The sequence below is a fragment of the Adiantum capillus-veneris genome, chromosome 11 (assembly GCF_014529385.1).
Source record: "Adiantum capillus-veneris isolate H3 chromosome 11, ASM1452938v2, whole genome shotgun sequence".
Taxonomy (NCBI): Eukaryota; Viridiplantae; Streptophyta; class Polypodiopsida; order Polypodiales; family Pteridaceae; genus Adiantum; species Adiantum capillus-veneris.
Genome location: NC_140941.1, coordinates 41,338,682 through 41,410,770, shown reverse-complemented (window position 1 = coordinate 41,410,770; position 72,089 = coordinate 41,338,682). Strand labels below are relative to the sequence as shown.

Below are 72,089 nucleotides of genomic sequence, written 5' to 3'. Positions count from 1 at the left end.
TTGATGACTAAGGTGCTTGAGGTGCTTGTCATGCTTGATGAGGAAGGTGCTTGAGAAGCTTCCCATGCATGGGGGGTAAGGTACTTGAGTAAAAAAGAGACCCTACAAGGAGGGGGAAAGCCCCAAAGTTAGGGGAATCTTTGACTTAACCTCCTACTCACCCAAAGGGCACCCCCTTTCTCAAGGGGCACATGGACACATGTCAGACTCTCCCCATGCTTAGCCACATGATGTGCTTGAATCCTATTGGTTGGGCTAAAGAGGGGTCCAATGAGCTTCTAGTTCAATTCAACAAATATCTAGATATTTGCAAATTCTCTCTCTCAAAGAGATAAGGAGGACACTTGTCCTAATGCTACCCATGTTGCTTGAAATGCATTATGCATGTGATTGGCTAGGCTTAGAGGGGTCCGATGAGCTTCAAGCTTGAGCTACAAGGAGGGGTCAACCAAAGCAAGCAAGGGGTGTGCTTGGCTCAGTGGGTGAAAGTGGAAGAACTCCATCTTCTTCTCGAAGCTTGTTGAGAAGGTGAGAGCCTACACCAACACTCTTGGCTATGGAATGCAAATCCAACCAAGAGCCATATTTCAATGCCTAAGTTTGCCATCTTCTCCATCTTCATTACTATTCTATTATGTATGCTAGCAAGAAGAGTGATGATAAGTGAGGAACTATTTATTTCTCCTATGCCAATCGCATCGGCCTCGCTCATCAAGAGACTCTTCAACATATTTTTGACAGAGAAGCTCCCAAAGCGCATCATAATAACCAAGCATATGATACCCTCAATAGGCTCGACCAAGCATAAATTGTTATATAACCACAAAACATCATCAATCATCTTAAATCTCTCCTTTTGACACACTTCACCAGGTCCTCTTGTTGGCTAAGGTTCTCATCCAATTGGAAATGGTTCACCATCCATACAATCCGTACACAAGGGTGTTTCCCATAGCATCGGGATCCTATGACCTCCAAGTAAGACAAAAATCTTCATCGAGTGACCACTCAAGTGCGGGCTCATACGTAGCAGCACATGTCCACACCTTTATCACTGGTAGAGTGAAAAAAACTTAGAATTCCTCATCGTAAGCACAATGGGCTAGCTCTTTGCATGCTAGATATCAGCTTCCTACCTCATACACTGCCAAAAGCGTCATCTTTTTGTAGCATTTTACCAACATTACGAGATTTCGACAACATCAAACCACCTCGCTTGGGGGATACATCCGGATGCATACAATTTTAATTGTATCAACGTCTTGTGGATGAATGTGAGGATTTTAGAATCCAACATGGAAAATGTAGAGCAAGGAAAGCTCGATGTTGAATGCAAGGTTGTGAGGACAAGTAATTGTTGTTTATGAAAAACTTGTTGCTTGTGCAACCTAAATGACTATGTAGCACTCTGCTTAGATTGATTTAATTTATTTTGTCCTTTTGGTGTAGTTGGGATTGGTGTGATCAAGAGAGATTAACACTTGTATTTTTTTCATGTGCATTACACCCATATAATTTCTTCTTCATAGAATGTAATCTTAGACACTTTTGTAAGACTTTCAGGTTGATGCTCTTTCCCCTACAATACAATATATGTTTCATTGATGATTACATATATGGGTTGAATAATTGATATATTTTTTTGTCTTTGGTGGTAGTTGGTACTTAATGTGTTTGATTCTGTTTACCATTTTCTCATGAGGTGATTCTTTTTATCGCTATAAAATTTAGAGGAAAAATTGAAATCACTCGCGACTTAAATTGTGTTTTAAATTGAATTTTAAAAAAGTTTTATATTAATATATAAAAATAAATTTTCCTGACATAGGTGCATGATTTGTGCCTACATTTTAGTGAGTTATCAACTTTCAAGCCACACTAAATTCGCAACAACAAGAGGCGTGTCAACAAAGTTATTGATATCTCCTTTGCATTAGTTTGAACCTACAAGTTTTAATCACCATAAGAGTCTTTGTACGCTCCTTGCCACACTGTCGAAGCAAGGGACTTGCTGATACACCGTGTGCGAGCCACAAATGGCTCCAAGCACACAACAAGCCTAAACTAGCAAGCTCAAGAGAGCAAAGGGTGTGTCACTCATGTTAAGTATGGAGCTTGATTTACCCTTGTAATTTTCTGTGATAAAAGGGCACATTTGTAAGGCCCCCATTATGAGGAGAAGCCATCGTGCGTGAAGGAAAATCACTCACCGGAAGCCAAAATTTTCACGGACAAGAATCGGGGGCAACTTTCCGGAATATTTCTTTTTGCCGGAAAAGTATGGCCGGACCGCGGCCGGAAAGTGGTCGAAAAACAACCGGTCGGTTGGTCGGTGGCCGGTAGTCAATGGCCGATGGCCGGTGGTCGGAAGTCAATGGCCGGTGGTCGGTGATCGGAAGTCAATGGCCGGTGGCCGGTGGTCGAATTCAAAAGCGGACTTGTCTTCTCAAGGGCGGCCACACATGGGCGAATTGGAGGGTCCGATTTGGACTTATTCGCATAAGGGTGGCTACACATGGCTGTCTCTCATAAGAGAGGGCACCCCTTTTGGCCTATAAAAGGAGGCCATTTCTACACACATTTCATAGTGTGAAGTTGATGCAACAAGGTGAGTGTGAGGTGGTGAGAGTCAAGCAAGGCGGCAGCTCCATTAAGGGTATAATCCCTTTGTAAACTACTTCTTGTTTTGAAGTACTAAAGCCATTGAGTGGCTGCTTTCCCGTGGACGTAGCCCACATTGGGTGAACCACGTATATCGTGTGTACTCTCTCTCTCTCTACTCTATAATCTCGTGTATGTAAATTTGTTTCTCTCCATTAAGTAATCTACTCAATTATCTATTTAGCTACGTCTTATTTCCTAACAACTGGTATCAGAGCAAGGTTTGCTCGTAGCTAAATTATCTCAAGGAAAGGATTCCTTGAATTGAGTGGGAGTTATGGCGGAGGAAGGGAAGCTCAAGATTGAGAAGTTCAACGGCAAAAACTACCAACATTGGAAGATGCAGATTGAAGACTATCTCTACCATAAGGACCTCTATTTGCCACTAGGCGGCCTTGCAAAGAAGCCCGCAACAATGGCAGATGAAGCATGGATTGTCCTTGATCGAAAGGCCCTGGGAACAATCCGGTTAAGCTTGGCGTCAACAGTGGCCTTCAATGTTTCGGAGATGAAGACCACGGAGGACTTGATGAAGTCACTTGACGACTTCTATGAGAAACCATCGGCATCCAATAAGGTATTTCTTATGAAGCGCTTGTTCAATCTAAAGATGGCAGAGAATGGTTCAATTGCAGAACACCTAAATGACTTTAACACAAACATAAGTCAACTTCGATCGGTGAAAATCAATTTCGATGACGAAGTGCGAGCTCTCCTTATATTATCATCTCTATCGGATAGTTGGGACAACCTTGTGATGGCTGTAAGTAATTCTATCTCTGGTATAAATACTCTTAAGTTTGATGATGTTGTGGGTGTTCTCCTAAGCGAGGAAATACGAAGGAGAAGCACAGGAGAATCATCAAGTGCTGCATTGTCAGGGGAAACAAGAGGAAGGCCTAAGGAGAGGTTCAAAAGCCAAAAGGGTTGTGATCGCTCAAGACGGAGCAAGTCACACACAAAGTCAGTTCTTGAATGTTGGAACTGCGGCAAGAAGGGCCACGTCAAGAAGGATTGTTGGTCCAAGAAGAAGAAGGAGACACAGTCTCAAGACAACAAGCCAACATCGGAGGCCAATGTGGTAGGTAAAGTAGAGCAAGATGCTCTAATTTTCTCATTAGACAATGTGTCTAATTCCTGGATAGTAGATTTCGGGGCTTCATTCCATGCAACACCACACAAGCAACATTTCCAAGACTACACCAAAGGTAATTTTGGGTATGTATACTTGGGAGATGATGAAGCTTGTGAGATTGTCGGCAAAGGTACAGTTTTTGTCAAAACTGCTAACGGAAATGAATGGAAGCTTAAAGATGTTAGGCATGTTCCTTCTCTTCGAAAAAATTTAATCTCTACATGACAATTGGACGATGAAGGTCACAACATTGCATTCGGAAATAAACGGTGGAAGATCTCAAAGGGATCTTTGGTGGTTACCAAAGGTCGGTACACTTTACTTCTGTACTGTTAGCATGCAACCTTCAGCTTGTGCAGCAGCTTCAGAAGTTGATAGTGCAGTGTGGCACTATCGACTTGGGCATATGAGTGCCAAAGGAATGCAAATCCTTCAAACAAAGAAGCTTCTACCAGGTTTGAAAGAAGTGGACTTAGAGTTCTGTGAAGATTGTGTTTATGGTAAACAAAAGAGGGTAAAATTTCAAAAATCAGGAAATGAAAGAAAAAATAAAAAACTTGAGTTGGTTCATTCTGATGTTTGGGGTCTTGCAAGTACACCATCACTTGGTGGCTCATTATACTATGTAACATTCATAGACGATGCGACTAGAAAAACATGGGATTATGTCATGAAGAATAAATCCGATGTATTTTCCATATTTCAAAGGTGGAAAGCCTTTGTGGAGAATGAAACAGGTACCAAGGTTAAATGCCTCAGATCCGACAATGGAGGCGAATATTGCAGCCAAGCTTTTGAAAGCTTTTGTGCTAGCAATGGCATTCGGAGGCAAAAGACAACCCCAAGGACACCTCAACAAAATGGGATTTCGGAAAGGATGAACAGGACAATCATGGAACGAGCACGAAGCACGCGGCTACATGCAGGCCTACCGCTTGAGCTTTGGGCGGAAGCTGTAAGTACGTCTGTGTACTTAATCAATCGGTCACCCTCAACGGCATTGGATGGGGGAGTTCCAGAAGAGGCATGGACAGGTAAACCGGTGAATTATGCATTTCTCAAAGTGTTTGGGTGTGAGGCTTTCATGCACATAGATAGAAGCCTAAGATCAAAGTTAGATGCAAAGTCCAAAAAGTGTTTCTTCATTGGCTATGGAGAAGGAGACTTTGGGTATCGCCTATGGAATCCTGAAGATGGTAAAATCTTAAGGAGTAGGGATGTAATTTTTAACGAACAAAATATGTACAAAGATTACTTGGAAAGAAAACAAACAAAAGAAATAGGTGATGAGTACATGGAGCTTGAGGACGGTGAAGACTCAAGGACTGCAAACGGTGACAATGTGCAACAACGTCAACCAAATGAGGAGCCTCAACCTATTCCCCGAAGATCTACAAGAGCAAGTAGACCTCCAGAAAGGTTTGTTCCTTCCTTCAACCATCTCTTGATCTCAGATTCTGGAGAGCTAGAATCATGTGAAGAAGCTATGCAACATGAATCCAAAGAAGAATGGACGAAGAGCATGCAAGTGGAGATGGACTCACTACATCGCAACCAAACATGGGAGTTGGTTGAGTTGCCTAAAGGTAAGCGGGCACTTCAAAACAAATGGGTGTACAAGCTAAAGGAAGAAGAAGGTGGGAAGAAAATGTTGGGGTATAGGCGTCTGTGCCTTGCCCGGCCGCACAGAGTCTGGGCGCCCACTGACTTGTATACCTTATACATAGCATAAGTGTATAGGGGGCTGCTCACTCTTTTGAGTCTCCCCACCCACATCGTGTCTGTCTCCTTCTCTCTCTCTCTCACTCTCCGTCTGTGGTGCTCCCCGATCCCCTTCAATTGGTATCAGAGCTATGGTGACCGCGGAGAGCACGACGGCTTTGAGAGCTTCGAGACGATAGCTCGCACGATAGCTCGCTCGCTCTCGACGGTGGAGTTCGATCGCGGAGTTTCACGGAGAGCGATTTTAGCTTGAGGAGCATTGTCTTTGGAGCTTAGGAGCTTGGTGTGGTCAAGCTTGGTCGAGGAGGCGGTTGCGGCTTCTTTGGTGAGAGGAGCTTTTGAGCTCAGTGGAGCTCGTTAGAGAAGTGCTCTGCGGAGGAGAGCTTGAAATTCGAGTGCTTGAATGCTGTTATGGCAGAGCTCTTGCGTTGGAGCTTGCATTGAGAGGACATTGCATCATGCAGAGTGGAGTAGGAGCAGGTTCAAGACTGTGTGCAACTCGTTTTTGCCATTTTCGGGCTCTAAAACGCAATTTTTTATGTAGCTCCGTCATACAGAGTCAGATCTACATGATCTAGGAGTCTAGGTCAGGGTTTTGGCACACTCCGGACGCGATGGTGATGTCTATTTGCTGAAATTCTGCTTTGAATTACAGCAGGTACAGCAGCAAGTTTATTTGTGCACTTTCGGGTCCCAAAAACACTGTTTTTGGTATATCTCACACACACGGAGTATTCTCTGCAGCAACCAGCAAATTCATAGGTGTACACAGGTTTTTGGATATGCATTTGTCTAGAGAGCCACTCATGCGAGAGTGAGCTATGTTGCCATGGTCTTGGCGGTTTATGTATGCCATATATGGATTTGTGTATTTGTTTGTGGCTGAGATTATTTGAGATTTGGCTCAATTTATAGAAGAAACTCTGTTGGATTTTATCCAGGTTCTCGCCATAGCTTCTACATATCCGTAGGTTGCTCTTTGACAGTTTAGTGGTTGAGTTTACTCCCACTTTGATAGGTGATTTTCAGTCATCATTTGGTTGGAGTTTGGAGTCACTTGTGTATGCCCTTGTGTGCCGTATTTCGTATTGCGCATAGCGACAGATCTTGCAAGGTTTTGCGAAATGTTGCTATAGTTATCTGGCAGACATTTGATCATCGATTGAAAGGTATTTTGGCAGCAATCATCACTCACATGTATGTCATTTGAGGTGCCGTTGAGTGGTACTCCGGCAAGAGCAGGTATGCTCATATGTATGACTTTGTGAGGTGATTCCGGTCGAGTTTATTCCCGGATTGGCCATTGTGGCATATATTATTGTCTCTTTGAGGTTTACTGTTGAGATTTTGCTCCAGTTACAAAGGAGACTCTGCCAAAATTTTGTCAGATATTTATGCGCGATTGAGTCATATTGACTTGTGATTTTGTGCAAGGTTTTGCACGGTTATTGGTGCAACTTTGCATCAGGTTTTGAGCCATATTTGTAGACTTTTGTTGATGCGATTCGAGCCAGTTTAGGGCTGACTTGTATTGACATTGTGGAAGCTCTATTTTGGAGTGTGTCTCACAGGTTTTACATTGTGTTTCTGGCCATATTGGTAGACAGTTTTCAGGTGTTGTTGGTGAGGTGGTTTTGCTTTCTAGTTTGCTACATTGTGCTCATGGCAGAGACAGGTGATCGATCAGATTGTGACCTCTCACAGATGCGCATGTTTGATGGGTCAGACTTTGCGGCATGGAGAGAGTGTATACTTGGTGCATTCACACAACGAGGGTTGCATCGACCATTGAGTGGTGATGTAGGTAGACCTTCAAACATGTCTGACGATCAGTGGCAGGAGCTAGAGGAGATGGCACTATCTACGCTCTCTTTGCACCTTGTGGAATCTGTATATGCTCTTGTTACGTATGAGACTACTTCGAGAGCACTTTGGCGCAGATTACATGATATGTATGATAGATCTGAGTCATCACGGACTTGTGTGAGACATGTACATTCACGAGCACGCCGACAGGTGACATGTTGGTATTGTGGTCATTCTGGACACGTTAGACGACGCTGTTTTCGTCGTATGCGACATCGTAGGAGACATGGCAGTCTCAGAGATGTATGTAGTGATGCCATGGACTCAGTTGCTTTGACAGTTGAGGCAGATGTAGTGTCGGAGTATACTAGTGACGGGGATGTCAATTTTACCTCGAGCTATGCACGAGATGCTATACATGTGGATAGTGCACTCCCTTCGCAGTGGTTGCTAGACGTAGATGCTATGTTTCATGTCACGCCGCATCGTGCATGGTTTTGTAGCTATTCTAGCAGGATGTTTGGCAGTGTACGTTTGACCGATGGATCGGTGCAGGAGATGTGAGACTGTCATTACCGAGTGGTGCATCTTACTTGTTACGACATGTGTGCTATGTACCAGATTTGACAGTGAGTTTGATCTTGATTGGTCAGCTTAGAGATTGTGGATGTCAGATTTCGCTACGAGAGCGAGATTTTGTGATGCATTTGGGTTCGCTAGTGATTGCGAGAGGTGCCAGGAGTGGTACAGGTTACCCATTGCATGTGGATCACGGGAAAGACGGTGTTGTCTCTGTGCTCATGCAGCCAGGTAGAGAGCGAGAGAGCAGGCGAGTCTCTTTTTCTTGTGGGTTGCAGGATGCTTTGCATGGAGTGCAGAGTAGTGAGCTCGTTGTGCACACAGTTGGGGGCACGACTTGAGCAGTCACACAGAGAGTTGACAGAGTCAGACATGCATGCTTTGCTAGTGACTGAGCAAAGCAGAGAGTCAGTTGTGCGAGATACTTCTATGTAGCATAGACACGTAGAGCGGTCTTGCTCTAGTGAGTCACGACAGGAAGACGTTGTGTAAGAGTCTATGCATACGGAGTTAGAGCATGAGAGCTCTAGTGAGTCATAGCAGATTGAGTGGTCATGTTTGCAATGGATGATTGCAGAGGAAACTGAGATGTCAGCAATTATGCAGTCATTCCTTTCTATGCTCGACAGTGAGCATGGGGATATAGTTGTGCAGGATATGTCTTCCAACAGACATCTAGAGCAGTTGGTTTGCTCTGAGGTTGCACGACAGGTTGATGCGTCTTTTGTGGACAGTGAGGAGATGCATGTGGTTGACACGCCTTGTCAGTGAGAGATGCCTATTGCCAGGGATATATATGTTGATGCATGCTCTGTAGAGCTAGCAGGGCCCGCTAGCATTGCATCGGCATTCGGTGGTCTCATGTATGAGATGCTGATCTTGAGACCGGATATCGCAGCTGCAGTGGGAGCATATGCAGTTGGGGTTGTCAGTCATTTATTGACTGATGATGGCATAGTGCACGAGGGAGATATGCAGGTATTGCGGGAGCAGTGGGCATCGGTTGAGAGCGGTTTTCTCTCACCTTTCGTAGTCTTTAAACTAGGTTCCCTTGCTTAAAGGCACAGTCGCCTTTAAGTGGGAGGTTGTTGGGGTATAGGCGTCTGTGCCTTGCCCGGCCGCCCAGAGTCTGGGCGCCCACTGACTTGTATACCTTATACATAGCATAAGTGTATAGGGGGTTGCTCACTCTTTTGAGTCTCCCCACCCACATCGTGTCTGTCTCCTTCTCTCTCTCTCTCTCACTCTCCGTCTGTGGTGCTCCCCGATCCCCTTCAGAAAAGGTACAAGTCTAGGCTTGTGGTAAAAGGTTTTTCTCAAAAGAAAGGTATTGACTTCAATGAAATATTTTCTCATGTTGTAAAAATGAACTCAATTAGGCTTGTCTTAAGCCTTGTGGCTGCTCATGATCTAAATCTCGAGCAAATGGATGTAAATACGGCATTCCCTTACGGTGACTTAGAGGAGGAAATCTACATGCTTCAACCAAAGGGGTATGAAGTAAAAGGTAAGGAGAAAATGGTTTGCAGATTAAAGAAGAGCTTGTATGGTTTAAAGCAAGCATCAAGACAATGGTCCTTGAAGTTTGATCAATGGATGTTGGATCATGGATTCACAAGATGCAACTCGGATCACTGCGTCTACACGGAGAATTTGGGAGATGGGAAATTCATCATCCTAATGTTGTATGTTGATGACATGTTGATTGCAAGTGCTAACATGCAGGACATCAAAGACCTAAAAGAGGAGCTGTCCAAATCTTTTTCAATGAAAGATTTAGGTGCTGCAAAGAGGATACTTGGTATGAAAATATCAAGGGACAGGACGAAGAAGACAATAAAGCTATCTCAAGAAGATTACATCAAGAAGGTACTAGAAAGGTTTGCAATGCAAAATGCAAAACCAGTTTCTACACCTTTGGCTGGTCATTTTAAACTAACGAAGGATATGTGTCCAAAGACACAAGAGGAGATAGCCTATATGTCTAAAGTTCCATATGCTACAGCGGTAGGTTCTCTAATGTATGCTATGGTCTGGACAAGGTCAGACATTGCACATGCAGTGGGAGTTGTGAGTAGGTTCATGGACAACCCAGGTAAAGAGCATTGGCAAGCTGTGAAGTGGATACTTAGGTATCTAAAAGGGACAACAACAAATGCTTTGTATTTTGGAGGAACTGATATTTTTCTAGAAGGGTATGCTGATGCAGATATGGCAGGTGACAAAGATACTCGAAGGAGCACTACTGGCTATGTGTTCACAGTTGGAGGCACAACAGTAAGCTGGGCTTCAAAGCTGCAGAAAGTGGTTTCACTTTCTACCATGGAAGCAGAGTATGTAGCAATGACGGAGGCAAGCAAAGAAATTCTGTGGCTTCACAGATTCTTAGAAGAGCTTGGATTCAAACAAGACAATTGTGTCTTGTACAGTGATAGCCAAAGCGCTATCCATCTTGCGAAGAACTCAGCCTTTCATTCAAGGACAAAGCACATTGAGGTGAGATATCACTTCATACGCACTCTTTTGGAAGAGGGACAACTAAAGCTAGGAAAGGTGCATACAAGTGAAAATCCTGCAGACATGTTTACAAAGGTGGTCAACAAGGAGAAGTTGAGCTTTTGCTCATCTTCAATCGGCATTCAAGGATAAGAAGCCAGAATGGAAAGCAGTCACAGGTTTGGTTGGAGATCAGTCTCCAAGTGGGAGATTGTTAAGTATGGAGCCTGATTTACCCTTGTAATTTTCTGTGGTAAAAGCGCACATTTGTAAGGCCCCCATTATGAGGAGAAGCCATCGTGCGTGAAGGAAAATCACTCACCGGAAACCAAAATTTTCACGAACAAGAATCAGGGGCAACTTTAAAGGCCTCGGGGGCCTACGCCCCCGAAACTTTTTTTTTTCGCCGGAATATTCATTTTTGCCGGAATATTATGGCCGGACGGTGGCCAGAAAGTGGTCGGAAAACAACCGGTCGGTTGGCCGGTGGCCGATGGCCGGTAGTCAATGGTCGATGGTCGGTGGTCAGTGATCGGAAGTCAATGGCTGGTGGCCGGTGGCCGAATTCAAAAGCGGACTTGTCTTCTCAAGGGCGGCCACACATGGGCAAATTGGAGGGTCCGATTTGGACTTATTCGCACAAGGGTGGCTACACATGGCTGTCTCTCATAAGAGAGGGCAGCCCTTTTGGCCTATAAAAGAAAGCCATTTCTACACACATTTCATAGTGTGAAGTTGATGCAACAAGGTGATTGTGAGGTGGTGAGAGTGAAGCAAGGCGGGAGCTCCATTAAGGGTATAATCCCTTTGTAAACTACTTCTTGTTTTGAAGTACTAAAGCCATTGAGTGGCTGCTTTCCCGTGGACGTAGCCCACATTGGGTGAACCACGTATATCGTGTGTACTCTCTCTCTCTCTCTACTCTATAATCTTGTGTATGTAAATCTGTCTCTCTCCATTAAGTAATCTACTCAATTATCTATTAGCTACGTCTTATTTCCTAACAACTCACCGCTCTACGCTCGCCTTCGTGGTGGATTCCTCGCCACGATGAAGAAGAAGCTGCAGTCGTGCTGCGCTCAACCGCTTCGCCGCCGTCGTGCCTTCGTAATGCTCGATCGCACACACACTCTCCCTCTCTCTCTCTCTCACATACACACACACACAAGGAGGTGAAGAAGAAGAAGATGGAGATGGAGATGGAGCAAGAGCACTCTTCTATTGCACAAATGAGAGAATGAGTGAATTTTAGGTTTAGTTGGCTTTTATATGAGCTCACCCCATTCACACTTGGGCGCCCATGCTTAGCCAACTAATCCCTTGAATGTCCCGGTTAGAGTGCGCCTCTCATCGGCGATCACTCTTACCCTTTTCCTATTGGTCCGACAAGCCCGGTACCTGACTCTACCAAATACATAATACACGTCCGTCGTAGGTGATCGGGTGTCCGTGAGCCGTGAGGGTTAAAATGCCCCCCTTCCTGATGTAGATTCCGTCCTCGGAAGCTATTGAGTTGAAGCTCGTTCGTCGAGGTGGAAGAGCATTTGAGATGAATGTCCTTAGCCTCCTTCAGTCACTGCAAAATCAAACAACATTGGCACAATAATTGCATTCTCATAAGTGATTAAAAAGCATATGCACTTTGGGGGGTCATATAACACTGATACACCTCCCCAGGCTCATCACACTAGTAAACTCCCTTTATAATACTTAAGCTAAAGGTCAATAGGGTCAAGCCCACTAGAAAGCCCTAGTACATTTCACACAATGCTGCCTAAATCGGATTAAGAACCTAAGTCACCATTGATTATTAGGAAGGCATTCCCCATGGTATTAAGAGAAGATTTCTAACACCTAACTTGGTCAAACTAGCTTAGTCGGACTGCTTGATTTTTAAACCTAGACAAGTGATTATGACAAAAAATTACATTGAATTAAATGTTTGATACTAAGCAAATGCGGTGAATATTAGGCTACCAATCACAATTAAAGCAGACAATCATAGATGCAAAAAAGATAAGGGGCAATGCTAATGGACAAGAAACACCTGTTTGTGTCGATGGTCGCGCTTGATTTGAAGAGTGAGTCGAGATAAAGATTCCATGAAGGTCCAAATCCTATCAATAACAACACGCTCCTGTACACACTAGGAAACAAAAGGAATACCTCCAGGAGGCACATTAGTGGGAAAAGAGAACTTTGTTAATCACTCAACTCTAAAACAGAAACACTCCTATCGTACTAATCTTACCTACCCTCCATCACTCAAGTGATGAGGATCAAAGGTGTTTCATGACATAGGTTTCTGTTTCAGTGTTCTGGATGTAAATGTGCAGGTCTGGGTCAATGTTTTGACTTTTATTGTGCATACTCGTTTGCTAATTGCTCTTGCTCTTTATTTTTTTGTTTTTTGTGAGTATAAAGCTTTATATGTACATTCCCTAAGATTGGTGATTGAGAGGTCAGGGAAAAAGGTTGAGAGGGAAACAAATGAATGATGATTGTCAGCCAACACTCCCCCCTTGCTTGGGTAGATCATACCGTTTGAAATGAGCTTGTCACCCTTTGAAACCAATTGTTCCAGTTGGTAATAGGTGGAGATTTTTGCCAGTAGTTTTCTATTACCTTAGGCGCCTTGTCGAGTTGCAAGGGTGGTAAGGTACTCTCCCAAGATCGAACTTGAAGTAGTTCATCAGGTGATTCTTGAACACTGGGAGGTGTGGATTCCTTTGTAGCTTTATGGAGGTCCACTATTGTAGGTGGAGGTTGTGGAGAAGCTTTTACCTCTACGGATGCATTACATGAGGAGCTAGAAGCTTCATGGGACTCCCCCCTTCCTGAGCTAGGTGGAACAAATCGTTCTTTCTTTGGTACCCAAACTAGCTCGGGAGCGGGTGGGTAGCATTCTATGATTTTTTTCTTTCCACGATCATTGATTCGTTTTGGAGCTACGGGATTGGGCTCAGATGGGTCTGGTAATAGGTAAGAGCACAATCTACGTTTTGGCACCCAGATTTGATCATTTCCTTGATAGTAGCCTTGGGCTTCCAATAGTCGTTTAGGGATCCATCGCAACATTTTCTTACTTTTCTTGGAGCAAGTGGTAAGTTTCTTACAAGGCTTCTGTTTTTTAGCACTAGCTATGGTCACTAAAGAAGCTTTAGGGACCCACTTGTATGTTTTCTTCGTTACATTAGGATGAGTCTTGTCAGAAGCTATATGCATTGCTTGTAGCATATTTAAGGGTGTTACCCAGGTCGTCCCCCTATTTCCCCAAGTGTCTATGGTTGCTGCTAGGTGGACCCAATCCACATTGTCCGACTCAGTCATCCCAGGTAGGATATCCATATAAGGAGAGTTCTCCCCAATATCCGTGTCTTCGTTACACGTGTAACAATACTGTAATGGAGCTGAGTGAATTGTTGTGTCTGATCGATTATCAATGATGAATTTATTTCCTAGAGGATGCGTTCGACCACTTAAAAGATCAACTCGAATGACAAAGTCTTGGAACTGTAAGTAGACGTGGTTTTTGGACCAGTCATGCACCATTTTTGCTTCCCTCATGAATGGACGCCCTAAGATCATCTCAAATGACATACGATGCTTGGAAAAATCCATAACAATGAAAGTTTGCCTTACCTTGTGTCCCAAGACCTTGATCCTGAGATCCTTTAGCATTCCAATAGGCGTAACAATAGATCCATTAGCCATTTTTACCACTACGCTTGTGGCTTCAAGGTGAGGTTGCCCCATAGACTCCCAACAACTCTTTGTCACCATGATGACTCCCGCACCACCGTCAAGGACCCCCTTTACAGTTAATCCTTTAGTAGTGATTGGTAGAGTAGCATTAGATTCATCACCTTCAAAGTATTGCCCCAACTTGTTAACGGGTATTTCAATTACAGATTCATGTCCCGCTAGGTCAGATGGTGGTGCTAAATGTTCCTCATCATTCATTACCGAGTCAGGTTTGTTCATATGTGCAAATTGTGGTAATCCGGCCTGTAATTCTCCATTGAGGAAGGCTCGAAGAGCTGAGACTAGCTCGGGGTCTTTATATAGTTTGGACATGATGGTGGTTCTAACTTCTGAAGACATGAAATCCATCAATTTGGCAACATTTAATGGCATCTTGTGGGACGTAGGACCCTGACAAGAGAATGGTGAAGATGGAATCTCCACTTCCTCAAGGGGGTCGGGCATTCCCTCACCAAACATTCTCTCTAGTAGGAAAGGTGTGTGTCCACTTTCAGATGTCCTACCCTCACTCTCTTCCCGAATGATACTTGGTATAGCTAACGGCCTGTAGTTCTTGTGAGGTTGAACTTGTGTGGGAAACACTGTGTCCGACATCTGGATATGTTTGGGTTCAAGTTCTAATGTTCGTTGAGTTTGTTCCACCAAACCCCTCAGTTGTTGGACTCGTTCAATTTCTACTGTTGGGTTTGGATAGGTTCCAATCTTTCTCTTGCAATCCTCATTTTTTGTCTCTTGTGGCTTATCTTGGGGGTTCGCAACCGGGTGGTTTGACTTTGAATACTCTTTTGGTGTTCGTCGTAAGTCCCTCTCGTGATCCTCCTCACTGGCTTTTTCCTTTGTAGTAACAGTTTTGGTCTCCATGGTCTCTATCGAATCTAAGTCATCCTCAGGGTCATTCATATACACGGGATCCTCTCCTGTCCCTTTGTAGTAACAGTTTTGGTCTCCATTGTCTCTATCGAATCTAAGTCATCCTCAGGGTCATTCATATACACGGGATCCTCTTAATGTTTTGGCCTCTTGCTGCTAGCGCAGTAGCTTGATATCCCGGTTTGATTTGTCCCCAATGGTCTTCCATATAGTACATGGGACACTCCTCAAGCATGTCGACTCCATAGGTGATACTAGAGTTTATGTCCTCTTCGCAATCTACATAAGTACTAGATGACTCGCAACCTATTTGGTTCATAGGTGTAACTCTTGGATGAGGGGGTTGCGGTCCTAGCACTGGAGGTGGCAACGGTGTGGTTTGGACCACATTTTGGATTCTAGGGACCATGTGCTGTAATGGCAACTGTTGCTCCATGGGTGGGGTAGGCATCAATGCAGGAACTCGAGGTGAGTCTGCCCAAGCTATAGGCGGTCTATTTTCCATGATGCGTTTAAGCATTAGGCAATCCTTCGCTTGATGGCAATACCTACCACACGCGTTACAAGTCCCGTTAAACTTTACTCTGAAAGTAGGGCATTCACTCGTAGTATGTGGGCCTAAGCAAATTGAGCACCATTGTTGCTCCCTTCTTGGATACATATGAGTGTTTTGTGGAGCACGATTATCCCTAAGGCTTTCTTGGATGGCTTTTGTGAGATCTGCCAAAGTCATCTCAGATATCGTTTGCTCTTTCACGATTGGCTTTATCTTCATTGGCTCATGCCCTGATGCTTGCGAGCTACTAGACTTCGGCTCGGTAGAAACTCTTTCTCCTGCAATCATTAAATTATCCTCCAATTGGATTGCATTCATGGTGACTGCTTCCCAAGTAGTGATACCTCTAATGACTAGGCCATTATAGATACTTTCATGTCGTAGTCCCCTAATGAATCTATCGAGCAATTGGTTATTGTTGAATCGCTCGTTTGGATTGCATCGAGAATTCAAATTCTTTAGGCGACTAATGAAGTCTCTCACGGATTCACCTTCTTCTCGTTGGGCTTTCTGGAGCTGAGAGGCTACACCCCAAAGTACTCCCTCTCATATGTATTCTTTTAAGAACAGTCTCCTAAGAGTAGAGTAGATCGTTTTCTCTTCTACTCTTAAGGTTCTATACCAATCTCCAGCCTTTCCGCTTAGGGTCAAACTCAAAGCCTTACACTTATCTAGCTCATTGTGCTCTTCCAAGGAATCGCACACATGTTCAAAGACTTCCATATGCTATCTAGCATCTCCGTCTCCACTGAATTTCTGTGTGAGCTTAGCTACTTGAACTGCCTTGCTCCTAGGCTCTCTATCAGGTGCACTACGCATGTTTTCCGCAATAGAGCGACCGATAGTTTGAGCAAATGTTGCAAAATCTCCTATTTGAGCAGGTATAATGGGTGTATGTGCTCCTGGAACCACATGTGAGATGGGAGTTGGCCTTGGCCTTGGCATACGCGCGGCTCTTGGTCCCCATATTTCGTATGGTGGTGTACCAGACGGTGGTCCAAAGTTTACAGGCGTGGCCCTAGGCATAGGGGGTGCCTGATATGGCATGTTATTATTAAATGGCATGGCTCCACTTGTATAAGAGCTTGGATAATGCCATTGTGAATTGTAAGCTCTTGGAATAATCGGAGGTGTAGGAGCTACATGAGGCTGAGGTACGACAGGTGCACATGATTGATACATACATGTAGGTATAGTTGGGGGCACTGTGCTACTAGGCATCGGCGCAGTGTTAACAAATGAACTCCATGGTGTACTTCTTGTCATGCTCACCATTGGGATATGCATGGTAGCCGTAGTGTCATTAAGAGAAAGATGAGCTAGATCTGGGAAGGTAAAGCTGCCACTTGTGGGTTCAGATTGTACTGAGGCTCCTGGCGAAACAACATATGGAGGATCAATGGGGCTCACTGAGGGAGTCTCCATTTGTGATAGGGTTGGTTGGTTGGCCTTTCCCGTATCCAAGAATCTCATTAGGCCTGTTGAAGGCATGTTGATCCCTGTGTTCTGTCTTTCTAACTCGACAATCCTATGGAGGACATCACAGACTTTCTGTTGTTGCTCATCTATGCTAGTAGCACCCGATGTGGATTGTAGAACATCTAACCAACCCACATGATAGGTGTGTCCTGTGTACCGATCAGTTAAAGCTTTTGCTTGTAGGTCATACTCCCAATTTTTGTTTAGGAATATCGCATCTAGGCCTGGCGTGCTGGAGGTTTCCCTCAAGTGGAAGCATTATTGCTCCCCATCGCTTGCCCCTCCGTGACTGCTACCTTGGGAGCACTCGGTTGCTCGGCTGGCATGATTGTTGTCATAGGAGCCTTTGCTTTCAGGGCTCGACTTTGTTCTAGCCTTTGTAGGTTCTCAATTTCCCTCTCCCTTGTTGCTTGCATATAGCGTTCGATCTCTTGCACTTCGGCAAGACTCCTACCATCGGGTTGTAGAACCTCAAAGGGAGATAGTCCTAAAGGATCAGGAGGTGCAATGGATGGAACATTTACATGCACACTCTCAAGAAGCATAGGGTCTATTTTAGGCATGAATGACGAATTTACTTCCCCACTCCCTTCATTTATTTCATTAACCGCATGTTCGGAGCGAGTAGCTCTACTAAGGGTCTCTTTTAAGCGGCTAAACACGTTGGACCCGGGCCGTGGGCCCATGGTATGCATGTCTTGACTTGAACTATCAGGGTTTGGTGTAGGATACCCCTCCATGACTTCGTAGTCAGAGGAAGAATCACTAGACGCGATATGAGGATCTTGGGTCGCGCTACCTTGAGTCCCGGCCGAAGGTCCAGAACCTAGGGTGGAGGAATAATGGGTGCCCGCGTAAATGGAGGCACTACCAATATGCTCATGCTCTAACACTCGTCCAGAGCGTAGGTTCATATGACTTCCACACTCTAAGTGCGTTGGTGAGTGCCCGTGAAGGCCGCGCACTTAGTTTTTTTTTTTAAGGTGTTTATAACCCAAGTTTTTCGTTATTCTTGATTATTCTTTGTAACCAAGCCACAAAATATGGCGTGTAATAGCTCAAGACGAGCGTTTTGGCTAAAGGAACGTGTCGTGCTTTACAGCTCTCTATTCGGCTACGTGAAGCCCTCGAAATCCTAAAAATAATCTTTATAGTCCTCGAAATCCTAAAAATAGTTTTTAAATATAAAAAGGTGTATAAAATATATTTTAACTGAGGAGTGAGGTCTGGGTTTGGGCTTGAGCTTGGGGAATGATCCCCAGCCCGATCCTTCTTTTAATTTTTTTATTTTTTTTAGTAAAAAAAAAAAAAGTCGCCGCGGCCGCGGCCGCGTCACGCGCGCGCGCTCACACACACTTAACCTACACCTAACTTATCTACTTACAGCTAATAGAGATACTACCACACACACTCTAACACTGTTTACACAGTACTACAATAGCTAACAGATCCACAAAACTAACCTTACAGAACTAACATTGAGCCTTACAAAACTAACATTCCATAGCTAATACCTTAATTCTAACAATACATTGCAAAAAAATTGTAACTCCTTCTTTACAGAAAACAAAAAAAACAGTACAGTGTAACAAAAATCTTCTCCACACAACCACACACCTTCCTTCTTCACAAATCCTTCTCCACACAACCACACCTTCCTTTTTCACAAATCCTTCAATTGAAATTGCATCACAAGAAAGCGTAAAGTGCTTAACCGAGCTTAGTGTAGGGCATTTCCCCGGGAGCGACAATAAAAATGTGCGCTCCTTGCCGCACTGTCGAAGCAAGGGACTTGCTGATACACCGTGTGCGAGCCACAAATGGCTCCAAGCACACAACAAGCCTAAACTAGCAAACTCAAGAGAGCAAAGGGTGTGTCACTCACCACTCTACGCTCGCCTTCGTGGTGGATTTCTCGCCGCGATGAAGAAGAAGCTGCAGTCGTGCCGCGCTCAACCGCTTCGCCATCGTCGTGCCTTCGTAATGCTCGATCGCACACACACACTCTCTCTCTCTCTCACATACACACACACACAAGGAGGTGAAGAAGAAGAAGATGGAGATGGAGATGGAGATGGAGCAAGAGCACTCTTCTATTGCACAAATGAGAGAATGAGTGAATTTTAGGTTTAGTTGGCTTTTATATGAACTCACCCCATTCACACTTGGGCGCCCATGCTTAGCCAACTAATCCCTTGAATGTCCCGGTTAGAGTGCGCCTCTCATCGGCGATCACTCTTACCCTTTTCCTATTGGTCCGACAAGCCCGATATCTGACTCTACCAAATACATAATACACGTCCGTCGTAGATGATGGGATGTCCGTGAGCCGTGAGGGTTAACAGTCTTGCACCACTTCTTCGAAAGTCAACAACATGCTGAGTAAATTATGAGAATTTTTTTAGCAAGTCTACTTTATTTGCTTGCACTATACATAGCCAAGAACTAAAGTCTTGTTTCCATACTCTTTCCATAGAGTCATCTCTCATTGTATGTATTTCTAACCTCGACTTTTAACAGCCTTGCTTGCTTTTAACAACGAGAAATCCTTGCGGCGTAACGTAGCAGCTGCAGAGACTGCAAGATGTTGCAAGGAGACGTCCCGCCCAGCCAAACCATCTACATCAACAATCTCAACGAGAAAATCAAGAAAGACGGTACCTTTCTCTGTTCACGTTTGGGTTTTCTCGCAGCTGGTTCGGTGCGTCTCATTCTAGGGTTACTATTCTGCTTTTGCAGAGTTGAAGAAATCCCTTTATGCTGTTTTTTCCCAGTTCGGGAAGATTGTGGACATTGTTGCGAGCAAAACTCTGAAGCTGAGGGGTCAAGCGTGGGTGGTCTTTGATGATGTGACGTCAGCAACCAATGCTCTCCGGCAGATGCAAGATTTTCCTTTTTATGACAAGTCTATGGTAGTTTCCTTTGTGTCACGTGTGTGTGTGTGTGTGTGTGTGTGTGAGGGAGAGAGAGAGGGAGGGAGGGAGGGAGGGAGGGGGAGGAGGAGGAGGAGGAGAAGAGAGCTTTAACGTCGTAGGAAGCTATCCCAAGAGACCTTAAATATCTAGCCGACGAGGAGTTGAACTCAAGACATGTTATTTAAGTAGGAAATGGCATAACCAATCTACCACACTTGGGTGATAGAAAGGGCTTTGTGTGCGTGGAGGTGCATGCTCCCTCCCCTCCTTTGAGAACTTGACACTCGTTCTTTTTGTTGCACATACACATGTTCTTTCTTTCATTGTTGCCATGAAACCTGTATCACAATTGAGGAAATGATTATTTTTGCTTGTGTGCTTTCCATCTATTCTATTTGAAGTTAAAGTTTCAATGGAATTTTGAGTTTTGTAGTACATAATACATCTATTTTGTAGTCTTTTATGGAACCTCTTGGATGGTGTTTCGGACATCCCAAAACGTCTGAAACCTATTTGAAAACTTCATGGACACTATGACTGCTTGTATCTATGCTTTAATGTGTGGTTTTTTTCCTTTGTGTGTGGAGCCTTTTGCGTGGTGGATTGTTTGGTGTCTTTTTATGCATGCATGTGTCGTGGTGTCGGTGCATTTTTTTCTGTTTTCTTCCCTTGTTTTTGGAGTTCTTTGATTGTTGTTAATAGTTGTGGTATGGTTGGTGGTTGAGGGGTCTCTTCTTCTGGGAGTCTTGTCATGTCTAGTTAAAAGTCCGTATGCAAGCTTTCTTGTCATCGACTTGTTGGACTTTGAAGATTTCTATGCAAGTTTTTGTGGTGTTTTTTCATCAACTTCTGTTGTGAAGATCTCCATGCAAGTGGCTAAAGACGTCTTCTTTGGAATGGATATAGCTCTTTGTGGTGAGAATATATGAAGCCACTCGATTGTGCCTTTTGGCGGAGAGGATAGAGTCTGATGTTAAAGATCCGTCGGTAGAGTTTTTGACCTCTAATCGTTCAAGTGGCCTATTTTTGCAGCTGTTGTTCTCTACACTCGTAATTTACTTGTGTCCATTTAAATTCAGAATCATCACCCCTCGACATTGTTGGAGAAAACTTGGGCAGATGATGAAGCTAGGAAAGGATGGATGAAGGGAAACCTTCAAATCAGCCCACTATAGCCAAAAACAGCCCCAGGTGGGTGAAACTTAGTAGGACAATGCCAAACTGTCGCTTTTCGTCGCAAAAGTTCAGCACCAAATACTTACATTGATCACCGAGCCAACTCAAGAGCATGTCGTGGCTCTGATATTATATCAAAGGTGCAATGGAAAAGGGTGATTTGGGTGATGATGTCACAAAGTGATAACCTGGTGTGCCCAACTGGAAGGAAGGTGGCCGAGAGGTCAAGGAGAAATCGATCGTGGAAAGAACTTGTAGAAGTTTTGGGCGAAGGGCTTAAAATTAAAGAGAAGGTTGGATTTTTAATCCTAGCTATCACCCAACTTATGGAGCACTGGCTGAGGGGCCTTAAACCCTAAAACCAAAAGCTTGAACTCTGAGAATGATTTCGTAAATCGCGTTGACATGGTGATGTGGCAGATCGTACGGACGTTGACGTGGCAGGGTTGTACGGATTTTTTGCATTTTGCGTTGTTTGTGCTACGTGACAGGATGTACGGATTTTTGCCCTTTACGTTGGTTGTTTTTGCCATTTGGTAGTTTTCCATGCTAGCTTTTGGTGAGCAAATGCTTTTGAGGTTAGTGCTTTTGGATGAAGTACTTTTGGAGCTCTGCTTTTGGGCATCCCTTGTACTGTGTTTATAAGGACCGGAGGGCCTCACTCTGCAAAGCATTTGGACGCAGAGTCTGAGAGCAAAGGATCCTCTGGAGTTGTACTGTTGCATCGAGCAATAATGAAGAAATACTAGAAGGGGCGCCAGTCTTTGGAACCAGTGCATCTGGGGACAGAACTCTGCCGTGTCGTTCGACTCTCTCTCTCTCTCTCTCTCTCTCTCTCTCTCTCTCTCTCTCTCTCCCCCCCCCCCCGCGCGTCAAAGTTCAGTGATTTTGTAGTTTTTGTTCGTATGTTTCTAGTGATTTCTTGCTTGGAGTATCCAAGTCTGTAACAGTGGTGTCAAAGCTAAGAAAGATTCTTCCTCTACCTAGGATTTGATCCCTCTGCATCACACATGGATTCTCGCGAAGAATCTGATAGAAACAACACCTCTCTGCGGGAAGGTGAAGAAAAGTTGAAACGCGATGCGGGAACTAAAGAAAACATTGAGATTTAGACAAATTTTCGGCGAGGAACTTTGCTAGAGCGTGAAAGAGGATGAATGAAGAGGACGTTCGTGAACCTAGGTTGGGTGAGTTTGGGCGACGGTGTGTGTGCGTGCAAGTGGAGTGCAGAGGGAGAGAAAGAGGAAGCGCTGGTTGTAGGAGAAGAGGCTACGTATGTTTTTAGAAGTCCAAAAACTCAAGTGATGAGGTTTTTGGGACTCTTTTATTAAATTATGCCATTTGTGAAACCTTTAAAAATAGTCTAAGTGGCCCAAAGGCTAAGAAATGAAGTGTAATGCGTGTACAGGCCCAAATGGGTGGGCTAAAAATATACAGAAAATATATCTGCAAAGCTCTTGAGCATAGCTACGTGCTAAAAACAGCCCGAAGGAGGGAGTTAGTCCAAGTGGCCCAATGCCTATACAAGCCCGAAATGGTGGGCTAAAAATATATCTACGGAGCTCTCGAGCAAAGCTACGCGTTGGAAATGGTCCGGAGGAGATCGGGAGTGACCTTTGGACATTTACCCCCAACAACCTCCCACTTAAACGCCCAAAGAGTCACCTTTAAGCTATGCAACTCCCACTATCTGTAGGCAATGCCCATGTTGTGCCTTTGACAGATTTTTGGTAAGAGCATCTGCAAGGTTTTTATGCGTGCTAATTTTGATCAATGAGACCAAACCATCATCGAGCATCTGTTTGATAAAATGGTACAACATATCAATGTGTTTGGTACGCGCATGAAACATGGCATTTTTAGCCAAACAAACTGCACTTTGGCTATCACATCCAAGCACAAGTGTGTCATCAGGCAATCCAAGCTCACTGACCAGGTGGGCTAACCATTTGGCTTCTTTGGAAGCCTCAGTGACTGACATATATTCAGCCTCAATAGTGAGAGTGCGACTATTCTTTGAAGCTTAGAGCACCATAATATAACACCACCTGCCAAGGTATAAATGTACCCACTAGTTGACTTGCGGTATCAACATCACCTGCCATGTCAGAATCACAATATCCCCAGTTTTAATGGACCTTTCCATAACACAGCATTTGCTTTTGGTCCCTTTCAAGTACACCTCATTATGGACTTAACAACATCCCAATGTGCTCTGCCAGGATTAGACATAAACCTGCTCACGACTTCCACTGAATAAGCAATGCTAGGTAGTGGCCGCCACGAGGCTGTGGCAACCACTAACCTTAGTTGTTAGTTTCTTTTCCTTGATTTTTATTTAATTCTTGGGACCCTCTTTTGAAGTCACAAACGTCCGAACATTGTGTGGCAGTGTGGAACGGCCGATGGCCGAGAGTCTCACCCGCAGACGGGAAGGCCTTGTCGCCATGAGTTGGTCTGGCAGACTGGCACTGGAATCCGAGCAATAAAAGTATGTCTAGGTTCAGTTCAAAGTTATTTAGGCCCCTCTCTCACTTATAAGGTGGTGGACACTAGGAAATTAACTCAAAAGAGGCATAAGGGACACTTGGCGGCTCCAGATGATTTTGCCAAGTTCAGCTAAAGAGGGGGCACCCAAAATGAGAGGAGGCTGATTTGACTCATAAGTGACCTATAGAGTGTGTGTGAGTAGTTGGTGCAAGTGATGAAGCTTTAATGGAAAGCTTGCCTTCTCCCTTGCACTATGTATCGCGATGATTCCGCTCTCGCGCACCTCTCTCCCCTTTTGAATACAGAATCGTGATGCCCCGCTCGAGGGCTACTCATCTGTATGTACAATTATGTGGATTCTTGTGCGTATGCCGAGGCAAGAGCCTCTTATCCAAGTACTGGATTAGCTAATTGCTAATCCCCACAAGTACAAGTGAATTCGGAGAGATTTCTCGCGAGAATCTCGTTTGATTCAAAGGGCGAGTAGCCCAACTGGTGCAGGAGTACGAGGGCTCGCTATGGATGCCTTCGGCTCGCGGATTACAACTTGTTGTGTAAATTTGCAGGTTCAGGGTTTTGGCCCTAATCGGTCCCTAATACCCCCTAGGAGGTCTTGGGAAGCGAGGGGATCCTTAAGTAGGTGATCTGGCGCAATTTCAGGACAGAAAACAGAGAATTCTCCGTGCTGCAGATTCTTGCCAGTTTTTGTAAAGTGTCCGTATGCGCCGCGAAAGTCATCCATTGCGTGGGGATTTTGTCTGTGAAGTTTTTTAGTACAATTATGCTACCGAAATCAGGCCAAAGAAGGTCCTTTTCAGCCCGGATTATGCGGGACAGCTCGTACGAAATCGCAGGTTTTACTCCCTTTTTGATAAGAAAAAAGAAATACCGAGAGGGGCGCCAGTCTTTGGGGCCAACATGTTGTCGGCATCTGCGCTTCTAGGCCGTGTTCATTTGAAGTGTTAATTCCAATTACATGTTTAATTGTGAAGTTGTGTCCTAAAGTTCAAGTAAAGTCTTGGGTGAAAGCCAAAGTCTACCGCCCTACGGGCCGGTTCCAGTGGTAACCATAACATACATGAGAGAGCCACAAGCTGAAGCATAAGGTATTCTCCTCATAGCATTGGTTGCATCATCAGTTTTCGAGCAATCACTTACACTCAAGTTTCAACTTTACATGTGGCTGTAATGGCACACTCAGAGGCTTAGCATTAGCCATATTAAACCTGCTAAGTACTTCTTCAATGTACTTTTCTTGAGACAAATACAACAATTTTTGTTGCCTAGCTCATTATGCGCCTCCCAAAATATGTTCGACTGAACCCAAATCTCATGTTTGGTTTCTCTCTCTCTCTCTCTCTCTCTCTCTATATATATATATATATATATATATATATATATATATATATATATATATATATATATATATATATATTTTCGAGTAGAAGTGTTTGCTATTGTGATTCACCTTCTATGCTTAACGTCATAAAAAGGTCTCACTACCCATACTCTTTACAAGCATGCTACACACATCAGATCAAGACAATCAGATTTGTGAGACACTAGAGTAATAAGAATTTCTCACTTGCTTTCCATATTGGCATTGACTACAAAAATCAAGCTTTAAGCCCTTAGTATCAACACGAGAGTAAAGAAGATCAAGTCCTTTCTGTCACAAGGCGGGCACCACGTGCCAATAGAAAAGAACAGACTGAACAGACTTTTAGCACTTCAATAATAACTGAACTGTAAGAGAGACGACACGCGACACAAAGTGGCGGAATTCCACCCCAAATAGTATTGGCCCCAAACCTTGGCGCCCCTTTCGGTATTTCTTTATATTGCATAATCAAAGTACAAGCGGCTACTCCAGACTCTGCACCTTCTCCAGGAAGCATGCCAGAGAATGAGCCCTAACCTCATATTTAAAGGCCCTTGGCCTAAAAAGCAGTTACAGTAAAAAGCCTTCAAACTCAAAAGCTTCTGGTCCAAAAGCAAAGCCCAAAAAGCTGCCAGCGCAATCTACGAAAATCCGTACAGCCTGCCACGTCATCAGCCAGCGCAAAACGTGGAAATTCGTACAACCTGCCACGTCATCATGTCAGCGCAATTTTCGGAAATCTGCCACGTCATGAGTTTTTGCGCGTGTCCGGATCGTGCTTTATTTTCTTCCTTTATGTCACTTGGGGCCCCATCGAATGGGGTCCCCATAAGTTGGTAGGACTTCTTCTGTTACTTGTTCTTCTTAGGGTTTAGGCCCCTCGGCCACATCTGTAAGTTGGCTCCATTATTTAGGCTTTGATACGTCAGCAGTTTGTTACATCTCCCCTTCTTGAAAGAGAGTAATCGTGCGCGATCACAGCATATCTGCAAAACAACTCAAGTTAACTCAAAAATTTCCGAGGGTCATTCCGAGGACATTCTGAGGGACAATCAATTTGCTCTTTTTATTAAGGAGTTAGCTTCTCCTTTCTGCTGTTTTGATCAAGGAGTTAGCTTCTCTTTTCGGTTGTTTTGATCAAGGAGTTAGCTTCTCCTTTCTGCTCTTTTGATCAAGGAGTTAGCTTCTCCTTTCGAAGGTTTTGATCAAGGAGTTAGCTTCTCCTTTCGTCCAGATCGGAACTCTTGATATTCCGGCGTAGTAAAATTTGCCATTACACCCAGACCGTACTGATCTTCCACGGGTGTCTTGATGCACTAAAATTGCATACCCACGCAATCTCATCCAATCAGGAATATTCAGTAATTGGCACATCACAATGCAACACAAATGCTTACATATGCATGTTACAAGACACAACAAACAGCGCCGCTGAGCACTCCCTCGAGACAAACGGTCTGCGGTATGAAGCTACTCAACGACTACCTCGTCACCCCCCCCGCAAATAACCTAAAAAGGTTCGGGCCATGAGATCAGAGGACTGTACAACTAAACGCTTCCTAGACCGGAGTCTGCGTTGCTTGGAGGTTCAAGCATACAACCAAACGCTCCCCAGGCATCGGTCTGCGTCGTTCGGAGATTTTCTAACATACAACGGAACGCTCCCCAGGCATGGGCCTGTGTCGTTCCGAGGTTTTCAAACATACAGCGAAACGCTTCCTAGGCATCGGCTTGCGTCGTTCCGAGGTTTCAAACATACAATGAAACGCTCCCCAAGCATCGGCTTGCGTCGTTCCGAGGTTCAAACAATACCAAAACAGTATTTCTCACTTCTCTACCCGGGAGTAAACTGACCAATTATTGAAACCAATATCAAACCAAAGTCAAACAATTCAAATCAGCACCACCATTCATTTCAAACAAATTCCAAACAGGATCACCAAACAAGATCAAATAGAACTCAAACTTAAAAAGCAATCTTGACATCAATCGAGCTCGAAAAGTCGATCGATTTTTTATCTTGAAACCTGCACCAAAAATTAGGGTTAGGTTCCTTCCATGAGGTCGTAGCTGAGCACAGCATGGTCCGTCAGCTCTTGGACAAACAGTGTTGCTTTGGCGGCGATGGTAATTTCAAGATAGCAATCGCACTAAACCTCCAAGGTCATCTATTCGTGAAGAGACATCTATTGAGAGATGTCGAGAAATTTCAAGATATAATCTGCTTGGGTTTCCATGGCAAGCATTTCAGGATTCCCCACTCTGCTAGAAGTTGCACTCCGAAGGAAGATGTCAGAAACCATATGACTTCGGACAATTTTTCTTTTTCTTGAAAGCTTGCCAAGTACTTGGAAGTGTGCGGCTTGGTAGCTATAGACATCAACATCTGCATGGCACTGCTTCTGAGAAAAACAGTGACTTGAAACAAATCTGGATCCTTCTCTTGCAAGTGATCTTAATTGGCTTATGCCCTGTAAGACATAAGCGGCGAAGACGGGAGCGTGCTCGATGCGCGATGAAGTAAGGGTGGGGGTGGCTAATAAGTCCGGGTTGGGGGGCGAAGATACCTTGAATAAAATTCCAAAAAGCTATGTCTGCTCTTTTGTAGGACCGATATGCTTTCAGAAAAGCACACGCCTGATGCTCTGATACCACTGTCACAAGGCGGGCGAAGATACCTTGAATAAAATTCCAAAAAGCTATGTCTGCTCTTTTGTAGGACCGGTATGCTTTCAGAAAAGCACACGCCTGATGCTCTGATACCAGTGTCACAAGGCGGGCGAAGATACCTTGAATAAAATTCCAAAAAGCTCTGTCTGCTCTTTTGTAGGACCGGTATGCTTTCAGAAAAGCACACGCCTGATGCTTTGATACCACTGTCACAAGGCGGGCGAAGATACCTTGAATAAAATTCCAAAAAGCTCTGTCTGCTCTTTTGTAGGACCGGTATGCTTTCAGAAAAGCACACGCCTGATGCTCTGATACCACTGTCACAAGGCGGGCGAAGATACCTTGAATAAAATTTCAAAAGGCTCTGTCTGCCCTTTTGTAGGACCGGTATGCTTTCAGAAAAGCACATGCCTGATGCTCTGATACCACTGTCACAAGGCGGGCGAAGATACCTTGAATATAATTCCAAAAAGCTCTGTCTGCTCTTTTGTAGGACCGGTATGCTTTCAGAAAAGCACATGCCTGATGCTTTGATACCATTGTCACAAGGCGGGAACCACGTGCCAATAGAAAAGAACAGATTGAACAGACTTTTAGCACTTCAATAACAACTGAACTGAAAGAGAGAGAGACGACACGCGACACGGAGTTGCGGAGGGCGAAGATACCTCGAATAAAATTCCAAAAAGCTCTGTCTCCTCTCTTGTAGGACTGGTATGCTTTCAGAAAAGCACACGCTTGATGCTCTGATACCACTGTCACAAGGCGGGCACCACGTGCGAATAGAGAAGAACAGACTGAACAAACCTTTAGCACTTCAATAACAACTGAACCGAAAGAGAGAGAGACGACACGCGACACGGAGTGGTGGAATTCCACCCCAGAGAGTATTGGCCCCAAACCTTGGCTCCCCTTTCGGTATTTCTTTATATTGCATCATCAAAGTACAAGCCGGTACTCCAGACTCTGCACCTTCTCCAGGAAGCATGCCAAAGAATGAGCCCTAACCTCATATTTAAAGGCCCTTGGCCTAAAAAGCAGTTACGGTAAAAAGCCTTCAAACTCAAAAGCTTCTGGTCCAAAAGCAAAGCCAAAAAGCTGTTAGCGCAATTTACGAAAATCCGTACAGCCTGCCACGTCATCAGCCAGCACAAAACGCGGAAATCCATACAGCTTGCCACGTCATCATGCAAGCGCAATTTTCAAAATCTGCCACGTCATCAGCTTTTGCGTGTGTCCGGATCCTGCTTTATTTTCTTCCTTTATGTCACTTGGGGCCCCATCGAACGGGGTCCCCATAAGTTGGTAGGACTTCTTCTGTTACTTGTTCTTCTTAGGGTTTAGGCCCCTCGGCCACATCTGTAAGTTGGCTCCATTCTTTAGGCTTTGATACATCAGTAGTTTGTTACACGTTCTGGCTCATATGGCCTAACCTTTTGTGCCAAAGGTCCAAGTGAGACACAATCTCTCCTATAGCAACAAACTTGCCTGGCAAGGGTTTGCAATGAAAGAAATAGAGTGTCCCCTTCTTTGTGCCCTTCACAATTTGCATAGCATCTTTTGTAAGCTTCCAAGAACTACCACTGAAAATGGTGTTATAACCATGCATATCAAGCTGTCCAACAGAGAGCAGATTCTTCTTGATGCCAGGAACATATCTAACATCATGCAAAATAAGCTCTTGGCCATTATCAAGGGCCAAATGAATAGTGCCTATTCCATCAATGGTGCAAGCATAATTATTTCCAAGATAAACTTTACTATAACTGCCTGCATCAAAAGTGGAAAAACACTCCCGAGATGGAGTCACGTGAAAAGAGGCACCTGAGTTTGCTATCTAGGACTGGAACAAGCCATCACTCATAGACAACAAAGCGTCAATGACATCACCCTTGGTGATGTGTATGTCATGTGCATGATAAACCTGAGCATTCATAGGAGACACTGTGAGGATTCTAGGTACTAATTCTTAATTAAGTACTTAAACTCATGATTAAGACTTACGAAACTTAAAGTGAACTCAGAAACAAGACATAGAAGACTCTTAGTGGGAGGAGATGAGCAGGCTTTGTTTAGGGGGAGTAGGAGAGTGAGTCTTCGCAGTTTGCAGAGGCTTTCGACTATTTAGTAGGCTTTGCATCTCCAACAAATGTCCCTCTTGCCACTTCAGTTCTTTGCTTGCGGTTGGTCAATGGAGATCTTGAGATGTTTCTTGGAGGAGTGGGCCACTATGTGTAGACATTCTCTTCTTATAGTTATCAGGAACGTCACATTTCCCTCGTCCTAGAGAGAGCCCCCGTGATCAGATTTAGAATACAGGTTATACATGGTGATTGCTTTTGGACAAGGGAGGGTGTCTATGATATCTTATAGGAGCAGACAACGGTTGAATCCAATCACCTTATGGTATCATGCAATTTTCAGATTTGTTTGAGAGTTAGTTCGGAGAAGCCTTAGGGAAGTTGGTTTGGTTAGAGAGATGTGCATCTTGGTCGGTCTCCTTGGCTTTTGAGGTGGACAGTGAGTGGGTCCTCCTTCCCTCTCTTACTGTCTGGTTGTGCCGTAGATCCGCATCCTTTTTTGGAGTTCATTCAGGAAATGCTAGAATGGATGCGGATGATTTTGGAGGCACGGCCTAGGGGTTTCTTAGTCCCTTGATTTTTTTTGAGCTGCTTCAGGAGGTTGTTACAGTGGATGCTTTATATTAGTCATATAAACAAGACTGGACTTGGTAGTTTTTGCTACAGCGCCTGAGGTGGACAGAGCTTTGGGCAGATTTGTGTAGGCTTGATCACTATCTAGATAGCTACACTTAACTACTTGGTTAAAGTATCTACTTCCCTAGATGTTTCCTGTAGTTTGTTATGGGAATTTTCTCCTTGATCTCATTGTACATCCGTCCGGGTTTTTCCCATGTTTCTTGTATATGGACCGATGGTCGATTTTTATGTAATGCAAAGGGTCAAGCCCCACTTTTTAGTTTTATATATATATATATATATATATATATATATATATATATATATATATAGAGAAGAAGAAGAGAGTTTTAACGTCGTAGGAAACTATCCCAAGAGACCTTAAAGATCTAGCCGACGAGGAGAGTTGAACTCAAGACCTCTTATTCAAGAGGAAAATGGCATAACCAATCCACCACACTTGAGAGAGAGAGAGAGAGAGAGAGAGAGAGAGAGAGAGAGAGAGAGAGAGAGAGAGAGAGAGAGAGAGAGACGTGCACATCTAACCCTATGTGTACGTGGACAAGCTACTTCATGACAAGGGTTCAATTAGCTTAGGAAGTGTTCTGGCACCTTTGTGAGTCTGTTCGCAAACCGTGCATGTCCAAACACTTAGAGTAGCTGCATTAACTTTGGTTGCACACAGCATGATCAATAGATTACAATCAGTACCCATCAGGAGCATTTTACAATGCATAGAACCCATTTTCCCTATTTTTGCCATTTTTCACTTATTATTATTAAATGACTTTGCTGGGAAACTGGGTAGGGCAATTTGGCTAAGGATATATATAAGAAAACTAGCGCTAGCACTTTCTTGCAGATAGGGTTGTCCACGTTCGACGTACGGGACGTAGCGTATCTACTATGACCGCCACCACTTTAGAGATCATCATGATTCTTCGTTCTTCAGACATTACCGTTTATAATGTCCATGGACAGATCTTTCATGTTTTAACTTGTAAGACTTAAGTTACAAGTATTTACTACTAAGTACTAAGGTTTATGTCATGAGTGCTCATGACTCATATGATCTATCATGTTCTAACTTCTGAGTTTGAAAACTTCTTGGTTTAGTCTCTCTTGTAGTGTGTAAGATGCATGATTTTTTTTTTGCATCGTACGTTACGTCACCGTACGTCTAATTTTTTTTAGTTCGATTAGTACCGCACGTCTTTGTACGTGTACTCGTCATACGTGTCAACCCTGCTTGTCACAAAGTGATGACATGGCGGACAACAGAAACCCTAAAATTCCTGCAAACCCTAATTTCTGCGAGAAACCCTAATTTCCAGAAATTGCGGAGGCTAAAAAAAATAATATATTTTTTTTATAATGATGAGCGACGCGAATCTTGCTTTTTCTCCATGCCATGAGAAAGAGAGAGAACTTGCTTTAAAAAAAAAAAAAGAGACTCTCTAAGAGAGAGAGAGAGAGAGAACTGATGCTTTTTATTTTTAAAGGCTTTTGGGGCTCTGCTTTTGGGCATCCCTTGTACCTTTAAATACGTGGTGAGGGCTTGCTTCACTTCTCAGAGCATCTGGACGCAGAGTCTGAGAGTGAAACCCTAGCCACTCTCTTGTACTTTGATCTGATTAATATAAAAGGAAATACCGAAAGGGGCGCCAGTCTTTGGGGCCAATATCTCTAGGCACGGAACTCTGCTAGTGCAAATCTATTGTGATCTGTGAATTGTTTTGAAGTGGTTATTTGGTGCTATCGCGGTTGATTCTTGACTTGGAGTGTCCAAGTCTGTTACAGTGGTATCAGAGCACGGCCGATTTCTCTTCTACGGGAAATCAGATCCCCGAATTTTTTTTCCGCGGCACCTATTGCTTCAGGCAATGATCAGCCGACTCCCTTTGCATCTGGAGATGCGGGCTGGGATCACCACGAAGATTCAGACAGAGAGTATGCCATATGGCCCGCCTCGGCCTACTGAGGTGGAGCAAAGAGAGATGGAGCGTTGTCAATTGATTGGCGATGCAACAAAGATGATGCTCAATTTTGCCAAGGACCCGAAGATGGCAAAATATATGAACCAAACCTCTTTGGAAGAGGTACAGATGGAGTGGCAAAGAACCACAACACCACTCCTGAAACTCGCTCTCAAGAAACCTTCTGCCTCCAAGAAATATACGGAGAAGGAACTGGAGAACGTGGTTGATGCATGGATTGCTCAGCTTTTCGACGTGCAAAAGAAAGGCAAAAAGCACGGCAAAAAGCAAAAGAAAGGCACTGACTTCCCGGCATATTTGGGTCGTCGGTCGACATTTGACAAGGCAAAAGAAATTGAAGAAGCGCGTCAAGTTTGAAGACCTACCCAATTTTTCTTCTTCTTCTTTCGACAGTTCTTCTAGCTCTTCAGACTCGAGCGAAGAAGACAGGAAAAGCAAAAAGCGAAGCAAGAAACAATGCGTCGGAAAGGGCAAGAAAAAGGCAAGGAAGTCTAAGTCTCGTCCAGTGAGTGACACTTCTACAGAGGACTCGTCTACGGACAGTTCAGACTCTGACAATGGAAACTTTTATGCAAACAAGAAGAATTTTTACAAAGCCAACCAGTATGACTTTCTCGAAGATAAAAGCAAGAAAGTCCGAGAGTTTAAGGAAGGTGGCCACTCGATCAAGTTTGATACTTTTTCAGGATACTCAGATGCTTCGAAGGCTTTGTCTTTTATACAGCAGTTTGACATCGCTTTCGCGGGAGGACGCTATTCAGAGCACTCCAAGATTCAGAGACGTGCCTCTTACTTTAAGAGGAATGCTCGTACTTGGTGGTCCACGCTTCTTTTAAACAAGACTGTGCTAGTTAAATGGCTGAAATTTAAGAGGCTTTTTATTTCTTCTTGGTTAAGGTAAGAATATGAATGAGATATATGAGTTGCTTGGAACCATCTCCGGATGACCAAGAGCGATACAGTGAATTCTTACTGTGAAAGATTCTGGAACTCTTTTCTACCCGCCTCTTCATTCAAGAAGATCTCGTTTAGAGAACAGATTGAGCGGTTTACCTTGGGTCTACCTATAGAGATCCGAGACCACTGCTTGGAACAAAAGTCAGCTTCTATTCAGGAGTTGATGAGTCATGCGAAGCGGGGCTTTGCAATTCACTCTAGCAGTCTGACCTACCCCACAGATGAGGTCACGACACAACGAACCGGACAAACTTCTGGGAATGAAAGTAGAAAAAGAAAGAGCAACCCAGAGAAAAAGGATGCACGACCGAGGCTTACTCCTTAGGAGCAGACTCGCTTCATTAGGGAGGGGAAGTGCTTTGGATGCGGGGAACATGGACATATCTCCGCCAAGTGTCCTAAAAAGGCACAGAAAGAACAGAATGATAAAGACGACGACACGCCTGAGAGTTCGAGAGCAGCTGAGGAATGTGGTAGAAAAGGCAGATAGAAAAGCAGAACTGGTACCACATGGCGTGGGACCTGCACCGAATCTAATGAATGAAAGTACAAACTTTGCCGCTTCTGGGGCAAAGTGAAGGATCAGGAAGCTCTTTTGAAGGAGCCAAGGCCAACTTCTTTTCACTTGGAATTGGCGGCTCGATTTGGAATTACGCCTGACAGACTGACGCCACAGGCGGAGGTAGTTCGATTGGCACCCGGATGGGATGTTACCATTACACCGAGCATTGGCAAACTTCGTTTGCAATGACAGGGGTGTTCAGGGCACGCGAGTGACGTTCTACTCAGGATCCCTTGGTACCACAAGAACTACGCCGTGGTTGACTACCCGGCCGAGAAAGCGACTTTGATAAATGAAGGGCTTAGAGATTGTACTTGATGAACTTCAGTTTCTTACTCATTCTTTTGGGAGAGAACTGAACGATGGATAAAGGTTGAATATGTTTTGACCTGATCTAAAGAACGCCAACATTTTTCTCCACACTCATGCCGATTGCTTTTCAAAGGGCTTGAAGATCATACCATTGATCTGATACCTGGAAGCACGTCACCGAACTGGCCACCCTACCGTGTGATCCGAGCACAGAATGAAGAGATTATGAACCAAGTGAAAGACCTCTTGGAAAAGGGTCTTGTCCAGCCAAGTACTTCACCGTATTGCTCTCCAGTGTTGTTGGTTTTGAAGAAAGACGGATCCTGGAGAATGTGCATCGATTATAGTGCTCTCAACGAAATCACCATCAAGAACAGATTTCCGATTCCTAGGATCGATGATATACTCGACAGGTTACAGGGATCCTCGTGCTTTAGCAGGATTGACTTGAAGAGTGGATATCATCAGATCAGGATAGTGCCGAGAGATGTGTACAAGACAGCTTTTCGGACGACTTTTGGGTTATTTGAGTTTTTGGTGATGCCTTTTGGCTTAACGAATGCTGTTGCGACATTTAACCGGATGATGGACATGATTTTTTCGAGAGTACACGCTATTTGTTGGCACTTTCTTTGACGACATCATTGTTTTCTCCAAGAATGAGATAGAACACAGAGATCATCTGCTTCAAGTCTTTCAGGCATTACGAGATTACACGTTAGTGATTAATGCAAAGAAAAGTGAATTTTTTCTACCAGAGATACACTTTTTGGGACACATTGTGTCAGTAGCAGGAGTGCAAATGGACCCGGCCAAGATAGAGACTATCCGTGATTGGCCCGATTTGAGGAATGCCCATGAAGTTAGAAGCTTCTTGGGACTGTGTTCGTACTACAGGCGGTTCATACGAAAGTTTGCAGAGGTTGCTTCCCCTTTGCATACCTTGACACAGAAAGGAGTACCTTTTTCGTGGGGACCCACAGAGGTGACTGCCTTTCGGACATTGAAAGAGAAATTGACTACGGGACCTATTTTGACTTTGCCGGACTTGCAGAAGTCATTTGAAGTATATTGTGATGCTTGTGGTCGTAGTCTGGGTATGGTCTTGATGCAAGAAGGCCATGTCATAGCTTACGAGAGCCGTTTGTTCTCTAGGCCGGAGATGACAACACAGATTTATGAGAGAGTTTTTGGCGGTTATCCATGCTCTTACTCAGTGGCGGCATTACCTACTCGGAGCGGATTTTACTGTCTTCACAAACCATCAGAGTTTGCGCTACTTCTTGTCACAGAAGCAGCTTTCGGAAAAGCAGATGCGGTGGGTGAACATCTTGTCATAGTTCCACTTCCAGATTGTCCATGTGGAGGGACAGAAGAATGTGGTGGCAGATGCTTTGTCTCGGAAACCGTTGGTTCTGGCTATTTCCGCGATACATCATAGGAGCTTCGAGGATATGGTTGATCAGTATGCCACAGATACAGATTTTGCAGATATTTTCACACGGATACGGGATGGGGAGACAATAGCTGGATACTCCCTTCGGGAAGGCTACTTGATGAAAAAGACTATGTTGTGCGGTACACAGTCGTTGAGGGAAAAGGTTATGACTGAATGCCACTGTCCACCTTTTACGGGTCATCGCGGCATTGCTACCACCATGAAAGGGGTAGAGAGATACTTCTTTTGGCCGTGACTCAAAAAGGACGTGGAAGAGTTGTGCGCAGTAGGCCAGAAGGTCAAGTTTGACAGGCATAAGGCACAGGGATTGTTACACCCTTCACCCATACCCACCACCCCTGGGAAAGTATTGAAATGGATTTCATTTTTGATCTCCCGATTACACAGAATGACCACGATGATTTTCTGATTACATGGCACGTCTAAGACGATTGTCTCCGATAGAGACACCAAATTTATGAGTTTGTTTTGGAAGGCAATTTGGGAGAACATTGGCACGCGGTTGCAGTTCTCGTCATCGTTCCACTTGCAGACTGACGGGCAATCTGAGATTGCCAATTCAGTGGTTTAAGATTTATTGAAGTCTTGTATCTCGGATCAGAAGACTCAATGGGAAAAGAACTTACCTTTGGTGGAATTTGCCTATAATAACACGATACACTCTTCGACGGGGAAGACAACATGTGAGATTGTTGAAAGTGCTGCGAAGGTTCCATCCTTCCTGAGCACGAAAGATTAGATATTGGAAGCGGATGAATATTCGCGAGATTTGGATACGGCTTTTGCCAAGGTTCGCGAGACTTTGCAGGAGTCTCAAGAACGACAGAAAAAGGCAGCGGATCGCCATCGTCGCGACTTGAAATTGAAGGAGGATGATTGGGTGCTCTTACATTTTGAGAAGGCACGCCCACGAAAGAAAAAGGGAAAGGAGGGGCTTTTTCCAAAGCTTAGTATGCGATACTACGGACCTTTCCAGATCATTGACAAGATAAATGATGTCTCCTTCCGATTGAAACTGCCAGATACTTGGAGGATTCACAATGCATTGCATGTGAGTCTCTTGAAACGTGCTAAGGGTGATATGCCTGATGAGAAACCCGAAGTGGAAGAAAAGGAGGAGATCCTTGTTCCTGAATAGATTTTGGCACATAACGATACGAAGAAAGGTAAAGTCCGAAGGCGGTTCTTGGTTAAGTTCAAGAACTTTCCTGCATTTGATGTGAAGTGGATGGAGGAGGAGGACCTAGCAGATACTCCTCGGATTGTGAAACTTTACCTAGATGTTTTGGTTTAGCATAGTCTACTCCAAACGGAACCCAGAACTCAGCTTGGCCGGAGATCTGGTGCAGTGGGATGCACAAGAGGGGAGTCACTCCGCTCCTTTGTCAACAGATGCCTTGATTTTGATACTAAAGTCACTGATGTCTCTTTGAGCTTCAGGGATACTGAGAGCTGACAGTATTCTGTTGGATGACTTTATGAAATGGAATTCCTGATAATGATACTGATTTGTTCTTGACTTCTTGTGAGTCTGATAGACGAAATGACTGCAGTGTTTTGGTTTGATTGATCTCGAATAGACATGGTTGCAATAGGGATTAGTCAATCGGACATCGATGAGGTCCCGATTGGACCTGGATGTGATTGCTAGCTACATTGCCAATAAATCATGGTCTAAGATCCGAATGAATGTTGAATGTCATGTGATGTCCTGTGATGTCGTGTGATGTGACTGTCGATTTTGTACATGTGCTAGATGTGTGTTCCTAGTACGTAGGTACTAACAGTCAGTGTCTGCTAAGACGGTTTATGGCTTTTGTCGGTTTTGCAGGCGTAATCGCGGTAGATTACAATGCTTTCAAGAGGGCGGTATGTCACAAAGTGATGACGTAACGGACAACAGAAACCCTAAAATTCCTGCAAACCCTAATTTTTGCCAAAAACCCTAATTTTCGGAAATCGTGGAGGCTTAAAAATAAATAAATAATTTTTTTTTTAATGATGAGCGACGCGAATCTTGCTTTTTCTCCATGCCATGAGAAAGAGAGAGAACTCGCTTAAAAAAAAAAAAGAGACTCTCTAAGAGAGAGAGAGAGAGAGAGAGAGAGAGAGAGAGAGAGAGAGAGAGAGAGAGAGAGAGAGAGAGAGAGAGAGAACTGATGCTTTTTATTTTTAAAAGCTTTTGGGGCTCTGCTTTTGGGCATCCCTTGTACCTTTAAATACGTGGTGAGGGCTTCACTTCTCAGAGCATCTGGACGCAGAGTCTGAGAGTGAAACCCTAGCCGCTCTCTTGTACTTTGATCTGATTAATATAAAAAGAAATACCGAAAGGGGCGCTAGTCTTTGGGGCCAATATCTCTAGGTACGGAACTCCGCCGGGCCAGTGCAAATCTATTGTGATCTGTGAATTGTTTTGAAGTGGTTATTTGGTGCTGTCGCGGTTGATTCTTGACTTGGAGTGTCCAAGTCTGTTACACTGCTGGCAGAAGAGGCAGCAGGAGTCCAACTCACAGGCACCTTCTCAGCCCTCGCGTTTTGTACACCTGATCAGCCATGGCGTTTTAGCAGACAACAAAACATGCCTAGCGTTTTTGCAGATTGTAGCCCAAGCTAGCGTTTTGTAGATTCCTGGCGATAGATCAGCATAGAGCATCAGCGTTTTGCATTTTCAGCCGTCAGACTTCGTACCGCAGTCCCCAAACCTTGCAGATCTCACCTTCCCGCAACAGATCCTCGCCGCACGGCCAGATCAGCCAGAGTTTGCAGATTCAGCCCGCTATTCTCAGATTTCAGCATCTGCATTTTCAGCGCATCGTCGTCATCGCCGTCGTCACCGACATAGAGTGAAAATTCAACAGATACAAGATTTGCAGATTTCAGCCCTTATCGTTTTCAAGTTTCAGTCCGTCTCGTTGCCGTCCTCGTCGTCGTTGACATCGTCGGCAAGTCCATTGCATTTAGACCATTGTACGAGATTTGTGCAATCAATATCATAGACCTCGCTCGCCATAGAGAGGGGGGCCCTTGGAGGAGGGTTTGACAACATTTTGGTGTTGTATTCCTCTCTTTCTCTTATCTCTCAATCTCAGCACCTTCATTCACCGTGTTTACCACTTTGTTTGTGATCATTTACACTCTCACTAAAGAAACGGAAGGCTCTCCCTTCCGTAAGTAAAAGGAACCACCCTTGAGCATAGTTCGGAGCACTTATCTTGAGCAAAGTTCAACATTCACTTCTGCTGCACCTTACATTGGTATCAAAGCTTTGGCAGTGTTGTGTATCCCTCACAGAAAGAACCACAATAATTTTTTTTTGCTTGTTGCGGTTGCACGTAACCCAAGTCCACTTGGGCGTGTCGATTCCTAATCGTGTTTTTGAAGAGTGATAGGAAACCCAAGAAAGAAGGGCTTGTCCAACATCCCCTTGTTTCTCTTTTCACTCATTGAGAGCAGACTGTGCACTTAGCGGCCAGCCAATCGACGTGAGGTGGGAAAAAGCAACCTTGGTGTGAGCGCAAGGCCGCCAAGGGTGCCTGCGGGAAAGAGAAGAGCTCGGGTAAGAGAAGATCCTTCTCTAACACAGATTGCAAGCTAAAGAAGAACCTCAAGAACCTCAAGAACTCAAGACCCTCAAGAACCAAGAACCCAAGAACCACAAGAACCCAAGTTCCTCGTGGACTTAAGAACCCAAGACTTCAATGTATGGTCGTCACCCGAAGCGGAATGGATACTTCACATAGAGGTGATGAGCATGGAAGCGGCAAAGAAGAATTTTCCCCACGAGGAGGTTTTTCTGACTCTCCCCCTTCCCCATCTACGCCCAGAATTGCACCAAATCCTATGGAGGCTTTGGTCAAGACGATGATGGATATGATAATACAACAAGAAGCGCAACGCGTCCCCTTGGAGCGCGTGCGGAAAGAAAGAAAGGCAGAATTAGATCGTGAACGCGAAGAAAGAATGGCAGCCTTAAAGAGTGAGCCCGAGCAAGCGTGCTTGGCGATTGAAGAAAGAAAGGCAGAATTGGATCGCGAGTGCGAAGAAAGACGGTTAGCCTTGGCGTCTGAGCGCGAGCAAGCGCCCTTGGCGACCGAAGACAGAAGAGTAGCCTTGGAGCGTGAGCATGAGCAAGCGCGCTTGGCGGCCAAAGATAGTCGAGCAGCCTTGGAGTTATAGCGTGAGATGGAGAGAGACCAACGCATGCAAGAGTTAGTCCTACAGGTACTTACCTCGAAACCTGAGCCAGTCAAAGATGTTGGTAGTTCATCAAGTGGGAGAAACTCGAACTCCAATACTCCCGTCACAGAGAAGATCACGTTCAATAAGTATGACGGTAAGATGGATGCTAGTGTTATTCATTCTTGGTTGTATCAATTTAATGCTTCTTTTGCGACAACTAAGAAGACATAGAATGGCATGGTTTTGACTGCAGCCATGTACCTTCCTGATGATGCCATTAATTGGTACCACGCATGGCAAGAGACACAGTTGGCCGCGCACCTAGAGGAAGCCGACGAAGGCGCGCCCCTTTCCTTCAATTGAGTCGACTTTCAAGACAAGCTGAAGCCGCGGTTTATGCCACCTCAGTACCTTGCACGATTGAAGGACGATTGGCGCAGTCTCAAGCAAAATGGTTTGCAAGTTATGCCATTTTCTAACCGTGTTTTGCAGCTTGGCACCCAATTACGTAAATCGGATAATGAGCGCAAGGAGGCTTTTATTTTCTGGTTGGATGACTATATCAGGTTTGATGTTGAAGTCCTCAACCTGTAGATCTCAACAAGGCGGTAGCAATTGCTCTCGCACAGGAGATAAAGCTCAATAAGGGAAAGCCTAAGGAGAACAAGACTTCGCAAAGTACCTCTCAGACTTCTCAGAACCCTCGGAACAGTAAGAATAGTAGCATGGTAAGAATGGCAACTCTTCTAACGAATCTTCCTCTAGTCTCTCAGAAAAGAACTCATAAAATGTATCTAAGGGTAAAGCTAACACAATTGCTAAACCTAAGCTCACCCCAGATGAAAAAGCAGCACAAGGAATTTTAGGAGGATACATCACGTCAGGAGAACAAAGCATTCATTCTAAGGAAGGTCGATGTTCTCATTGTCACGTCAAGGGTCATATAAAGAAAACATGTCCTAGGATTGAATCTATCGAATCTAAAGAACCCATAGAACCCACATCCTCTGTTAATGCCATAAATGAGAACGAGTGTAAACCAAGTTTCTCATGATCCTCCCATTGATGAGTCTCTCATTTAGTGTTATGGTCATGTAAAGGATTAGCGTTTTGTCATATTGTTTGATCTAGGTAGTATGCATGATGTGATAAGTGACTCTCTTGTCGAAAGAGTCCGCTTGGAGGTTAGCAAGACATCTCCTTTCGAGGTGTCGGGCTTCGCTCCCCGTATGGACTCTCTCATTACATGAGAGTGCCTTGATGTACTATTCACGGTTCAACAAGTGTCCTTCCACAGAAAATTTGTAGTATCTCTCTTTTAGGATATGATATGCTTTTAGGCATTTGATGGTTTTGTGATCATAACCCTCTCATTGATTGGGCAACCAATACTTTTACTTTCAATGCCAAAAGTGACTCTCCCATTGTCATTCGTGGAGAGGAAGTCGTTCATTCTTTATCTCTCATTTCTAATGTGTAGGCGAAGATTGGAAAGAATCAGGAGAAGGAGACTCTCTCAGTCTTGTCTTCTCCAAAGCACGACACACATGATTTGCATGATAAAGATGTGATTATTCATAAGCATGATGATTTGCATGATAAAGATGTGATTGTTCACAAGGATGATGGTTTAGTTGATGCTTTTTCTAGTGAAGCTAACCTCATTGCAGATTCGATCAATCATGCAGAACCGATCTTGGCCCTTGCGTCAAGGTCTAAAGAACCCTCTCAGGAAGTATTCTGTGTTTGTATGATTAGTCAGCACGCATTATTCGAGTGTTACCTTTGTAACGGTTTCTTGTATTTACGTCACCGTCTTTACGTGTTCCCTTTCCACAGGCATGGCGTATTGTACGATGCACATGATTCACTCATGAATGAGCACGGATGTATGCGTATTACTCATGAAAAAATGAAATGTTTGCATTCAAGGAATTCACATTCCATGTCTCTTCCTTGGCATGACACAGTATCCGAAAGAGCACAAGAAGGATTGAGCATCAAGCATCGCCATTTCCATTGTGATTTGCCACAATTAATAGATTTAGATCAGCAAGTCAAGATTCGATCTTACGGTTTGCATGTGCTTGATGAATTGTTTGGTACTCCGTCACTTTGTTTATTTGCATTGCATGCACAATTTTTTTCGAAAGAATAGTCTTTTTCCAGTCACTCTACATGGAATAGGTATGTTCATGTTTTTGTGTTGGAAGTGGTTTCTGGAATTTTCCTCCTCGAAGATTCTTGATGAAGGTGGACCTACGTCCATAGACACAATTGGATCATTGAAGCAGCCTTAGATGACTTTGTGTCGCTTTCGGGGCGGCCCAAAAAAGCAAGCATTGCAGACCTTTATGAAGTTCAAGTATCGCACGATCCATGCATTAGAGTGGGCCGGCGAAGAGTGTCACAAACTGTTGACGTGTCAATGCCCTGAAGAATGGAGCCAACTTAGAGATGCCGGCCGAGGGGCCTAAACCCTAAGAAGAACAAGTAACAGAAGAAGAAGTCATACCAACTTATGGGGACTCCGTCCGATGAGACCCCCCCCCCCCCCCCACACACACACACACAAGGAAATTGCGTAGAATTTGATGACGTGGCAGTTGTATGGACGGAATTCGGGTTTTGCGCCGACTGTTGACGTGGCAGGCTGTACCCTGATTTTCCGTTGACTGATGATGTGGCAGGTTGTACGGAATTCGGGTTTTGCGTTGACTGTTGACGTGGCAACTGTACGGATTTTCGTAAATTATGCTGGCAGCTTTTTGGCATTGCTTTTGGACCAAAAGCTTTTGAGTTTGAAGGCTTTTCATGTACATTGCTTTTCTTAGGCTAAGGGCCTTTAAATATGTGCTAAGGGCTCATTCTCTGGCATGCTTCTTGGAGAAGGTACAGAGTTTGGAGTTCCGGCTTGTACTGTATTGATGCAATATAAAAAAATACCGAAAGAGGCGCCAAGAGTTGGGGCGAATACTCTCTGGGGTGGAATTCCGCCACTCCGTGTTGCATGTGGTCTCTCTCTTTCAGTTTAGTTGTTATTTGAAGTGCTTAAAGTTGTTCAGTCTGTTCTTTTCTATTGGCACGTGGTGCCCGTCTTGTGACAGTGGTATTAGAGCATCAGGCGTGTGCTTTTCTGAAAGCATACCAGTCCCACAAAAGAGCAGACAGAGCAAACCAGAGACTTCTGGAATTTATTTGAGGTATCTTCGGCCTCCGAAGACTTTTGGAATTTATTTGAGGTATCTTCGGCCTTCGACGTCGATTGCGGGAGGAGTGATGAGGGAGTCGTTGAATAGCTTCCAGTCCCACAAAAGAGCAGACAGAGCAAACCAGAGACTTCTGGAATTTATTTGAGGTATCTTCGGCCTCCGAAGACTTTTGGAATTTATTTGAGGTATCTTCGGCCTCCGACGTCGATTGCGGGAGGAGTGATGAGGGAGTCGTTGAATAGCTTATGGCCCGAACCTGGATGGTTATTTGGGGGGGGGGGGAGTGTTTATCGGCGGCTTTATGTTTCTATGTCTTGTAACATGCATATGTGAGCATTTGTGCTGCATTGTGATGTGCCAACCACTGAATATTCCTGATTGGATGAGATTGCCTGGGTATGTAATTTTAGTGCATCCAGACACCCGTGGAAGATCAGAGCGGACTGGGTGTGATGGCTAATTTTACTACACTGGAATATCAAAAGTTCCGATCTGGCTGAAAGGAAAAGCCAATTCCTTGATCAAAAGAGCCGAAAGGAGAAGCTAACTCCTTAACAAAAAGAGCAACCTGATTGTCCCTCGGAATTTTTTTGAGCTACCTTGAGTTGTTTTGCAGATATGCTGTAATTGCGGACGATTACTCTCTTTCAAGAAAGAGAGATGTCACAAACTGCTGACGTGTCAAAGACCTGAAGAATGGAACCAACTTACAAATGTCGGCCGAGGGGCCTAAACCCTAAGAAGAACAAGTAACAGTAGAAGAAGTCCTACCAACTTATGGGGACCCCGTCTGATGGGTCCCCAAGTGACATAAAGGAAATAAAGCAGGGCCTACACACACACACACACAAGGAAATTGCGTAGCTGTACGGAAAACCTTGATTTTTCGTTGACTGATGACGTGGCAGGCTATACGGAATTTCGTGTTTTGCGATGACTGCTGATGTGACAACTGTACGGATTTTCGTAAATTACGTTGGCAGCTTTTTGGCATTGCTTTTGGACCAGAAGCTTTTGAGTTTAAAGCTTTTCATGTAAACTGTTTTTCATAGGCCAAGGGCCTTTAAATATGTGCGAAGGGCTCATTCTCTGGCATGCTTCCTGGAGAAGGTGCAGAGTCTGGAGTTCCGGCTTGTACTGTGTTGATGCAATATAAAGAAATACCGAAAGGGGCACCAAGGTTTGGGGCCAATACTCTCTGGGGTGGAATTACGCCAATACTCTTTGGGGTGGAATTACGCCACTACGTGTCGCGTGTGGTCTCTCTTTCAGTTCAATTGTTATTTGAAGTGCTTAAAGTTGTTCAGTCTGTTTTTTCTATTGGCACATGGTGCTGTCTTGTGACAAAGAGTCCTTCCCAGGATTCCAGACGTTGTTGGCGATCTCCCTCGACGCCATACAGTTCGGTACCAATACCTCACTTTAAAAAGGAGGGGATGTCACGTGCACATCTAACCCTATGTGTAGAAAAGCTACTTCATGACAAGGGTTCATTTAGCTTAAGAAGTGTTCTGGCACCTTTGTGAGTTTGCTCGCATATCGTGCATGTCCAGACACTTAAGAGTAGTTGCATTTCCTCTGGTTGTACACAGCATGATCATCAGATTACAATCAGTACAACCCATTTTCCCTATTTTTGCCATTTTTCACTTATTATTATTAAGTGACTTTGTTGGGAAACTGGGTAGGGCAATTTGTCTAAGGATATATATAAGAAAACTAGCGCCAGCACTTTTTGGCAGAAGAGGCAGCAGGAGTCCAACTCACAGGCACCTTCTCAGCAAGACCAGCAAAAGCCCTAGTGTTTTCAGCCATCAAGAAGCCTAGCATTTTTAAACAGATGCAGATCAGCCCTGGCGTTTTGTACACTGCAGATCAGCCATGGCGTTGCAGCAGACAACAAACTATGCCAAGCGTTTTTGTAGATTGCAGCCCAAGCTAGCGTTTTGCAGATTCGGGGCGATAGATCAGCATAGAGCATCAAGGTTTTGCGTTTTCAGCAGTCAAACTCCGTACCGCAGCCCCCAAACCTCGCAGATCTCACCTTCTCTCAGCCATCAAGAAGCCTAGCATTTTTTAACAGATGCTGATCAGCCCTGGCGTTTTGTACACTGCAGATCAGCCATGGCGTTGCAGCAGACAACAAACTATGCCAAGCGTTTTTGTAGATTGCAGCCCAAGCTAGCGTTTTGCAGATTCCCGGCGATAGATCAGCATAGAGCATCAAGGTTTTGCGTTTTCAGCAGTCAGACTCCGTACCGCAGCCCCCAAACCTCACAGATCTCACTTTCTCGTAGCATATCCTCGCGGCACGGTCAAATCAGCCAGAGTTTGCAGATTCAGCCCGCTATTCGCAGACTTCAGCATCTGCGTTTTCAGCGCATCGTCGTCGCGTCGTCGTCACCGACATACAGAGTCAGAATTCAGCAGATACAAGAGTTGCAGGTTTCAGCCTTCAGCGTTTTCAGATTTCAGCCCGCCGCCTCGTCGCCATCTTCATCGTCGTCGACATTGTCGGCAAGTCCATTGCATTTAGGCCATTGTATGAGATTTGGGCAATCAATAGCATAGACCTCTCTCGCCATAGAGAGGGGGGGGCCCTTGGAGGAGGGCTGACAACATTCTGGTGTTGTATTCTTCTCTCTCTATCTCTCAGTCTCAGCACCTTCATTCACAGTGTTTACCACTTTGTTTGTGATCATTTGCACTCTCTCACTAAAGGAATGGAAGGCTCTCCCTTCCGTAAGTAAAGGGAACCACCCTTGAGCACAGTTTGGAGCACTCATCTTGAGCAAAGTTCAACATTCATTTCCACTGCACCTTACACAGAGAAATGAAATGATATATTAACTTCTGCAAAATGCCAAAATGACCTATGAGACCAATCCGTTACAAACTTGTGAATTTGGTCCGTGTCTGAGTACAAAAAAGAGATACTGAAATGAACCTAGAAATGCTACTAGTTGGAACTGTATGTATCTGGAACCATGATGATGTCCCCCTGTAATGCTAATTGTCTGGAGAACTCTAGGGCCAATCTGGCATATCTGTCTCTGCCATCTGGTAGTATCCCATAAGATGTGCATAAAGGAGACTGATCTGGTAAGAGCCTGTATCTCCATAGGGGGGGCCGCTAACTCCGCTCTAATGAATATGAGAGAGAGAGAGAGAGAGAGAGAGAGAGAGAGAGAGAGAGAGAGAGAGAGAAATTGAATTTCAGAGAATACAATATGCCAAAACAAAGTCTGATGCAATCGCAAAAGCAGATGGAACATTTGTACCAAAAGAGCGCCGCAAAAAGCAAGAAGAAAGAGGTTTAATTCTTACTTACTGTGTACATTTCTGTGCAGTCAAGTATGGTCACAATGGCTAATGGCTTCTTTGTCTGTGTGGATTTTGCAGCTGAGAAAAAGCGGAAGGAGCAACATGCAGATGGGCACAATGCGTCACATCAAGCTTCATATGGTGCTTCTGTAAGTGGGATTGGTTTTGTTGGTCAGTTACTGTTTAGGGTCTTCATTTTTGTTGCATGTACTAATGTGATTTTGATGGTGTTTTATCTAATAGGCTCCATCACAATTCCAGCCTCCTAAGCCTGTTGTTCCAGAAGCACCTGCTCTTCCCAACAGTATACTCTTTGTCCAAAATCTACCTCATGAAGCGAACTCAATGATGTTGCAAATGCTGTTCCAACAGTTTCCAGGTTTCAAGGAAGTCCGCATGATCGAAGCCAAACCGGGAATCGCTTTTGTGGAGTATGGAGATGAGATGCAGGCTACCACTGCCTTGTCAGCCCTACAGAATTTCAAAATTACACCCCAGAATCCTATGCAAATTACATATGCCAAGAAGTAGAGTGAAAGGAACACCTTGTTGGAAAGCTTGTTTTATCGACATGATCTGTGGTGCACAATGGCAAAACGGCAAGAATAGTCCTTGTTGTTGAGGTTGTAGTCTTTTAGAACACATGCTGGTCTTGCAGCTTGCTTTGTTTGCTGTTGTGACATGAACCATTCACAGTTTTACTTGCATGTTCTAATGGTCAGAATCAAGGTAGTTGGGCAAAAGAAAAGGCTTTCACAGCGATTCTTGCAAGGTGGCAAATTGTTACATTTAAATTGTGCGTTGTATGAAATATCGTATGTATACTTCTAGTAGAAAGTTTTTCCTGGTCTTCTTTCTGCAGGCGGAGTCTTGGCGTTTCCATCTGTAAACTTGTTGTCGTAGCCAAAGGGGCTCTGTGGGTACAATCATCAAAACGCCCTCTAGAAGGGCTCCAAGGCTAGTGAAAAGGGAAAAGAGAGGAGAAAAGAGAAATTTGTAAGCCCTCAAGGTTGTGGGTAGACGCTTTCATGTCTGCAAATTTTATTGTCTTTGGCATTTTCATGTCCTATTAACTGCCAAACTTTCAAGATTTATAAGGGATGAAAATTGAGTTTTTGAAGAGTTTGATATGCACAAAGTTGGTTTCAACTTCAACATTTTGAATAGATTTTAACCTACCCCAAAGGCCAAGTAAAATTGGTAGAAAAGTGAGGAAAATGTGCAATCCCAATTAATGTATGCTATCGAGAGAGAGAGAGAGAGAGAGAGAGAGAGAGAGAGCCTCAAGTATACATCAACTATAATTAGCCAGGGAGTCTCTCAGAATACGTCGTGTTGACTTGTGCCTCTAAGAACGCCCATTGCTGGTATGGACTAGCTGACACCGATGTGAGAGGCTTGTGAACCAAGTTCATGCTGGCACGGGGCGTTTTAAGTGGCTCTCAGACTATGAGCCGTAATAGCGGTCTTTTGAGAGGGTCTTGAAAGAGCTTGTGCCCGCATGAGGTGATTATAGAGATTCATGACCTAGCCCATGCCAATATGGGGTGCTTTGAGAGGTTCGAGGTACATGAACTTGGCATATTGTTTTGAGAGGCTCCTGAGAGAGCTTATGTTGGGAGGAGGTGTTTTGAAGGTTCATAAATTAGCCTGTTGTGGGTTTTTCTCACGCACACTATTTTGAGAGACCCTATGTTGGCAGGGCGTGCTTTGAGGGTTCATGAATTAGCTTGTTGTTGTGTTGTTTTGCAGGCACGGAGACAAAAATAGGACTGAGAAGCCGTTTATGCAGTTTAGTAGATTTGGTGCCGTTCAATGCTTGATGTATTTGCCACATGCGACTAGGATTGATGATTTAGATGGGCTTTATGCTAAAAATTGTGTTGGTTGTGGGCTATCCATGATCACGTCGAATGTCACCTATCGCATCTTTAATTTGCTTAATTTATGGCTTTCCGAAGTGCTTGGGGGCATGCCAATTTGGAGAAATGTTTGGGAAAATTGTTCAAGTTTATTATCGTGGGCATGAAGATTGAGGTCCAGTTCGGACTTTCACGACTTCAATTGGATGCATAATCACGCCAAAATACCCATGTAGTGTCAAGTCTATAGTGATTTTTGTGAGCTTGGAGGACCAAAGTTGGGGTAGTCCATGAGAATGTGACACATGGTTGCCACTAATCCCACATGGGGGGATGGGGGGGGGGGGGCGCGGGGGGGGTCAGTGGTTCTTGCACAAACTCTCTCTCTAAGACTTTCTTGCTCTTGCCCTGGAGGAAGGGGTTCTTGCTCTTGGGGTGGAGAAAGTAAGAGGAGGGCTCTTGCTTGCTTTTGTGAAAAATTTTATGGACTCCCAAGAGAGTTCTTGACTCGTTCGCAAAGGGCAAAGAAAAAGAGGTGAAGAAGACTCTTTCTCTCTCGATATCAAAGAGAGAGAAGGAGGAGGCTATGGACAAGTTTTCGGGGACGATTCAACATGGCCTAGAGGAAGAAGAAGATCGGGCTTCTATTTTGATGAAGCTTGGGGTTTTTGCTCGCTTACGATTCAACATGGCCTAGAGGAAGAAGAAGATCGGGCTTCTATTTTGATGAAGCTTGGGGTTTTTGCTCGCTTTCGATGGAGGGGAAGAAGATGATTCTTAGGAAGATGAAGTTTTGGGTGTGTTTCTATGAAGGGAAGGATAAGCTCGAGTGCAAGAGGGTGGAGGCCAAAGCTTGGGAACAGAACCAATCTGTGATCATTAAGGAGCTCGAGTGTATGCCGCCATGAAGGCTTGAATATACATTGAGAAGGGACCGGGTTTATGATCGATTAGATTTTGAGTAGTAGTTTTCACTTTGTATTGGTGCTGGAGCTCTTGTGGGTACCTTTACTGAGGGTTCAATCTATTTCTTCGTGATTATTTAGGGTCTAATTGATCGTATTTTGTATAAATTATCCCGAAATAAATAAACTCAGTTGTTGATTGGGCCTATGTTGAAGTGTTTTTCTCCCTTTCAGCTCCTCTCTCTCATCTCTCTCGCAATCAAAGCCCTGACGCCTTCCTGATCACCCATAGAGAACCTCACACTTCGACAAATTTGGTGAACTTGACATGAATTTAACCGGGGTGAGAGAGTGTAGATGAGGACGTAGACAAGGATATAGAAGATTTTACAAGAATATGAAAAATTAGCAAAACGTACCTCTCATAAGAGACACAAAAGACACCAAAATTTTCAAAATTAATATAAATGATTGATGCTTTGTCAATCAATAAAGAGGTACATGAATCAAAGAAAAAGAAAAAGGGACTGGAGGATCTTGTGGAAGTAGCGTTGATGCTGTGCAAACCAAGTGCAATATGTTCGAATCCTACGATCAGATGGGGTACTTTATATACTATGAAATAGAGATCCAAAGACTAGGAGTAGAGGAACTTATTATAGATTCGTTCGTGCAGTTGGTCATTTCAAATTTATTAGAATAGGTGGAAGGTTTTACTAGGGAATATGGAGACTGTAGGGAGTATTTTAAAGGAGCAATTTTGCATGCAAGTGGCAAGTACATGGCTAAGGAGGTGGGATATAAAGATGAGCAGGCACCAAGTTATGAAGAATTTTGGGAACAAGTTTGTGTGAAACTAAAAGCAGAGAAAGATGTACGCCTTCTAGTAGGCCAAATTCCAAAGGATATGGGGGATGCCATGTAGGTTGAAGGGCCATCACAAGCTGAAACTAAAGCACGTTAAGATTTTTAAGGGATAATGACCATGCCATTAGCAACCCATGTGCTGATGTTAATGAAGATTTATGTTGTTCTGTGAGCGCTCATAGAGGGATATCATGTGTATGAACTATCTACATGTATGTGAAGAACCTTTGAGTCTAATAGAATATGCTTGCAATGAATTGATAACCGCAAAAGTTACCATGGATATACCACATGATAGATATGAGCAGAAGCAAGAGTCTATGCTGATTACAGAAGAAGTGCATGCATATGATGATGATGCAAACAACATGAGGATGATGTTATCTTTGCTTTCTTATGTGGTTTGTATGCACATGATTTGATATGTGATGATACCTCTAATGATGGGAATGGCTATTCCGAGGGGGTACGTGTATTGTAGAGTGAGAACGCGTTCCCAATTGACATGTCTTTTTGAAGAAATACAGGTAGAAGAATTGTGCATATATAAATCTATGTGTATGACTTATGCTCCAAGATTGAAGAACATAGAGGAAGATCTCAAGGGAAATTCTACCTCTATGCCTTGTGTAGAGCTGTATAAGGCAAGAATTCCAAGTTGTTTGGCAGATGATAATGGTGTGCAAGATTCAACCACAAAGGATCTTGTTGTGCTTTCATGTCTAGGTGCTGATACTTTGGATGATGCCACACAAAATACACAGTTTATGATGACTTCCAAATACCAATTGTGTGGGAATCGATTGCTAGCAGGTGCATGAAGGTTCAAAACCTAGAGGGGGTGAAGATTGTGAGCTAGGTCATTCATTGATGTTGCAAGGGATTTTCGGCCCGGTAGTTTGCAGTTTGCAGTCTTCCTGCACTCGTACTGCTGTTTTGGGCCTGTAATGGTAGATACTTGCTAGCTTCCTTGGAGTGTGTACAAGATATGGTTTCTTTATGGTGTCTTTCCTATTGCTCATTGTGTTAGGTCTTCTATGGTTGCTAGCAAAAGGGAGTGATTTCTCTCACATGCATGCTAATTGAGGGCTTATGTTATCGGTTATTTACGAAATGCTGATAATTTCTTTTGATTCAAGGCAAGTTCTTATGCATTGGATGGAGCATTGATCTTCTGTGAGGTATGAAATTTGAATCAAGTGGATCCAAAGGTTTTAGGAAGTGTGTTCAATATGGTTGTATGGTATTGGATACATGCTTTAGTGTTAACTTGTATGAAGTATGCAATTGATTTATGGTTATTTGATGCCACATATACCATGGGGGGATTTATGCTACTCTTTCTACTCCTCTCTCCCATATCTCTCATAGCTAGAGGCTCGGCGCCTTCCCTGGAGAACCACACCGGCACCATGCCAAAATGGGGTGTTTATAGAGGTGCAAAAACTAGCTTGTGTCAGCACGAGGGGTTTTGAGAGGCTCTTGAAAGAGTTTGTGCTAGCATGGGGTGTTTTGAGAGGTTTATGAAGTAGACCCTACCACATGATGTGTTGAGAGGCTATTGAAAGATATTGTGCCGACACAAAGTGTCTTGAGAGGTTCATGAACTATTCCGTGCTAGCACAATGTATTTTGAGAGGCTCACTCAGGGGGATCACCTATATATATATGTGAACATAGCATGCCAGTTCAACATAAAGGGGATTTTAAACCTATGATTTTACCCTTATTTAATACACAAAAAGGTACTCAACAAAGGAGGTTTACAAATAGGAAGGGTTCCATTTCATTTATAAGAAAAGTAGACCTTGAGCGCACGTGATATGGAGGGTTTACATTTAGTGAACCCCCCAAGGAGGTTCATGACGAGTGGTAGGGCGTGGATATCATAACATTGGATGCTTTGGCTCATGGAAATGGTCTCTATAATGATGGGCAAGGATGGTATGTTACAATGTATAGGTTTGGGCGGCATTGATTGCACACCGCTCGTACCCACTAGGCATGACCACTGGCCACCAAAGAACACTGACCGGCCATTCGCTAGTATATAGTGTACATATGATATAGCATTAGAAGAAATACTCCAAGGAATATTCCTTGGAAATTTCCCTTGGAGGGACCACCAAACCCTTGCATGGGCCCGGGGGATTCACTCTATATAACAAACAGGACGCCACCTGCGAGCGGACAACTTTGATAAAACCCCTATATACGACTCATATTAGAAAATATGACCCCCCTTTCTACGCTTATATGAAATTCAATGCAAAAAAATATCATACCCCTATCTTACATATAAAATTTAGGTCTCACATGATCTAACTAAGTAAAACTAGTCAAAGAGCGTGTAGCATAGTGACTGGCAATGTACTAAGGAACCACTTTTGTTGATAACTAGATGTACCCTCAATGTGTCTTAGTTTGACTTTCAAACTATGTGCTCGTTCAGCCTGCACTCTAGCTACTCGTCCAATTGTGACCCATTTAAATTACTCAAAAAACATGGTTATAAAGTTGTGTTAGGTTCTCCGTGTAAATTTGCATCTATACAAACTCTTTACAGCTTTCATCCCTCAACAAATGATCGATAATAACAAAACAAGCAATTGATACAAAGCAATGTTGGTTCTTGCATGTATCTTGATAGCTATTGACTCACAAATTTGAGGGAAGACTCTTTTGGGAAGCCATGATTTTGAAACACAAGAACTTCCTCTCATTTTTCCCTTTTCGGACTCCCCCCCCCCCCCCCCCCCCCCCAAAATATGATCCCCCTCCCTTATTTTAAGCTTAGGAGATAAACTATTGGGGGCCTACCCCTAACTTATACGCTTATGTAACTTGTAAAAAAACCTCCCTCCCCTGCACGTACGTGGTGTGGTAAGTTTTCCATGGTGAATCCCCCGGGTGCATGGGGAGCCGCTAGCCTCCTAGACCCCCCAGTCATGGCTGCTATCACTGCCCAAAGTTGGGGGCTTGAATTAGCTCACAACCACCATGATCACAACAGTGATCACTTCTATGTTCAAGGTAGGAATCCCACCTAGCATGTGTGAACTAATGACTTCTCCTCCTAATTGGGGCCTCACAAATGTGCAACATACAACACAATGAGATACATGCTGAGAGGTAGGCATTGGGTATACTAGCATTTTGAGAGGTTTGTGAACTAGCCCATGCTGACATGAGGTGTTTGAGAGGCTCTTGAAACAGTATGTGCCAACACAGGGTGTTTTGAGAGGTTCATGAACTAGCTTGTACTACCCTTGGGTATTTTGGAGGTTCAAAAATTAGCCCGTGATAGCATAGGGTGTTTTGAGAGGTTCTTGAAAGATGCTGGAATGGGGTGTTTGATATATTCATGAACTAGCCTATGCCAACACCTAGTGTTTTGAGAGATTCATGAACTAGCATTAATTGGCATGAGGTGTTTTGAAAGGCTCTAGAAACAACTTGTATTGGCACGTGGTGTTTTGAGAAGCTCATAGACTAGGCCATGCTGACATGGGGCATTTTGAGTGTCTCCCAAAGTAGCACATACCAGCATGAGCTTTTTTAAGAATCTCTCAGACCAGGGTGTGTTGGCATGGGATGTTTTGAGAAGCTCTTGAATGAACCCATGCAATGTGTTTTGAGAGGTTTTTGAATAACTTATGCAGATACGAGGTATTTTGAGAGGCTCTTAAACACGTGCATGCTGGCACAAGGTGTTTTGAGAGGCTATCAAAATAGCTCATGTTACAACAAGGTATTATGAGAGTTTCACACTTAGTTCGTTTTGGCATGAAGTGTTTCCAAGTTGCATTCAAGAGATATCCTTCATGTGATGGAATTTTTTACCTTTCTTCCTTAGTTTTACTTGGTTTTTTGGACCGCTCGTAAATTCTTTCTCAAGGTGCATTCTCCTCATGCCAAATTTTTTACCTTTCTTCCTTAGTTTTACTTTGTTTTTTGGACTGCTCGTAAAAGCTTTCTCAAGGTTCATTCTCCTCATGTCAAAAAACAAAGGCTATTATCCAATTTTCTCAGATTGGCACTTTAGTTTTGTATGACTTATGGCATAAGAGTCTTCGGCCATCCATTACTTATAGCCCATGCTATTAAGTCCCCTTACCATTACTCCGTATGGTCTCATTGCCCCTTACATAGGACCCTACCTAGGACTTAGGGTTCTAGTACAAGAGTCTCCACCCATCCATTATTCATATAGCCCTTGCTATTTAGCTCTCTTGCCATTATGCCATTTGTGCTCATTGCCCCTTGCTTAGGACCTTGCACATGCCCCTTGTCCTCATACTACTCTCCCCATGGAGAAACTTTTTCATAAAGACAAGAAAACACGTTTCTTAATCACACTTATGTTCTCCCTCCTCAGGTATGTCTTTTTGCTTGAGCAAACATTGTAGGCATCATCAAAGCACAGTCTCCACAAATCTCCATGCTAGTAAACATGTAATAGTAAATTAGAATGCTCATATAATAAACACTTCATAAGTTGAATGGCCCTATGCACCGGTTAAAAAGAACATTAGGTAAAGATTGCTAAAATGTACATTGTTAATTCTATTAATGAAGAATAAGCATTGCTACTAAGAGAACCATAATACAATAGGACATAATGTCATCCCTAGGCTCTACCATACAACCACTCATAAGGTTGTCATACTTTGTTATCTTTCCACTTTTAAGCATTATTTTAATCATATCCAAATAAAAAACCTTGTCCACATAATTGTCTTAAGAGAGAGTGTTATAATGATCTTCATAGAACTAGAGTGATCAACACCATAGGACTTGGCATGTCACATGAAAGTATGGCACCAATGTCAAATTCCATGAGAACTCATACTGTCCACATGTGTAATATGTATCACTTATTGATGTCGATAACTCAAACTTACATGTTGGTCTCCTTGCAAAAAAGGAGTAGCATCTATGGAGGTATGTTAACATCTAGGTTAACACACATTGTACAAGCAAGGTGGGGGGGATCCTTGTGACAATGTGTTCCACACGGTGTTTATGTAGCTAAATAGAACTCCATGATTTCCTAGACCATGTTATGCATCCTTGTGACTAATAACAAGTACCATAATAAAGATCCCTATCCTTGTATTCATGTGATTTTCCTTCCAATCTTCCTTTTAAGTTTTGAAACTATAAACTATAGCATTAACATAAAAGTCCTAGTTCTTGTAGCTACTTGGAAAACATGCTAGAAAAGTACAAATTCTTGTACACTGCGGGTGCCTTCCTTTGGTTGCTACCTTTGTAGCTCTCCTTGACTGTGTCAAATCAATGAACATTCTATGTAATGAAATTTCCATAACTAGAGTGCTTCGTTAGCTACATTGGTGTTGAATTGAAAAGGTGGCAAGCGAGGGAGACATCAAAATGAGGTGGTAAGAGAGAGAGATAGAGAGAGAGAGAGAGAGAGAGAGAGAGAGAGAGAGAGAGAGAGCGAGAGTTTTGATCAAAGCGTGATAGATTTTTTTACATGATAGTGTGTTTGAAGAAGCAATCATTGTATTTTAAAGGCGTACCTTGCAAAAAACCACAAGGGTTAGAGTTTATACAAGATGTCAATATTATTGATCCTTTATTGTTCCACAAAGTGAACAACCAGTGACGGGGGTGCAATACCATAGTAATCATGAAGTCCCTCCTCACATGAAAATCCAAGAGCAACCGAGGAAGTTCTCTCAAGCCCATAATAGTGGAGTAAAGGCCATCTCTAGCTTTCGACTCTCGTCCTCGCTTATGTATAAAACACCTCTCCCAATGATCCAAAAGATGGTTCTATCACCCTCATTCAACGAGGGTGACAAAGGTGGGCAAGAGGTCTCAAACATGTCCTGCAAACGATTCAAATCACAAGCTAGGGTGATTGGACAACTGAAAGCAAACCCACCACAACATAAAACCAAAACCTCCTTTTCGTACAATAATCTTTTTGATGTGTTGTGGGATTCTAATCCCAAGGACTTCATGATAACAAAGCTGGCAAGCTCCCAGAGTGAGGTTGAGAAAATGCCAATGGAAGAAGACAACCTGAAAGAGAATACTGACGTATTCATAGAGGTGGAGGAGTTCATACCTCTCTCTCAATAATGGAGGATGTCGTTATCTAGTCATGGAATGTGAAGGGCTTAAAAACCCACAAGAAGCATATCCTGTTCAGGGATGAGGTATAAAATGTATGAAAAATTAAATTCTGGGCCATCCAAGAGAATCATCTAGATGCTTCAAGCAATAGAAAGCAAGCCTCGGGCTAGAAGTTGGTATTTTACAAAGTAGGAAGAGATGAGTATAGTGGTGTCCTCACCATTGTAGATGGAGACCTCGAGCTGAAAGTGGTCCTGAATCTTGCATTTGGGTGATTCTCCCCACTCAATAAACAGTGGCCAAAGCACTAGTCAAAATCTAGATAGGGGTCGGTTGCAAGCACTATATGGGACCCTTAGTGGCCCCCAACGATGAAGATTTTGCTATGAAAAGTGCTTTGGGGGGATCTTCCAACCAGGGTTAAGGTATTAACCAGAGGGATAGGCTTGGATAGATGTTCAAGGTACAATGAGACTAGTGAGGATCCCCTCCACTTGTTCCAAAATTGTCCCACTACAAGAGGCCTAGTAGGGAAATGTTGTAAATGGATACAGAAGACTTGGAAGATGCCATTCCTCAAGAGTGATCTACAAGCACGGTGTGGAAGAACCAAGTCATCTTGATCTTCACTCCAATTGTCTCCTTCTACTCTTCAGACAAACGTGGAAGGAGGCTAGAATCTAGTGGGTCTTTGATAAAGACATCTCGATGACGAGCTTCAAGAAATTACTCAAGAAAGAAGGGAAGTGATCACTGCTATTGGAAAACATAAGAACTTTGATGGCTGGAGTCAAGAAATATTTGCCCTCTCAAGTCTCTGGCTCCCACTGTGTAACCCCATGTTATATATTTGGTCCTTGAAGACACCCATTGTGCTTGAGGATTATTCTACATTTTTTTTGGGGCTAATCTAGTTCATTGAGTAACAATTGTGAGTATAAGAGGAGGAGGGCGGGGAGGGGGGGGGGGGGCTGGATAGAATCCTTTTTTTTTCATACTCACAATTGTGAGTAAGATGTTATATTAACTCACATCTTATATTAACTCAAAAAAATATATACAATAAATCTCAAGCACTACATGTGCATTGAGGGAATAATTCCAAAAAGGGGACTTGTATAGATATGCATCAAGAGACTAACAAAGCACTGCTAATAATTACCATTCAAGTAACCGTTGAAACTAAGTACATGTTTCCATTCTTCAACATGAACGGATACCCCTCTCTTTAATCCTGCAAAATAGATAATCTCAATGCTATCACTTAGTACATTATTTAATCGAGCCACACAACATGTTTTCCTTCAAAGGAGTGAAGGTTCATGGATTTCTATATCTGTTTCAAATAGCAGTACATGGTGATTTTGGTGCAAACAAAAATGGGTTGCCTTTGTGATGTGTTCCCTCCTAGTATCAAGTCATTTGTGTAGAAGATAATTTTTGAGGTCTTTTGCACCCACGTGCAGATTTTTGCAATGAGACACCGCGTGGCAGGACATTTTTTGAATAGATGGAGGGGTTCCTCTGAAGCTGATCTACAACCAGAGCTCGGGGGGGCACAATGTAATCATGTTAACTAGGTAATCATGTTAATGTATAGCGTGAGTTCAAAAGGAGGGGTTTTAAAATACAAAAAGTTTAGGCAATTTAAAAGAGATACATTAAAATAGGGGGGTTTTATATTTAATTTTGGAAAACCCTAAAATAAGGGGTCATTTTATCCATTCAAACATGTTAAAAGAGGTATTTTTTTAATACCCCACGAATACACGTTTATATAGGGGGTACTGAACGGTGAACCCCTCGAGGACTAGAGAAAGTGTTAATGCCAATCCCCCTACTGCAAATCTTGTTGCCAGTTGGGATGGCTCCCCATAGCACCTTCCATGTAAACATCTTCATGTAGGTTACCAGTACTCTTTTGACCAATTAACCTTCCATACCTTGACGAGTTGAGCGCATCAATTTACTTTGTATATCAGCTTGTTATAGGTATCTTGGGCCTCAAGAAGTGTAAATACTCTCTCTTTTGTCCAATGTCGGGCTTTCCAACCCAAGTCTAACTCGATCATAGGCGACATTCTAAACTAACTCGATCATAGGCGACATTCTAAAGGACAAAACTTCCAAAACTCTATTGACCAGAAGCTTTTTGTAGATAGTCAAATCAGGTTGCATTACTACTTGCTCCACTTCCTTCCATCAAAGTTTTCATTCATCCCAAAGATGTGAAAGACAAGATATCCCTTTGTTCCTCACCTTTTGTGCAACTTCCCTCTAGAAAGGGCTCAAGGATCCCCATCCAAGTTTGGAAAGCTAGAGGGACCAATGCAAAATGGCGCATAGTGCCCTATGGAAGAATGCCTTATGGGAAGCCTCAAGTTGCGGGACTGTCTCTCTAGATAATAACCTTGGCCTCTTCAAGTTGTTGCTTAGCAAGATCTGCTTTTGCTTCAATCCATATCGTGTGCTCCACTTTGCAATCCGTCCCTTCTTGTTTTTTCATGTTGAGAAGGTCAACTTCATCTCTTATTTGTTTTTGGTGATCCTCTTAGGTCTTCTTCATTCTTGAGCCTACTCTTTTTGTATACTTCGATCAAAATACATCCCAAGCTCTAGGATTCTACATCTTTAACAAGCTTGTGCAAGGTTTTTTGCCAGTCTTTGGAAGACGATGTCTTTAAATAGGTGTTCCCTCATGACTAAATTCTTCTTTAACCCTTGGGGGTACGGCCCATCCCCCTTGACTTTTTTGAGTTTTATGGAGAGCGGTAGGTGATCTGGCAAGCTTCGAAGCTACCTTCATCTCAACTGTTGACAGAATCCACTCAACTTCATGGGAGCAGTGACATCTATCAAGCGAAGAACCATGTGGGCATAAGGGAGGCTTGTTTAACTTGTAAATCCCCGTGTTGTATTCCACATACCAGTCAACCATAGGTCCATCAGTGCCCATTTCTCACAAAAGCTTTGCCATTTTTCTTTTCCAGAGCCTACCAGTAGGGTTGAGGAGCATGTTCATTCCTGTCTCTTCTCCACCATATTGAAGTCTCCTATCAGGTATTATTCTCCTGCAATAGGGTTGTTCCTAAGATCCATCTTAAAGTTGGCTCTATCCTTGTCATTATAGGGGCCATAAATATTGATATTGGTGATTAACTATCTTGTTAGGCACATGGGCTATGGAGGATGGTAGCATAGATTGACCATGGTGAGAGGGAGAGCAAGCAGACCAAAAGCGCACGCACACACAGAGTAGAGGCTTGATCAACAAGACACTTTGCACATGATATTTATTATTGAAGAAGATCTTACATATACATAGAGAAATTGAACTAATATTTCCCACTCCTTTTACCATGGAAAGATCTAGACTAAAGGAGTGGTGTGCATTAGCTTATGACAGGGTATGATCCCATAGGTTAGACGACCAAACAATGCTTGAAGCCAATAATCCCCCCCCAACACCAAACCACTCACAATTGGTTGGCTAAGTATAGACCATGAAAGAGTCCAATAAAACCACATGAAACAATGAGTAGAAGCCCCCCTTGACAACATCATTGGGGTGTGTGTACTTCCTTCAGACATCAATCAGAGTGGGGACAACAAGAACTCAACAGGTAAAAAACAATCTTGAATTCTACATATATTATATCTGACATGGCAGTTGACAAAACCATAACAAACCCATGACATGGAACAGGTAAAAAAAAAATCTTGAATTCTAGATATATTAATGTATTCCCCAAGTTCTCCAAACAAATCTTCTATGTGCTTGTGGATGTCGGTGTGTTGTAATCCTTGACATACATATAATGTGAAAATCGTTTTCGAGCCGAAACAAATATGATGTCTAGCATACATTGCATCAGCCTCCAAACTAGACAATGCTTTGAAATGCTAGATGAGTCATCAATTCCTTGTTGCTCTATTGCTTCCAACCACCAATTTGTAGAAGCATTTTAAAACGCTAGAAGGCACTTGGAATTTGGCTAGACAATGTTTCAATATGCCCCCTTGATACCACAGCTCCTCTATTGCGCATTTTGAAAACGCTATGTGGGTCACCTTTGCTGCTTGAGGATGCCTTTGCCTTGCTAGTTGATGGCATCTTGATATGTTGTCCACAAGGATCTTTACCTTGCCAAACACTTGCAAACGAGGCTACATTTTGAGATGCCCTCCCAGCATTTCCTAGGAGCTCTGATACCACTGTTAGGTACATGGGTTATGAAGGGCGTTAGGGTAGATTGACCATGGTGGGAGGGAGAGCGAGCGGAGAAGAAGCAATAAGAGAGAGAGAGAGAGAGAGAGAGAGAGAGCAGACTTGATTGGTGACAATTTGCATGCTATATTTATTATTGAAGAAGCTATTAAATATATAGAGAGAGCTTGAACTAATATTACCCACTCCGTTTACCATGAAAAGCTCTAGACTAAAGGAGTGGTCTACATTAGCTTGTCACAGGGTGAACCCAACATGTCCTGCCCAATTAATCTTCACCCTTAGGGCTTTGAACATGAGTTTATAGTACATTTTCTTATTTTGTGACTTGGAAAAAAAAAGAATTCTACGCTACCATTACAACCAAACTATGTTCTTTATTCATCTTTCATCTTGCATGTGTGTTTTCTCTTTGTTTTTTTACAAAACTCACAATGGTGAGTATATTATATTAGCATAACCAAAAAATTACAAATTCTAGCCATGCTCGTATCGAGCCATGGCCTCTCCAAGAGATCATAGATACATCAACTGATAGGGAGCCACCCCATGACAATGATAGGGACTCCAGAGCAACGACTAGAGGACATGGGGTCAACCCTTGACCTGATCAAGGGCTCACACCCTTAATCATGCGAGTCAATCAATGCGGCTCCAATCATCCTGTTCCACCCAACAGAGTTCATCCATTTCCCAATGGCAACAATTGATCCCTTGCTTTCTTGTACTATCTCTGTGAGCCTAGTTGTTTCCATGGCGTTCTCAAAGACCCGACATTTCCTAGCCTTCTAGACGTGTTAAGTAACATAATCTAACAAATTGTGTTACAATTAACAATGCTTGGGTCTTAAACACCTTTCCTCCATGGAAGAGACCGTTCTTGAAGAAACCTATCTTCGAGGTCTTTTGAACCCATTTGCAAATTTTCTCGGCCAGGGCCACAAATCACCAAGCACTCCTTGAAAAGGTGAGGGAGGTCTTCTCTAACCATTCTACATTGCGAGTATCTATCAAGACCAATACCTTTGGCTAGAACCGTCACACCAGTCGGTAAGGCTCCCCATATAACCTTCCATAAAATGACTATCATCCCATGAGGCCATTGTGGGCACTAGATGTTCTTCGTGACTGCCTCCCATCTTGATTCTGGTCATTGCTTGCCCCACAACTTATTCAAAGGGGAAAACCAATCCGTTGAAGCCATTAGAGACTCGTACGTATCCTTGGTTTGCGGTTTAAGGCGATGTCTCTCCTTGGGCCACCGCCGTGCTTTCCACTTGAACTTGGACTCGTAGTTAGGTAGACACCAATTATCAAGCTTTTCTAAAGCTCTGTTGACCAATAGCCTTTTAGAACCATTGAGGTTATATTGGGTAGCCAATTGGTCAGTTCCTTTCCAGCTGCTGATGTTGGTGTCCCAAAATTGGCCCAGTCATTGTATTCCTTTGTTATTAAGCTTTTTGGCACTTCCCTCCAATATTGGTTCAGAAGGATCCCTCTCCCCTTAGAAAGCCAAGGGGACCAGTGAGTTATAGAATTGTAAAAAATACCTTGTTAGCTCTCCCCATTCTAATGACACCGTGGCTCTATTGCATTTCTAAACTAGCTTGCCCTTCGTACCCCCAAGTTTGAGGCCATCCCACAAAGGGGCAAGCAACTTGTCATGCACCTCAAGCGGGCCAGCTTGCGAGCATAGTTTGGAACTATACATCAAGGACATTGTTATAATAGCCCATGCTTGGTCTTGCTTTGTGAGTGCTACCAAATACTTGGCACATTGGGCCTCTGCATGAGTACTAGGGTTGAGTATCCCGATACCACCTTGCTCTACAAGTCTCGCAACTGCCTCCCATCTTGCCCATTGCTAGGTCGTTGAGTCTTTAGTGTTGTTTTTCCATAAAAATATTTTCACCGATTTCAAGAACTCTTTCCAGTTGCACTTGACTAACTTAAAAAATGGACCATTGAAGGCTATGTAAGGGAGCAAGAACAAATTGATCACTTTCTCTCTACTGGCAAAGGGGGGAAGCACATATTTCCACCTTTGCATCTTGCTCCTTATCCTATCTAGGACCCATAGGAATCTTTTCTTGTGGGTTACATCCACCTCTAGAGGGGCTCCCAAGTGCCGAAATATCTTCCCTTTTGTCACTATCTCCCCAGTCCACATAGACGGATCAAACGGATCGCTCTTTGAGAGTGAAATCAATCTGGATTTGTCAATATTACACTTTGACCCTGATGCTATGTCATACATTTGTACAATCTCCACAGCCTTCCTAATAACCTGAGGGCAAGCTTTGAGGAATGGAGGGGATTTGTTTGCAAAAAGCTTCACCATAAGCTGATCATAGTTAGGTAGAGATAACCCTTGAATCTCCCTTCTAGCTGCACTGTCTTCGAGCAATGTCACCAGAGTATGAGATTCGACGGCGAACATTAGAGGAGCTAGTGGTGGGTAGCCCTGTTTGATTGATATTCTGAGGGCCCAAAGCCCAATGATTTCATGACATCTTCAATGAACGACCATGTGATCCTATCATAAGCTTTATCTAAATCCAAATGTAGTAGGAATGCTTAGTGAATGCTACATACTCTATGCTGACCATTGTTGCCAGAATGTTATCATAGATTGGCCTTCCCTTGATAATCCATGATGGTGGGGTATAATGACTTTTTGGAGGACGGGAAAGAGCTTGAGGGCTATCGTTTTGGCAATAATTTTATAGGCCACTAACATCGTATTTTTGGGGCGCCAATGTTTCAACTGGATGCATGTGTTTTCTCGATGACTTTCTTCCACGATTCCATTTTCTTGCCTTGTATCTAGTGAGTAAAGACATGTCAAGGCAGAAACAAAGTGCCACCTTTTGTGCATCCCAGGAGGCATTTAATCTCCTTAAAAATCCCCATGCCATCAAACTCTAACTTGTAAAACTTTTTGTGCTTCAATTTAGGCACACCCACCCATCATATGTCCTACTATGATTTCATGTCAAATGATGGGTTGCTTGCATCATCTGTAGCTACTACTGTTCCTTGCTTTGCAAATGCAAGTGCTTCATTCATGAGGTTTATGCTCACTTGGCCTAGTTTTTGAGAAAGGAAAGAGGGCTCCCCTTAGGGTTTGCTTTGGCTACAATGAGGGTTTCCCGAGTTTGCTCCAAGTGCCTTGCTCTGAGTTGGCGTTGTGCTAGGTGGCCATGCCATTTCCTTGGTTTCGCTTGTGGGGGGTATGGGTTGCCCTATTTGCGGCCTTCCTTCATTTGGCGGAGTCTACGCTGGTGAATGGTGCATCGGTGAATCAATCCAAAACCAAGGCTGCGAGTTCGGCGTGGCTCAAACCCACTGTAAGCGACCTTTCTTGCACATGGTTTCCTTGGTAGCAACGAGCTCTAACTAGTTTACGAAGTTTTTTTATGCTTATTATTTTAAGCATATCACACTTATTATCTTTTCTCTGAGCGTTTGGAAGATATCGTTTATTATCTTTGCTATAAGCCTTAATCCTAGGTGCATCATATTAACCAGTGCGCTTTTTCTTCAAAAGTTTAAGATCCTGCCCCCGTATTAGCGGATGTAACTATGGTAGCTGGGAGATGTCATGGCTCAACACGAGCATGACTAGTATCTGTAATTCTTTTGGGGTGTTGATATAATTCACTCACAATTGTGAGTTTTGAAAAAAAAAAAAGTTCCTAGCTAGCCCTTCTTAATCCTAAATGTTTGCTGTTACAAAAAAAACAAGAAGATAAGTCTTTTAGAAAAAAAGAAGAGAGAAGATCTTACCCTGTGCTTTCCCAATCTTGAGCCCTTTTGTCCCCAAAGAAAATATTTTCCTCTTACCACATGGTGGTAGAGCAAGAAGATGGCACATCATTGCACGGGAAAGTTGCGTCAGGCACTCTTAAGGATTAGATTAAATCCAAAGTGTTGATAACCATGGAGTTAGGCAGCTTACACATGGAGGAAGACATCATTAAATTTTCTCTGCTGATGGAAGAAGAAGATGTGTTGATGGACGAAGGTGATGAGCCGACCTCATCCCATATTTGCATAAAATTGTGGTCTGTGAATGACGGCATTAAGACGGGCAAAGATCTAACAAGGAATCCGACCTAGATTGATGATAAAGCTTCATCGATGAAGAAGGTCTTCTCTGATAAAGCCAATGACAAAGAAAAAGAGAATGCCCAGACATCTACTGATAAGGCTTTTGATTTTGAGGTGAAGGCCCTGATGGCTGGTGTACCTCAGGGTAAAATTTGTACATATAGAAACAAGGAACAACCGATAATATAGCTCTAAGGCCAGGCACCTTGTCGCAAGCATACTGAAGGGTCTTAGCTCTAAAGACAGTGCTAAAGCCACACTAGTGGAGACGTCAAGTGATGGAGGTTATGAAAAGCTGAAGAAAGAAAAAGATCGATTCAAGCAAGAACTGAAAGAGATCAAGAAACAACTTGAGAATGGCTCAAACAGTAACAAAAGAACTATCCCATAGGCTGAAAATAGTGTGATATCCAAGGAAGGGTTGGTGGATCGAGCCTATAATGCTCTGAAAAAATCTCTTCCGGTGGAGGCTGCATAGGCTATCATTGTTGCGATTCCGCCGACTCTTATCAAGAAGCAACTTGCTATGCAAGCAAAGCTTACGTTGGTCCTTGGTTTCAGTGGGGGAGTCCCAAATAGGTATGAGCTGATTAAATGGATTCAAGGTCCACAAATCCTTGGGCATGTGGAAGCAATTGAAAATACTACTTACCTTGCCAAGGGCTTCTGCTTAGGAAGATTCAAGGAGCATTCTGATGCCTCAAAGATCCTTGATAAAGGTCCCTTGATATTTAATAGGACAACTATCTGTGTGGTACCATGGGAGCTGGTATTTGAATCGACAGAGTCTCTCTAGGGGAATCGGCAGAGTCTCTCCAAGGGATTCATCCTATCTGGGTCGAGTTTTTGGATTTATCGAGTTGGATCTGGGATAATATCAAGATGCTTGCCACTCAACTGGGAACCCCTTTGTTTGTTCCTAACAAGAGGGGTCTTGGCAAGACATCCAATAGGGTTTGTATAGGCTGGAGTGTTTCTACGGCACCACCAAAGAGCACGGTGTCAATGTTGGAGCTGGGCTCATCACAATTCGTCTCAATTTTGGAGCCTACTTTGGGGCATGCTTTGAGTGTAACAAATTTGACCACTTTCCTAAGGATTGTCCCATGAGGACTTAAAAAAGTGCCAATCCTAAAGCGCAGGATTCTACCATTGGCGTCGGCGATCAAGTCCTTAACGCAGCTGTTGATGAGAGTAGGAAGCAGATTATGAATAATAAAGAGACAAGAGTAGGGGAGGAAAAGGAGGCTATGATATGTGACAAAGAAAGACACGAAAATGCACAAGGAGACTGTGGAGAAGCAAAGTGTCACGCCTCTAGTCCCTGAATGCCCAAACAAGGAAAAGTGTTTGGTCTTTCATTCGTATACTCCTAAGCCGTTAACAGTAACAACTATGATGGTTGTGCAAGCCGTGGGGCTGAAGAGGGTCAATAGGGTGAAGACCGTGGCTAGAGAATCCATGACATTGGAGGTTGCTAGTGCCTTGAAAGGGAAAGGCACCTATCCACCCCCCGCTCCATTGAAAGGAGGGACTCTTGGCATCCCTCTCGACAATTTATATGAAGTGCAGCAAGAAAAGAAATCCCTTGACCCTGAAGAGACTTATTTGCCCCTTATTGACTCTCCTTTGCATTGCTCACCTTCTTTTTTCAGAGGCAACGTATCTTGTAAAAAATGAATGGCCCATGATTCTAACCCACCAAGCTCTATCCCATTCAATCTTTTGCATTCTTAACAACACTATCGTTTATTTTTGGATGGGTCATCTAGTTTTTTTTGTTCAAAACTCGCAATTTGTGTGTGAATTGTATTAATCACGGCATAAAAATCACAAAACAACCTCAAGCTTAGGCCAAGCCTTGAGGTAATGAAGATTACAATCTAGATGTCAAACGCCTCTCATAGAGGCTAAGCATAACCGGCTTAACAAAGTTGGTAAACTATAGTTCTAGGATTTTACTTATCGCAGGTTGACAACACAACATGGGTAGCCCTAGACCAATTTCCTGAGTCTTGCTTGCTTTCGAGCATATAGATCATCACTCTGCTTTCTTGAATAATCTCTAAGAAGATTGCCACATCAAGATCTCCTTCAAACAAATGGCAGCTCCTCGCCCACCATATATAGTGGAAGAAGAAGTACTTGACAGCCTAAGTGTAGATAAGAAGAGCATGACTACCCAACTTCTTGCCACCAAGAAACAGATCAGTCTTGAAGAACTTGATCTGCCATGCCCTTTGGACCCACTTGAAGATTTTTCCTGCGAGGCCTCTAATTGCCAAGCATTCCATGAATAGGTGGGCAAGATCTTCACTAGCTATTCTGCACCCCAAGCATCGATTGGACCCAATTCCTCTTTCTTGGATCTTTATGCCCGTTCATAGAGCACCTCACATCACCTTCCACAAAAATATCTTCATAAACTGTGGCCACTTTGGCTTTCAGATGTTCTCCATGACTTCCTCCCACCGTTCTTCTGGCCATTGTCTCTTCCATATTTTGTTGAGGGGAACTAGATCAATTATTCTTGTGTATTAATGCATAGTATATGCCTTTAGAATGGGGTTCTAGAAAAGACTACTTTCGGGCCATCTCCAAGCATTCCACTCAATCCCAGATTCACAGATTGGCATTACAACATTGTCAAGCTCTTTTATCACTCTGTTGGCTAACAATATCTCATAGCTATTTAGTTGATATTGGGTTTCCGAAAAGTCAATGGTTTTTAACTCTTACTGTTATCGTCCCAGAAGTGAACATTCATGGCAGTTTCTATCCAATAAGGGCTTTGTGGTGGTCTTTAAACTTTAGAAAGCCCGGAGGACCAGTGTAAGATGGAGTTCTTGAAGTACCTAGTTTCTTCCCCCCCGCTCCAAAACCCCAGCTGCTCTTTTGCACTTCCTTACCAACTCCCTTGAGATGCCCCCCAGACTAAGGCTAAGTGTTTGTCGTGAAACTCTACTTCTTTCGAGTTACCACCTTTTGAACCAATTCTACCTGCATCTAACATATCCTTGGTCATGATAGCCCAAGCTTGGTCCCATTTAGCCAAAGAGGCCATAAATTTGGCGCACTGGGCCTCAACATGGACAACTGGGTTTAAGAATTCTGAGACCTCCTTGGTCCACTAGTCGAGCGGCTAGCTTCCATTTGGCCCACTGCCAAGGTCTGGAGGTTTTCATGTTGTATTTCCATAAAAATGTTTTTATTGGTTTTAGGAAATCTTTCCAGTGACATTTAGCCATCTTGAAAAGTGGGAGGAGTGGGAGGGTGAAGGCAATATAGGGGAGCATAAATGAATTAATTGCTTCAATGTGGCTGTGGAATGGGAGAAGAGCATACTCCCACCTTCTCATTTTTGTTTTGACTTTTTCGAGGACCCAATGAGATCTTTGTTTGTGAGTGGCATCCACCCCCAAGGGGACTCCCAGGTGTCTAAAGATATTCCCTTTTGAGACAATCTCCCATGTCTAGTCAGAAGGGTCGATTGTCACACGAGCTATCAAGGGGGTTTGAACCCAAGACCTTGAACTCAAGATTTAGGTATCTCTAAGGAGTGCCAATTATATAATGCCCATGCACATGCATATGTGAGAAATCTTGTTAAGAGATATAAAGTGACATCATGTCTTATTTGTGACCCCACCCACACACACACACACACACCACCACCACCAACACCACCACCACCACCAGAACATACAATATATGAGGATGTGTGCACGTGTGGGATTGGCCATTGTACAACATTTTCCTATTCGTTTCACAATTGCAAGGTCATAGTACAAGACTTGTGCTTTCACAACTACAAGGTTATCAGGAATCTTGTTCTTGGTGCTGTCATTTACATTTAGGATGTCACTTTGCGATTTGTACATACGGAAATCTTGTGTATGAGGTGAGATTATGTAAGCTTTGACAATGAAGAGGCAATTGCGCAGTGTGAATGTGAGTGCAATGGAGAAGTCATAAGGCAACTTTAATTGTGTTTGTGGGGCGAAAAGGGGAGGGAATAAAAGTGCAAGATGTGGACATTCTCCAAAGGAAGGGTAAAAGTATGCAAGACACATGGTGGAATGATGTAGGGTGGACAAGTACATTTGAGAAAATGACTTAGTAAGACTAGTCTCATTTGTGGGTTATGAGAGCTCAGCCTCAGAGGCTGGAATTCTAGCGTATAGACTCAGTATCTTTGATGAGTCCAAACCAATTTCCTAATGGCTCATAAAAGTACATCACACTTGATGAGCAAAAATTGGTCAACATCATTTTCTCATAGATAACTATTAACAAGTCATTTTTCAATGCTCTTTGTTAGGACATTCAAACCTTTTCCTTGTAACCTTAAGCTAGATTTTTTTTTTTTTTTTGGGGGGACATATACCTACCTTTTGCATGTACACGCACATACTCCTTTTCAAGTTCTCATGTGTTCTCAAGAGGAAGTCCCTTCGCTCACAAGGCCTCCTCCAATGGAGACACAAACACAAAAAGCCCTCTCGCCCAAGCGAGACACGAACCAAGCGATATGCATTGTTCACTATTGTATTTTGATCCCTATGCTTCTGCTGTCTAGGTTCACATACAACATACAACAACCTCCTACGAGCATTTATATGTAGCAAAAGGCCCACCTATTATCTTCACCTAGTCAATACATACCGGAAAAACGGATAAGGAACTTCAAGTGTTCATGAAAGTGTTCCTCCTTAGGATTCAACCCTTCTAAACTTGGCCATATCAGTGCAAGGAAAAGTCTTGATTGAGATGTGTGCAACAAGTACATATATACACCTCATGGGTTGGTGGCTTGTTTTGATTTCCAGCAATAGCGAAAATAGTCATTTCAAAGTACATGTTATCTATTTTCATTTGTAGATCGGATGAGCCGCATAGGGTGCACAATTGCACGTCCGCCAAATGAACATGGAGGCCTTTGAAATTTGGAAGGCTTTTTAGAACATGAAGGCCAAAACTTGCATTCAATTGGAAGCTTAGAAGGACTAGCCCACTAAAATGCGACATTGAGCTGCGTATGTTGATTTCGTTGTATGAGAGTTGGGTGAAGGCATTGTTGAATTTGGCAAATGGTTGAACTACCCTCCACAACCCCACTCTAGGTGAATGTGAAAGATGCCAAAACCTCGAAAGCATAGAGGCCAACAACCCTCAATTAGATGGTGCCGCCGTATGGACTTGCAAGACTACACTTAAGAATTAGTTACATTAGAAGATGCAAAATTAATAGGAGGAAGAGCAGCTATCATAGCCTTGGTAGAAGCAACAATCTATACTATTATAAAAGGGAGAGGGATTTAAACTCCTTCTCTTGGACATTTGTTGATGCCTCCTTCACGTTGTCCACCTCTGGCAGTGTGCCTTGCACTCAGCCCGCTTAGAGAGAGAGAGAGAGAGAGAGAGAGAGAGAGAGAGAGAGAGAGGACACTGAAGGCAGCCGACAATACTAGTAAATATAGTTTTCATGAGTTTGGTGTCCTTCAAAGCCATTTTAGACTTAGAGATAAAATAGTTTTTGTAAAAATAAGGGGTGGAGAAAATATTATTGTCGAAGAGAAGGGCCTATAGGATTTTAAAGAATCTATGGTTGAACCTTGAAGGATCTATGTCACTGATGGAAAATGAGGGTATGGAAGACTGGTCTTAGAAGTTAGTACTTAGCCTATTGTGAGCCTGCAGTTAAAGTAGAGGAAGACTGGTCTGCTCGTTTACCTTGTAATTTGTGATTTGTAACCGCTCAAGCTCAAGCTCAAAGCCTAAGGTTTAATTAGGGAAGCCTCAGGATTCAGGAAGCCATATAGAAAAAGTCAACGAAAAGGTGCCTGTCGTGGGGCCGAGACTCCGCGAGAGAGAAAGAGAGACAGCACGCGCTGCACGTGCCTCTTTATTGAAAGTAGCAGGTGCTATAACTTATGTTATGTTCAGTCAAGCATTTGACTTGGTTGTGCCTTTTTTGCAAATTGGATTTCGCTTGCCGCTTGGCAGCTTCAGCGGCTTTAGGGTAGCAGCCTGAGCCTCCCTTCAAGCTTCAACCTTGTACTTGTTGCCAACTTGCCAAGGTAATCCAGAACATCAAGCTTGCCTTTTCTCACGCTTTCCTCTAAGAAGCACGATTCACGTTGTAATCTTTTTTTTTTGGGCCAAACTCACAATTGTTAGTGGATCTATTAAATTATCCACACAAAGTAGCCTCAAGCTCTTGTCAAGCCTTGGGGGATCTCGCGATACATCAATAAGGTACTTGGCTCAAGTCACATAGGTCATCCATTACCCTTGCTTCCTCACACACCATTAGCTAATCGCATTCATGGCGAAGATAATGACCCGATTCCACTCGGCTGAGTTCTTCTTCTAATGCCAAAAATCACTTTCCTGTTCTTCTCTTGCAAAAATTCTATGAGCTAGCTGTTGCAAGGTCATTTTTGAAAACATGACGATTACTGGCCTTCCAAACTTGATGGAAGTAGCAAAACCTAACAATTGGTGTATAGATCAGACAAGGGCACTGTTCGGGAAAAATCGATTTCACAAACATGAAAAATTCCCCATAAGATAAATTCAAAGAGGAAATTTTCCAAATAACTAGCATTTTTCGTAATTTGACTCTATTTTCTTGAATTTTCCAATTGGATTTTCTCCTTCTCCCCCTCCCTTCAGCTAGCTGTTTTGGTTTTTAAACTTGCTCAAAGGCCTTATGAGCTAAGGCACACTTTTCTTGAACATTGAACAAAGGGAGCATCACGTTGGCATTTTTTTAAATTTTATTGTTGGCAAAACTCACAATTGTGAATGAATATTGATCACGTTGGCATTTTTAAAAGGATCACGTTGGCATTTTAAAACAAAAAGGTGGAAGGGAAGTCTCGCCGTCTAAATGAAGGGATCATTTACTAACTAAATTATGTCGTTTTAAAATAAGAAGTTGAAGTTGAAAACACAAAAGTCATCAAGTTTTTCTTCAAGGAAGAGACCCATTTACAAAATGAAAAAAATGGACTAAAAAATTTGAACGCCATTCTCTTGGTTTATGCTTTAACTTGCCAAAACCCGAACCACATCGTAACCATAGTCTACAAACTACAACCCATTGGCTCCTTGCACGGCACAAGCTTGCACCTCTAGTCAGTTTTTCCTATCTATATCGAGTAAAACTAACCAAGCTTGCCATAAACTTCTTCTCTAACCAAAGAGAAGAAGGGATCTGTCTTGGTTTTTTCATTAGTATTTGAAGCATTTGTTGGTATTTATAACGAAAACAAAAATAGATACAATGAAAGCCATGCTCCAACCAAGCCATGACATCTACCAACAAACGACCCACCACATCTTCCAAACCATACGACCATACATCGGCTGACAAAGAAGGCATCCGAAACTAACCACTGATAGAAGAAACTAACAGAGTCATCTTTTCTTCTTCCTCTGCTCAAACCAGCCCATTAGTTGTAAATACTCAACAAAACTCCCATTGTCTTGGGAAAAGCCAACAAAGTTTTCCACATTGTTATTCTTCTTCTTCTTGTTGTTGTTGTTAAGGACAAGGTATTTACCAAAAACATTTTTCCTAACCGAAGAATATAAGG

General features: G+C 43.4%; 1 protein-coding gene across 1 annotated transcript; it reads left to right on the top strand.

The window, feature by feature from the left end:
- The first annotated feature begins 19,547 nt into the window (after positions 1-19,547).
- Positions 19,548-47,150, top strand: LOC147447150 (U2 small nuclear ribonucleoprotein B''-like). Its single transcript, XM_086523035.1, has 5 exons — positions 19,548-19,726; positions 19,809-19,981; positions 46,299-46,392; positions 46,481-46,551; positions 46,646-47,150. The coding sequence occupies exons 1-5, from the start codon at positions 19,654-19,656 to the stop codon at positions 46,931-46,933; spliced, it is 699 nt and encodes a 232-aa protein (XP_086379161.1). The 5' UTR covers positions 19,548-19,653; the 3' UTR covers positions 46,934-47,150.
- The last annotated feature ends 24,939 nt before the right edge of the window (positions 47,151-72,089 follow it).

Excerpts from the sequence above, each read along its gene's own strand:
- LOC147447150 (XM_086523035.1), top strand. The coding sequence starts at position 19,654 with ATGTTGCAAGGAGACGTCCCGCCCAGCCAAACCATCTACATCAACAAT. Across the intron at positions 46,393-46,480 it reads CAAAAAGCAAGAAGAAAGAG|CTGAGAAAAAGCGGAAGGAG; the intron begins GTTTAATTCTTA and ends TGGATTTTGCAG. Across the intron at positions 46,552-46,645 it reads AAGCTTCATATGGTGCTTCT|GCTCCATCACAATTCCAGCC; the intron begins GTAAGTGGGATT and ends TTTATCTAATAG.